The 72,089-nt window shown below is 38.1% G+C and overlaps 4 protein-coding genes across 5 annotated transcripts; 1 reads left to right on the top strand and 3 right to left on the bottom strand.

Moving 5' to 3' along the window:
- The first annotated feature begins 27,596 nt into the window (after positions 1 to 27,596).
- On the top strand, positions 27,597 to 39,939 carry LOC107760293 (uncharacterized). Its single transcript, XM_016578320.2, has 13 exons — positions 27,597 to 27,949; positions 28,065 to 28,131; positions 28,250 to 28,360; positions 29,612 to 29,807; positions 34,234 to 34,319; positions 34,532 to 34,727; positions 34,921 to 35,032; positions 36,275 to 36,402; positions 36,539 to 36,745; positions 36,879 to 36,988; positions 37,769 to 37,898; positions 38,158 to 38,307; positions 39,379 to 39,939. Exons 1-13 carry the CDS (start codon positions 27,853 to 27,855, stop codon positions 39,598 to 39,600), a joined length of 1,812 nt encoding a protein of 603 aa, XP_016433806.1. The 5' UTR covers positions 27,597 to 27,852; the 3' UTR covers positions 39,601 to 39,939.
- Positions 39,940 to 41,898: 1,959 nt separating this feature from the next.
- Positions 41,899 to 43,572, bottom strand: LOC107760296 (uncharacterized). Its single transcript, XM_016578325.2, has 3 exons — positions 43,394 to 43,572; positions 43,161 to 43,304; positions 41,899 to 42,488 (listed from the first exon to the last, which is right to left on the bottom strand). Exons 1-3 carry the CDS (start codon positions 43,484 to 43,486, stop codon positions 42,039 to 42,041), a joined length of 687 nt encoding a protein of 228 aa, XP_016433811.1. The 5' UTR covers positions 43,487 to 43,572; the 3' UTR covers positions 41,899 to 42,038.
- Positions 43,573 to 44,866: 1,294 nt separating this feature from the next.
- On the bottom strand, positions 44,867 to 53,481 carry LOC107760294 (topless-related protein 1). Of its 2 annotated transcripts, none has more exons than XM_016578321.2 (26): positions 53,363 to 53,481; positions 52,370 to 52,477; positions 52,090 to 52,269; positions 51,892 to 52,005; positions 51,638 to 51,796; positions 51,281 to 51,407; positions 51,102 to 51,189; positions 50,925 to 50,995; positions 50,646 to 50,796; positions 50,439 to 50,548; positions 50,288 to 50,357; positions 50,118 to 50,194; positions 49,911 to 50,006; positions 49,711 to 49,806; positions 49,494 to 49,621; positions 49,160 to 49,394; positions 48,739 to 48,891; positions 48,600 to 48,662; positions 48,357 to 48,485; positions 47,849 to 47,959; positions 47,499 to 47,678; positions 46,980 to 47,108; positions 46,797 to 46,892; positions 46,206 to 46,394; positions 45,924 to 46,090; positions 44,867 to 45,240 (listed from the first exon to the last, which is right to left on the bottom strand). In XM_016578321.2, the coding sequence occupies exons 2-26, from the start codon at positions 52,444 to 52,446 to the stop codon at positions 45,108 to 45,110; spliced, it is 3,129 nt and encodes a 1,042-aa protein (XP_016433807.1). In that variant the 5' UTR covers positions 52,447 to 52,477; positions 53,363 to 53,481; the 3' UTR covers positions 44,867 to 45,107. The 2 variants fall into 2 exon arrangements, with proteins under 2 accessions (XP_016433807.1, XP_016433808.1); XM_016578322.2 differs by lacking the exon at positions 53,363 to 53,481 and adding an exon at positions 53,204 to 53,352.
- Positions 53,482 to 55,108: 1,627 nt separating this feature from the next.
- On the bottom strand, positions 55,109 to 57,354 carry LOC107760297 (TPD1 protein homolog 1B-like). The gene is made up of 2 exons (XM_016578327.2): positions 57,224 to 57,354; positions 55,109 to 55,486 (listed from the first exon to the last, which is right to left on the bottom strand). Exons 1-2 carry the CDS (start codon positions 57,279 to 57,281, stop codon positions 55,176 to 55,178), a joined length of 369 nt encoding a protein of 122 aa, XP_016433813.1. The 5' UTR covers positions 57,282 to 57,354; the 3' UTR covers positions 55,109 to 55,175.
- Between the last annotated feature and the right edge of the window lie 14,735 nt (positions 57,355 to 72,089).

Genomic DNA, 72,089 nt, shown 5'->3' with positions numbered 1-72,089 from the left:
GAGAACCAATTCAAAAAGTTAATTGACATGATGAAGAGCTTATCTATTAATGTGCCATTGGTTGAGGCTTTGGAGCAAATGCCCGGATATGCAAAGTTCATGAAGGATTTGGTGACAAAGAAGAGGTCGATGAATTGTGAGAGTATAAAGATGACACATCAAGTGAGCGCAATTGTGAACTCAATGGCTCCTAAATTGGAAGATCCCGGTGTTTTCACAATCCCTTGCACCATTGGAAGCGCCGACTTTGACAAAGCTCTTTGTGATCTAGGGGCGAGTATCAACTTGATGCCCTACTCGGTTTTCAAAACATTGGGGATTGGGCAACCAAGACCCATTTCTATGAGGCTACAAATGGTGGATCATACTATGAAGAGACCATTGGATATTATTGATGATGTGTTGGTTCGAGTTGATAAGTTCATCCTCCCAGCGGACTTTGTGATTCTTGATTGTGAAGTGGACTATGAGGTGCCTATTATTTTGGGTAAACCTTTCCTTGCTATGGGGAAGGCACTTGTTGATGTAGAAGCCGGCAAGCTCACCTTCCGGGTGGTTGATGAAAAGGTGGTTTTCCATGTGTGCAAATCTATGAGGCAATCGAATAGCAATGAGATTTGTTCATTTGTGGATGATGCTAGTGCCATGATGAATGTTGATGGTACTTTGGAGGATGTATTGCTTAATCATGATGATGATGAGAAGGATGGCTATGTGGAATGTGTGAATGCATTACAAGAATGGTTCGTACACTTATGAACCCCGCAAAATGTCCTTAGATCTTGAAAATCGAAAGACTCCTCCAACAAAGCCCTCAATCGAGGAGCCTCCCACTTTGGAGTTAAAGCCACTGCCTCCACATCTCAGGTATGAATTCCTTGGCCCGTGTTCTACTTTACCGGTTATTCTTTCCTCTTGTTTGACTAACGTTCAGGTAGACTCTACTTTGGCGGTGCTACAAAATAGGAAGAAAGCTATCGGATGGACATTGGCGAATATTCGGGGTATAAGCCCCGCCTTTTGCATGCACAAGATTATTTTGGAGGAGGATGCCAAACCCCCTGTTGAACATCAAAGAAGACTAAATGAAGCAATGCAAGAGGTGGTGAAGAAGGAGATCATAAAGTGGTTGGATGTCGGGGTTGTTTACCCCATTTTTGATAGCTCGTGGACTCCTCTGGTGCAATGTGTCCCAAAGAAAGGGGGCATGACTGTGGTCACCAATGACAAGAACGAGTTGATTCCTACAAGAATGGTGACCGGGTGGAGAGTGTGTATGGACTATCGCAAGCTCAACAAAGTCACAAGGAAATATCATTTCCCACTTCCAGTCCTTGATCAAATGCTTGATAGGTTGGCCGGTCGTGCTTTCTATTGTTTCCTTGATGGATATTCCGGCTACAATCAAATTTTTATTGCTCCGGAGGGCCAAGAGAAAACTACTTTCACATGTCCCTATGGTACTTTCACATTCTCATGGATGCCATTTGGGTTATGCAATGCACCGACGACTTTTCAACGGTGTGTGATGGCTATCTTCACCGACGTGGTGGAGGATTTTCTTGAGGTCTTCATGGATGATTTTTTTGTGGTTGGGAATTCCTTTGATGATTGCTTAAAAAACTTGGATAAGGTCTTGGCAATATGTAAGGAGACAAACTTGGTGCTCAATTGGGAGAAGTGTCACTTCATGGTCGAGGAAGGCATTGTCCTTGGCCATAAAATTTCAAAGAATGGTATTGAGGTCGACAAGGCCAAAATAGAGGTAATTTCTAAACTCCCACCCTCTATATCCGTGAAGGGAGTGAGGAGCTTCTTGGGTCATACGGGGTTCTATCGCCATCTCATCAAGGATTTTTCCAAAGTGGTGAACCCTTTGTGTAAGATTTTGGAGAAGGATGCCAAATTCCATTTCAACAAGGATTGCATGAAGGCATTCGAATTGCTCAAGTTCAAATTGACTACTACTCCTATTATCACCGCACCGGATTGGAGCTTGCCTTTTGAGCTCATGTGTGACGTAAGTGATGTGGCGGTCGGAGCAATTTTGGGGCAACGTATCAATAAAATCTTCCATCCGGTCTACTATGCTAGTAAGACCATGAACGATGCCCAAGTCAATTACACGGTAACAGAAAAAGAGCTCCTTGCTATTGTCTTTGCTATGGAGAAGTTCCGCCCGTACTTGATGGGTACAAAGGTGATTGTCCACACCGATCATGCGGCGCTTCGGTATTTAATGAGCAAAAACGATTCAAAGGCGAGGTTAATGCGGTGGGTGTTTTTATTGCAAGAGTTTAATCTAGAAATCCAAGACCGCAAAGGCAGTGAAAACTAAGTGGCGGACCACTTTCTCATTTGGAGGAGGAGGAGGTGAGGCCACATGACGGCCTTGAGATTAATGACTCCTTCTCCGACGAGCAACTTCTAGACTTTTCAATGACCGAGATGCCATGGTTCACCGACTTAGCAAATTATCTTGTGAGTGATATTGTACCGAATGAGTTCTCTTCAAACCAAAGGAAGAAGCTCAAACGGGATTGCCTTGACTATTATTGGGACGAACCGTATCTCTTCCGAATTTGTACTGATGGTGTGATTCGACGATGTGTGTCGGAGGAAGAACAAGTGAAAATTCTTGAGGCTTTCCACTCTTCACCATATGGTGGTCACCATGGTAGAGCGAGAACGACGACAACAGTGTTGAGTTGTAGATTCTATTGGCCTACCCTCTACAAGGATGCTAGTGATCTAGACAAGCATTGTGATGAATGTCAAAGGGCCGGTGGGATTTCTAAGAAAAATAAGATGCCACTCACCACCATCTTGAAAATTGACATTTTTGATATGTGGGGCATTGATTTCATGGGACCGTTCGTAAGCTCTTATGGGAACACATACATTTTAGTAGCTGTGGACTATGTGTCAAAGTGGGTTGATGTTGTTGCTCTACCCAACAGTGAAGCTCGAAGTGTGGTGAAATTTTTGAAAAAGAATATCTTTACAAGATTTGGCACTCCAAGGGCCATTATAAGTGATGGGGGATCACACTTTTGCAATAAAGCTTTTGATACCTTACTCACCAAGTGTGGTGTCACTCACAAAGTCTCGACCTTCTATCATCCTTAAGAAAGCGGACAAGTGAAAGTCTCCAACCGGGAGATCAAGAGTATTTTGTCAAAGACCGTGAATGCCAACCGGACGGATTGGTCGAAAAAACTTGATGATGCTCTATGGGCTTACAGGACGGCTTACAAAACACCGATTGGGATGTCTCCATATCGGTTGGTGTTCGAAAAAGCTTGTCACCTTCCGGCGGAACTTGAGCACAAGGCTATGTGGGCATTGAAGAAGCTTAATCTTGAGTGGGATGTCGCCGCTAACCTGAGGGTGGCACAATTGAATGAGCTTGATGAATTCTGGTACCATGCATATACAAGTTCTTCCTTATACAAGGAGAATATGAAGTACCTCCATGACAAGTACATCCAGAACAAGGAGTTCAAAGAAAGTGATCTTGTGTTATTGTTCAATTCTCGGTTACAGATGTTTTCGGGAAAGTTGAAGTCTAAGTGGAGTAGTCAGTTTGAGGTTGTGAAGGTGACACCCTTTAGTGCATTAGACTTGAAGAATAAAAAAGATGAAGTGTTTAGAGTCAATGGTCACTGGGTGAAGCATTATCTTGGAAAAGTTGATGATGGCCACGTCGTGACATTAATTCATTCCAAGTGATTGATGGTAATCTGCTTCATGCCGCGACGTTAAATCATGCGCTTCTTAGGAGGCAACCCATGTTTCTTTTTCTTCTTCTTTTTCTTCTTTTTAGATAGATTTTGTTTTGTGCTAACAAGTTTTGAAGTATATTGCAGGAATGAGTGTGATTTGCAGGAACTGTGCTCGAAAAAATAGCTAAGTGTTAAAACAGTGCGGACCGCACATTTATTGTGCGGACCGCACAATCTTGCATGCCATAGCAAAAAGGAGTCTGCGGCCGCACAATTCTTTGTGCGGCCGCACAACTGGAGACCCAAAAATGCAAACTCTCTAAAGTTTGCAATTGCAGAGAAATTGCCAATCTGTGGTCGCACTTGGAATTGTGCGGCCCACACAAATATCTGCGGCCGCACCCAATTTTGTGCGGACCGTAGATCTTCAGAGGGACCAGGTACATAGTGCGGACCGCACACAAAATTGTGCGGTCACACTCGGCTGCACATTTTGACCTAAATTGGTCAACCTATAAATAGGCCCTCCTCTCACAGTTCCAAACTTTAGCACTTTGAACTCTTGGCACCTAAGCAAGCACAATGCACAAAAATTGTTTCAAACATTACACTTATTTCATCCAAGATTCTCCCATGTATCCCTCATCACTGGTATGTTCGATTCGTGTTTAGATTTTTCAAAATTTTCTTAGTTTTTGTCCTTAATTAGTATAGTTATTTTTAGGCCTAAATGTCAGATGATTCATCAAGCGTGCTTAAAATTATATGGGTAATTTTATATGTACTCACTGGGGGTTGGGTAAATCATGTATCATGTCTAATTTGCCAATACCATGTCTAAATTGTGCAAAACAATTGAAAAACCTAAGTTCAGTGCCGTCTAATTTTGAATTGTGCGACTGCACATGAATTTGTGCGATCCGCAAATCCTTAGTTTTAGGGCAAGTCTCTGCATTCAATGTGCGGGTCGCACTCAAAATTGTGCGGTCCGCAGAAAATGATTTGCGGCCGCAGAAATATTTGTGTGACCGCAGATCCAAACTTCAGAGAACTGGTATTACTGGGCCTGGAATTGTGCGGCCGCACTCACTATTGTGCAGTCCGCACTTCAATTGTGCGGCCGTACTTCAAAATTGTGCAGTCCGCATAAGGCAATTTGTGGCCGCACTTCAAAATTGTGCGGTCCGCACAAGGCAGTCTGTGGCCGCACTCAGAATTGTGCGGACTGCACTTTTACATTTGCATACTGTTTTGTCTGCAACTTTTTACAGTTTGTTTCTGCACTTTAACTGACTCATGTTGCTTTGAATTACAGACAATGGTTCGATCAAGAGGTCGAAGTGATACTTCCAAAGGGAGGGGTAAACCCTCCCGAGGCCGAGGCAAGGGTATTCAACCTCTTGTAGTGCAGAAGAAAGCAATATCAATGAATCCAACCACTGGAGAGGTAGGGCCACAGAGCCCTCAGAATCAAATTCTTATATCCCGTCTAGGGAAGCTTCCGAGGGTCACTCAGTGGAGGAACAACCTGAGGCCCAATCTCAACCACCACAGTTCCCTGGGAGATACCAGCTCTAAAATATACCATCCACTTCAGCAAGCTCTTCTGAGGGTTCGGATGAAGGCAACCAGGGTTCAGAACCCTCCTCTACACACACTCCCGCTGCACCAGTCGCAGTGGATGATGATGATGACATTCCAGACAATGGTAGAGGGGGTGATACGAGAGTGGCCGACCTAGAGAGGTCGAAAAAGAAGGGAGTCTGGGAAGATAGATTTGTGAGCTTGGCGGCATTTAATAAATTCAGAGAGCGGTGGCCCCATAGATCTCTCACACTTGAGCGACAGTTTCTATTGAAGGATTTGGATAGATTCAATCCAAATGTGGCTAGACAATTTCGGGAAAGAAAATGGTGGAAATGGTTCACGAAAAGCGAATTGGATGCCAAGGAGCACTTAGTCCGGGAGTTCTATGCCAATGTGGCACACATCAAGAAGGGGACTAAGGTGCGAAACTTGAAAGTACGATTTGATCAAAGCACCCTGAACACTTATTTGGGGTTCGAGGATATGGAGTCGGTGCAGTATTTATAGAAGTTTGCACTAGGTGATGCAGCTCGCCCTTGGCTAGCTGAGATACTGGCAGCTCCAGGACCACCACTACCATGGATCACAACAGGGTTCCTATTCTGCGGAACACCCTCAACTTTGAAGCAAAAAGGTGGAAAATATTTGTATGCAGTCGCATAGACCCAAGCCAGAATGAAAACAAACCTTCCAATCCCTCGGGCAATCTTAGTTGCATCTATCATGGTTGAGTACCCAATTAATGTGGGTGCCATCATGTCGGCCAACATGTCAGTAGTTTCCAGATAGGGTGAGAGCTCCTACCCGTATCCTAACACCCTCACGGAGTATCTCACAGATGCGGGGGTGGAGCCGAGGAGCTTTGATACGAAGGTTCTGGCTAAGAAGCCCTTTTCCTGGTATTCTTTGAAGGACCCGAGGAACCCGAAGCTCAAGGGTAAGTCAATTGCTACCATAGGCCAGTCTGATGAGCCATCGGTGGTGGTTGTAGATTCAGCTGCTATGCCTTCTACAGCTTCCATGCCTTCCACAGCAGCCGGTCCTTCTACCGAGATAGCTGACATGCCACCACTTCCATTTTCTAGACCATCAGCTTCAGTATCAGTGCCTTTCTCCTCCACATATCCACTCACTGTGCTGCAAGTCTCCCAAACATTGGCGAGTCTCAATAGCTGGATGCAGATAACTACTGCAAAGTTGTCTGACATATCCAATACTATTGCAGCTCAGTCTTCTTGTCACGACCCAAAACTAACCCTATCGTGATGGCGCCTATCGTGGAACTAGGCAAACCGACTCATTTCCAAAACAAACCAATATATCCATTTCAAAGATAATTTTAAGGTAAAAACCTCCATTTAAAGAGTTCAAATCAAAGAAAAATAGAAGTGCGGAAAAGAAAAGCGCGACATCGGGGTGTCACTAGTCATGAGCACATACTACAATTTGTCTAACAATATCAAGGCTAACTTAGCCCGAAAAATAGCTAAATACAACTAGAGGAAGATAAGATGGAGAAGAGCAGTGGCTGCGATTCGCCAAATAGCTACCTTGCTATATCCAAGAAAAATCTGCAACCAGAACACTAAATAACAGCTACTATGTCCAGCTACACCTGGATCTGCACACAAGGTGCAGGGAGTAACGTGAGTACGCCAACTCAGTAAGTAACAACAATAAATAAAGACTGAGCAGTAGTGACGAGCAATAAAGCATGTAACGTTCATATCAGGAAATCTCAGCAAAATACCACATGCTCTTAAAAATCAGGATTTGAATCAAACATCTCGTTTAAACCCAGTTCCAGTAAAAATCATTTTAAAGACATTTTTCCAACAGTTTTTCAAACAAAGGCTCAATGCAAAAGTGAGCAAAAATTGATGAAATCATAAACAGCCACTCGGGCAGACCTCACAGTCACTCGTGCCACTCGGGCATACCTCACAATCACTCTTGCCACTCGGGCATACCTCACAATCACTCTTGCCTCCCAGTCACTCAGCACTCGGCACTCGTCATTCGCACTCAGTAGGTACCTGCGCTCACTGGGGGTGTGTACAGACTCCGGAGGGGATCCTTCATCCCAAGCGCTATAATCTGCACGGACAACTCACGTGCGATAATAATAAAGTATGCTACAGGCGGACAGCCCCGATCCACACTCATCCTCACAAATCAGGCCCTCGGCCTCACTCAGTCACAAGTATTCTGCAGGCGGGCAGCCCCGATCCACACTCATCCTCACAAATCAGGCCCTCGGCCTCACTCAGTCACAAGTATGCTGCAGGCGGGCAGCCCCGATCCACACTCATCCTCACAAATCAGGCCCTCGGCCTCACTCAGTCATAAATATCTCAAGCCATTCGGGCATTTCAGTAAATCAGGGCATTCAGCCCAAAATATTTATATGCATCAAAATAGAGTCATAAAACCGAGTTATGCAGTAAACAAGTATAAACATGACTGAGTATAGATTTTTCAATCGAAAACAATGAGAGGATGGTAAGAAACAGCCCCTAAGGGTCCATACAACATTGGCGCAAGGCCCAAACATGGCATTCAGCCCAATTTACAGAAATTCTTTCTAAAACATATAAGTATCAAATGGTTTCAACAAAGTATGCAACTTTACAGTTGCCACGGGACGGACCAAGTCACAAATCCCCAACAGTGCACGCCCACACGCCCGTCACCTAGCATGTGCGTCACTTCAAAATAATAGAATGATACAAAATCCGGGGTTTCATACCCTCAGAACTAGATTTACAATCGTTACTTACCTTAACAACGCTAAAATCCTACTCCGGGATGCCCTCGTCCATGGACTCGGTCTCCAAAAGCTCCGAATCTATCCATAATCAGAATAATACTATCAACATAGGCTAAAGAATCGAATTCCAACGGAAAAACTACATAAATAGGCCAAAAATCCGAAATCGGCCAAAATCCAGCCCCCGGGCCCATGTCTCGAAGCCAGTCAAAAATGGCAGAATAATAATCCTCGTTCTCTCCCAAGTATAACCATATAAAATTCATCAAATTCCGACATCAACTCGACCCTCAAATCTTCAATTAAAGTCTTGAAGATTTCTACCATTTTCAACCCAATCTATACCTATTTGAACTCAACAATCTTTCCATAAACCTTATTGATATGTATAAATGATACTATTACACCCAAGAATCATACTCTTAATCACCCATTTTTACCCAAACTCGAAATTGAAGACTAGGGGTTAGAACCTTACCTCTTGGGTGAAGATCTTGTGATATTTCCTTGTTGGACTTCAAAGCTTGAACAAGATCTTGATGAACAAAGTACTTGAGCTTCTTCCTCTCTCTAGAACACTCTCCCTTCTCACTAAAAATATCAGATTTTTGCTCCAAAATGAGCTTCAAGGCTTATTTATCGAAGTTGGGTCGGGTTATAACAATAAAAGAATGGATACTCCAAAAATTCCGGACCAAGCGACAGGCCTGGCCTCGCTAGGCTAAAGCCTGGTTATACCTGGCTTTTGGCTGGCCTCGCCAGCTCTGTAGCGAGCTACAGGACAGCCTTTGTATATTTGATCATAACTTCTTGTAGGAATATCCGAATGACGAACGGTTTGAAGCGTTAGAACCTAGACTCAAGGGGCTTTCATTTGATAGGTAGATAACCTCATAAGTCATTATAGTTTGGTAGCAGCATACGTTTTAAGTAGGATCTTGTGCTAACTCACTTGAAACTTTAGTCTTATGAAATTTCCAACTTCCAAACTTCTCGATACCCATCCGAAATCGTCTCGAGCCCCTCGGGACCTCAACCAATAATTCAAACAAGTCATATATCAACATACAAACTTAGTTGAACCTTCGAATCACTTAAAACAACATCCAAACACCAAATCATCCTCAGATTCAAGCCTAAGAACTTCTAAATTTCCAATTTCGCCAATTCAAGCCTAATTCTACCACGGACCTCCAAATCATATTCCGGACACACTCCTAATTCCAAAATCATCATACGGAGCTATTGGAATTATTAAAACTCCACTCCTAGGTCGTTTACACATAAGTCGACATCCGGTCAACTATTTCAACTTAAGCTTCCAACATGAAATTCATTCTTCCAAGCTAACTCCGAAGTACCTTAAAACCAAACCGATAATTTACACAAGTCATAATACCTCGTAGGAAGTTATTCAATACTTCAAAAAGTTTAAAGGAACGTAAAAGCTTAAAATGACCGGTCGGGTCGTTACAATCTCCCCCACTTAAACATGCGTTCGTCCTCGAACGGGTCTAGAAACATACCTGGAGTCTCGAATAGGCGTGGATATCTGCTCCGCATCTCCCGCTCGGTCTCCCAAGTGGCCTCCTCCACAGGCTGACCTCTCCATTGCACCTTTACTGAAGCTATATCCTTTGACCTCAACCTTCGAAGCTGCCGATCCAAAATAGCCACTGGCTCCACATCATAAGTCATATCACCCTCCAACTGGACTTTGCTGAAATCCAAAACATGGGACGGATCTCTAATATACTTCCGGAGCATGGAAACATGACACACTGGATGCACACTCGACAAGCTGGGTGGCAAGGCAAGCTTATAAGCCACCTCTCCTATCCTCTGAAGCACCTCAAAAGGCCCAATGAACTGGGGGCTCAACTTGCCGCTCTTCCCAAACCTCATAACACCCTTCATGGGTGATACCTTCAGCAAAACCTTCTCCCCAACCATAAAAGACACATCACGGATCTTCCTATCCGCGTAACTCTTCTGCCTAGACAACTCCGTGCGAAGCTGCTCCTGAATCAATTTTACCTTATCTAATGCGTCCTGGACCAAGTCTGTACCTAAGAGCCTAGCCTCACCCGGTTCAAACCATCCGACCAGAGATCTACACCTCCTCCCAATTATACCACAATCAAATCTGATAGCATCCATTCTAGGCCCAATGACCTCGTCTCATCCAACACGACCACTCTAATGACATGACACATCAATACAATCTAAAGCCACAACTCGTGCAATCCGTGCACCAGATAGCAACATTCTAAATGTACCCAATCGTAACAATGACCCAAACAGGAGAACCGTTCCGCAAGCTCGATGAGTACCACCCCGACGCAATGCTAAGAACCCATTACACACCGCAGAACCATAACACATGAATCTTACACGAGGGATCATATTTCCACATAACTCTGCTGCAATACGCGACCCTATCCAAATACTGGTCCATATGAAACACCTCAAGTCATCCTGCTAAAAATCAATAACCATGCGCAATTCGACATCAAGTACCCAAAGTGCATTACCATAACCACAGAGAAGCAAACGACACCATGCCACATAAAACCCGAAAGAACACGACTAATACGTCATCAACTAAGCAATATCCAATGCTATTCTCGCTCAAATTCCGCTATAAGGCCACAATAGAACCGCACCATATGTGCATATAACCACGAATCCCAACTCCTCGTAGCCTAGAAGAGTAACTCACCGATCATTTCAGAGCACGAATAAGCCTCACATCAACCGAATGACACATCCTTCAATAATAGCAGTATGGAGCCAATCAATCCGGTTCGGTGTAGAATACACATCCTAATTGGGCCTACCAATGGGCCCCGAATCAACTATGGTTAGCCACCAATAGATAAACAACCTCCGAAAGTCCACAATGACGGAATCATAACACCTTCTATCATCTGGCTAGCTCCGGCCACAACTTCACAGTCCACCACCATGAAATAAACTACTCATGAGAACTCCCAATCTTCAATTCCATAGAACACATGAATCACCGTATTTGATTCAACCTCCACCGCCTGAATGCCTAAAACCTCTCTCATACACAATCCTCCCACGAGAAATACTTTGAAACTTCTTCCGTGCCACCTGGCAAAAATTTGAATATCAACAGTCGATCAACCAGGAGAGTGTCGCAATACCAGCGAAGTACCCATAAATCAAAACACATTGCCCCTTCTGAAATGTACACTCTTATCAAGCTATACCAGATAGTAATATCATTTACCTAGTCATCGAAAATCGTTCATGCTGCCTAAGAATTTATGTCCTTCCCTTCAGAACTGAACTGTGACCTGGTACATGTAAATCCTATTCCCGCACAACACACCACATCTATTATGCCATCATGTGACAAACATAAGAATTCTATTATTAACTCTGAGTCACTAGCAATTACATACCTTATTAGTTAGAAACCTCTTTCTTGATTCTTTCTAGGAGAAAATCATAACACACAACCCACTCCGTACATCGGTAGAAATTATCCGGCTTAAACTATGGTAGAACCCATCATGAACACTTTGAAATCCATTTGCACATAATTAAGCTATCTGAACCAAATTTCTCTAACTTCACCAAGCCACACGGGTTGCCAAATCCGGAAGCATTGCCACGAAGCACCTGTAGATACTAGCCACGTCATAAGTACACAAATAACCGATCATACCCATTACTGTGCTAACCCATCCTACTACCAAGTTGTCCTATTTCTCCAAGTTCTTGCTAAATTGCCTTCAAATTGCTACTTTTTCCTTGTTAGAACACTACTATCCTTAACTAAAACTTACCCCATGAACTTTAGCATAGAATCACGCCGCCCTAAAGCTTATAAGCCGCCGAATTCCCTTTTTATGTATTCCAAAGGCTCCACAACCAAAAATGCTTACTCCGAAGAGATTTTATGTGAACCTAAAACTGTTTCCTTCACCTTCTTAATACTGAAATGCATAATTCACAATGATATAAGATGCCACGAGTCTCAACACCGTTCAATGCAACTCCCAGTTTTCTAGCCATATTTATAAATCTTGAATCCATTGTACCCATTCTTGAGAGTCATCCACTCTACTCAAATCTCGAATTAACCGACCAAACGGACCAAAATGACCCGTGCCCCGTTAGCACACCAAAATCCAAGGGAAATAAAGAGTAACCCACATTCCTACGCAACCGAGCAAATTCCCGCTCCATGTACACTACATTCTTCGTGAATAACCACTCAATTACTTTATGGTCCTCCTATAGCCATAGAGTGTAATACAACTTGTGTCCAGAAATTCTTTTACCCGAGTCATTCTCGATCTCGACCTCTGCAAGTCATAACTGATTCACCGGTATACCCCGAACCGAAACTAATACGACCCATAACCGTGCAATCAACTCGTCGATAGCAGACTCCCCCACTTAGCCTTAAGCTGCAATTATATAAAATTAGAACCCGCAAGGATTTCTCCTTCTCAATTACCAAGATCTTGCACCGTTAACCCACCAGACTTTTCGAAGTCTTTTATTAAGCCTTTCATGAACATTCTGAATCTCCAGCCAAAATCACACACGCGACCTCCTACCGAGTAGCAAGTAATATTCCTCGCAAAGCTTCATCAACGTCACGCTACCGCTAGCTGCACACAGGATATAACTCACATGTGGAATTCCTTACCGACATCTACCAATGACACTGCACTGAGTGCAACGACCACTAAATCCGTAAATTCTCCTGAGTTTATGCTTGCCCACCATTTGTATAAGTCTGCACTTTCCCTATTGACATCAACTATACGTCAACAACACCTTTCGAACTCAAGTCATATTGCACCTAACACGATAATCAGATCTCCACGCCTCTATTCATTTCAAACACACTCCTTTCTGCCATATGAAAATTTTCCTTTGTACACTAACCATCACTCCAAATAGAGTCTGTAGGCCGATTCACATACTAACACGATTCCAAACCATTCTACACTTTCTCAAGGCACACGACTACCCTACTAGTGAATTCATATGCTAATCTGTCACTCTTACTTCGGTTAAATCATCTCCTTTAAGAAACTTCTCAACCTCTACTTCTCCTACTTGACCTGCTAGTACTTCAACCACCGCGAAACACTTCCCGTCATGTCTTCCCTCATACTTTTCTACCCAACCGCTGCATCAAATCGAAATGTATCTCTGTCGCACCTGAACCAATAAAATGTTACCGTCTCTAAGTTTCTTTAAATATTATCTTTCCCGAGCCATCAATATTAAAATACCCATTCGCAACCACCATTACTACACAACCATTTACTCTTCTTGAGTTCAAACTCATTGACAGACATGAGAATTTAATTTGCCCCAAAATTTAACAACGTGAAAGATCCTTCAAAACATTCACACTCGAGACGGTAAGTCGCATCAAAATGAAAATCCAAGCACCCAATGGCCTTCCTTTACATTTAAAGAAAACACTTCTCGTCACATTCACATAGTCTTAACACTTCCAGCAGTTACGTCATACTCACCACTCACCACAAAGCCATTCCACTGCTTATCGAGCCACAATTCAACTCATAGGGACATTATCAGACATATGAGTCCAAATGTATAGGTTACAACTGAAGCTACCGAGCCTAAGCTGCGGTTTAACCATGGCCTCAAGTCCTCCAGACTGGCTCACCACCATAACACAGAATACACAACTCAACCTTGTTCATAGAATCACAATTCAGTGATGCACAACAGATACCGAGCGCTCATGTGCGCATACGAGATGCATGGAAGGAATTAAAAGAGTTATGTCTCAAACTGAATAAATTTCGCACGATAGAATACAAGAAAGTGAAATTTTCCTAAGAGTTCTGCAGCCTCTCGAAGATAAGTACAGACGTCTCCATACCGATCCACAAGACTCTACTAAACCCGCTCATGACTCATGAGACCTATGTAACCTAGGCTATAATACCAATCTGTCACGACCCAAAACTAACCCTGTCGTGATGGCGCCTATCGTGGAACTAGGCAAGCCGACTCATTTCCAAAACAAACCGATATATCCATTTCAAAGATAATTTCAAGGTAAAAACCTCCATTTAAAGAGTTCAAATCAAAGAAAAATAGAAGTGCGGAAAAGAAAAGCCCGACATCGGGGTGTCACTAGTCATGAGCACATACTACAATTTGTCTAATAATATCAAGGCTAACTTAGCCCGAAAAATAGCTAAATACAACTAGAGGAAGATAAGAGGGAGAAGAACAGGGGCTGCGATTCGCCAAACAGCTACCTTGCTATCTCCAAGAAAAATCCGCAACCAGAACACTAAATAACAGCTACTATGTCCAGCTACACCTGGATCTGCACACAAGATGCAGGGAGTAACGTGAGTACGCCAACTCAGTAAGTAACAACAATAAACAAAGACTGAGCAGTAGTGACGAGCAATAAAGCATGTAACGTTCATATCAGGAAATCTCAGCAAAATACCACATGCTCTTAAAAATCAGGATTTGAATCAAATATCTCGTTCAAACCCAGTTCCAGTAAAAATTATTTTAAAGACATTTTTCCAACAGTTTTTCAAAAAAAGGCTCAATGCAAAGGTGAGCAAAAATTGATGAAATCATTAACAGCCACTCGGGCAGACCTCACAGTCACTCGTGCCACTCGGGCATACCTCACAATCACTCTTGACACTCGGGCATACCTCACAATCACTCTTGCCACTCGTGCATACCTCACAATCACTCTTGCCTCCCAGTCACTCAGCACTCGACACTCGTCATTCGCACTCAGTAGGTACCTGCGCTCACTGGGGGTGTGTACAGACTCCGGAGGGGATCCTTCATCCCAAGCGCTATAATCTGCACGGACAACTCACATGCGATAATAATAAAGTATGATGCAGGCGGGCAGCCCCGCTCCATACTCATCCTCACAAATCAGGCCCTCGGCCTCACTCAGTCACAAGTATGCTGCAGGCGGGCAGCCCCGATCCACACTCATCCACACAAATCAGGCCCTCGGCCTCACTCAGTCATAAGCATGTTGCAGGCGGGCAGCCCCGATCCACACTCATCCTCACAAATCAGGCCCTCGGCCTCACTCAGTCATAAATATCTCAAGCCACTCGGGCATTTCAGTAAAAAAGGGCATTCGGCCCAAAACATTTATATGCATCAAAATAAAGTCATAAAACTGAGTTATGCGGTAAACAAGTATAAACATGACTGAGTATAGATTTTTCAATTGAAAACAATGAGAGGATGGTAAGAAACAGCCCCTAAGGGTCCAAACAACATGCCCCTAAGGGTCCAAACAACATTGGCGCAAGGCCCAAATATGGCATTCAGCCCAATTTACAGAAATTCTTTCTAAAACATATAAGTATCAAATGGTTTCAACAAAGTATGCAACTTTACAGTTGCCACGGGACGGACCAAGTCACAAATCTCCAACAGTTCATGCCCACACGCCCGTCACCTAGCATGTGCGTCACTTTAAAATAATAGAATGATACAAAATCCGAGGTTTCATACCCTCAGGACTAGATTTACAATCGTTACTTACCTTAACAACGCTAAAATCCTACTCCGGAATGCCCTCGTCTATGGACTCGGTCTCCAAAAGCTCCGAATCTATCCATAATCAGAATAATACTATCAACATAGGCTAAAGAATCGAATTCCAACGGAAAAACTACATAAATAGGCCAAAAATCCGAAATCGGCCAAAATCCAGCCCCCGGGCCCATGTCTCGAAGCCAGTCAAAAATGGCAGAATAATAATCCTCGTTCTCTCCCAAGTATAACCATATAAAATTCATCAAATTCCGACATCAACTCGACCCTCAAATCTTCAATTAAAGTCTTGAAGATTTCTACCATTTTCAACCCAATCTATACCTATTTGAACTCAACAATCTTTCCATAAACCTTATTGATATGTATAAATGATACTATTACACCCAAGAATCATACTCTTAATCACCCATCATTACCCAAACTCGAAATTGAAGACTAAGGGTTAGAACCTTACCTCTTGGGTGAAGATCTTATGATATTTCCTTGTTGGACTTCAAAGCTTGAACAAGATCTTGATGAACAAAGTACTTGAGCTTCTTCCTCTCTCTAGAACACTCTCCCTTCTCACTAAAAATATCAGATTTTTGCTCCAAAATGAGCTTCAAGGCTTATTTATCGAAGTTGGGTCGGGTTATAAAAATAAAAGAATGGATACTCCAAAAATTCTGGACCAAGCGATAGGCCTGGCCTCGCCAGGCTAAAGCCTGGTATTACACCAGGCCTCGCCAACTCTGTAGCGAGCTACATGACAGCCTTTGTGTATTTGATCATAACTTCTTGTAGGATTATCCGAATGACGAACGGTTTGAAGCGTTAGAAACTAGACTCAAGGGGCTTTAATTTGATAGGTATATCACCTCATAAGTCGTTATATTTTGGTAGCAGTATATGTTTTAAGTAGGATCTTGTGCTAACTCACTTGAAACTTTAGTCTTATGAAATTTCCAACTTCCAAACTTCTCGATACCCATCCGAAATCGTCCCGAGCCTCTCGGGACCTCAACCAATAATTCAAAAAAGTCATATATCAACATACAAACTTAGTTGAACCTTTGAATCACTTAAAACAACATCCAAACACCTAATCATCCTCAGATTCAAGCCTAAGAACTTCTAAATTTTCAATTTCGCCAATTCAAGCCTAATTCTACCACGGACCTCCAAATCATATTCCGGACACGCTCCTAATTCCAAAATCACCATACGGAGCTATTGAAATTATCAAAACTCCGCTCCTAGGTCGTTTACACATAAGTCGACATCCGGTCAACTATTTCAACTTAAGCTTCCAACATGAAATTCATTCTTCCAAGCTAAATCCGAAGTACCTTAAAACCAAACCGATAATTTACACAAGTCATAATACCTCGTAGGAAGTTATTCAATACTTCAAATAGTTGAAAAGAGCGTAAATGCTTAAAATGACTGGTCGGGTCGTTACACTTCTACCCCAGCAGCACCACAGGTTCCTCCGTCAGTGGAGGAAACATTGAAGAAGATCTTGGACAATCAGAAGACCATCATGGATACATTGGTGGCACATGGGGGAGCTATTGAGGAGTTGGGTAAACATGTGAAGAAGATGAGGAAATCACAGGCCTCAAGAAAATCAGTGGACAAGTTGAGAAAAGAGGTGACCAAGATAGCAGCAGCTGGTGATCTTCCATTTGACTTACTGATGGAGACAGATCCATCAGTACCGGCAGACCCAGCAGCACCATCAGCACCAGTGGCACCAGTTGGCCAGTATGACGAGCCAGACCTTGCTGCTCATACTGCTGAGGAGGTGCTTCAGATGTTCACCAACCTCGTTGCTCCCCGAGCAGAGGATGATGAGATCCAGTTGGAGGAGCTTGAGGGTGGTGATGCTGCCATGCACATTGAGACCACAATGGAGTTCTCTTTACTCTCTTCCCTCCCTTATTTTGATTTTTGTTAAGAATTGAGGACAATGCTTATTCTTATTCATGGGGTGGTCTATTTTGATTTGTTAAGACATTGGCCTGTAATAACTATAATACTCTTTTTTTATCTTTATTTTATTTTTCATTATATATATATTCCCCCCCCTCTATTGATGTATATATTCCCTTTCTCATTCTCAGTTTATATATTCATTTTTGCTTTCAGTAGTTACTTCATAGCTTCTTTATTTTGTTTCTTAGTAGTTTAGGTTCTTATTTACTTTAATAGCTTCTTATTGATTTGGTAGCTTCTTTTTATGTTTAAGTGATAAATAAGCTTTTGGTTTTCTTAATGCCACGGTTCTTTCCAAAGGTGATTTTTGTGTGAACCGGATGGCTCTTCCTAACGATGGATGGCGTGACAACCTTCTTAAGGTATTGAGTCCGTTTTTTATGTTTAGGTAAAAATAGTAGTAATAATGAATAAAAGGGTCAAGCATGCTTCACTTGGTACCAACACACTTAACTACACACTTATGGTTAAAAACAAGTTCTTGGAAAGAAATGGCTCTTGTTAGTGACCTTCTAACTCTTGTGTTGACTTAGGCAATCATCGAGTGGTTTAGTTAAACCATTAGCAATTTTCAAACTTGAATACGGTTGTTGTGGGACCTCGCCTCTATCTTCTTTAACAATCCAGCTGTGTGAGAGGTGAGATGTTTTGTTAGAAGTCCAAGTACCCGTGCAAATGGTCTAGAACTTGCCCCGAATGTGTTTCTAGGCTAAGTTTTGCTTGTCTTGAGAAGTGATTGTAGCCTCTCCTTGACCCATTTTGAAATTTTTCATGATCCACCAATGATGTTATCCCTAGTCAACCCTTTTGAGCCTAAAGCCTTTCTCATTTGATAACCATGTTACAAGCTTTTACCCGTTTTGTGATGACCCTCTCTTGGCACCCTAGCTTTTCTTAACACTCGTGAGAAGCAAATTGGCGAAAACATAAGTTTGGGGGAGAGACAAGGAGTTTGAAAGTGGTATCAAGGTACAAAAAAAAAAGAGAAAAGAAATGAAGAAAAAGAAAGAACAAAAGAAAAACATAAAAAGAAAGTGAATAAATTGAAGAGTTGAAGGGATTCAAAGAAAAGCAAAAGTGTAAAGCATGGAGAAAACAAAGAAGGAGAAAATGAATATCATGACCAAGAAAAAGTGATGTCAAGTCTCTCTAATTCTCCTAAGGAAAAAGAAAATGACTCAAAGAGTCGGCAAAGCATGAGCCAAAAAGAGAAAATGGAGTGTTTAAGGAAAGATGAACCCGTTCTATTCCAACATTTCCTACCTTAGTCCAAAAGCCTTCATTACATGCCGAAAAAGCCGTACATGATTTCAAGCCGAGTGAGTTTACATTAGTGGTGATTTACATGAGGGTCAAGCATATGGTACTTAGAGCCGTACTTATGACATTCTTTTGAGAGTGATGAGCGAACTTTTCACAAATCATTGAATTGAGTGCTACGTTCTTAAGTGAGATGAGCTAACAAAGAGTATAGGAGGAGGAGTTTGGGATCCACAGTGACCTACATGAAAGTGCAAACTTCCTTGATGAGTAAAGTCAACTCTTGATGCTCAAGTGTCACATTAGAACTATTTGTGCTTTAACCTTCAAAACATTACCTTGTTGATGATTCATAAGTATGGGTAATTGTTGGTCCCAATTGATGTATGTTTGAATTCACCTTAGCTTAGCTGAAATAGCTATTTTCTTGAGGAGGTGGGAATTACCTTATTTGCTTGAGGACAAGCAAAAGCTTAAGTTTGGGGGAGTTGATAAGTGGGAATTTTGACTACTTATTTGCACCTTTTGACTTTCGTTTTAGTTAAAAAATACTTAAAGGTATTCCCGAAAACTGATGAAATATACTTACTTGCAGGAGTATTGGAAAATAAGCCAAAGTGATGAAATTCAACTCAAGAAAGAGTGATTTTGAACAAGGAAAAAAATCAAGCAAAAAGGGCTAAAGTGCGGACCGCAGAATTCTGTCTGCGGCCGCAGAACAAGAAGAAAATTTGACAGTGCTGCAATGCAAAGTGAGGACCGTACAATAATTGTACAGCCGCAGAAGTCAAGGTTCATAGAGTTGGGAATTCAAGACAATCAAGATCTGCGGACCGCACTATAATTGTGCGGCCACAGAAATTAAATATGCGGCCGCACCCAAAATTGTGCGGACCGCAGAACTCAAGATGTGCGGCCAGACCCAGAATTGTGCGGTCCGCATAACTCAAGAATTGTGGCCGCAGTTTAGAATTGTGCGATCGCAGAAACCACTCCTGTCAAGAGTTGCAGCAAAGTGCGGACCGCACACAAAATTGTGCGGCCGCAGAACCTCCTAAAGGGCAATTTTGTCCGAAAATTTCAGCTTTGTATAAATAGACTACTTTCACGAAATTAGGTCAAGTTTTGAATATCTGAAAGTTGGTAGCCATTTTTCTTTACTGGTTTAGGAAACTTTATCATAGCTTGTCAATTTTAAGGAATTTCATATATTTATTATTAAATATGAGTTTAATCATCTTTCTTCTTTATTTTCTTCTTCACCCACTATGAGTAGCTACATTTTTAGTTAGGGTTGTGACCCAACCCTAGTGTGGGTACCTAATGGGCGTTTGATTTAGGGATTATTTATGATTGGGTGTGTAATATTTAGCCTAGTTCTTGCTATAATTGTAGAATTAATGGTTGCAAATATTGATTCAAGCCTATTTGACTTAGTCTCTACTTGAAAAAGAGAGACTTAGTCTAGAAAAACTTGGCTAACAAGAAATTGGGATGGACTCAAGAAATTGATAGTCCCAATTAAAGGGTTGAATCTAGAGATAGTAAAACCCGACTTGAGCATCTATCAACTGTTTTGTGCATTACCCATTTGGACTTGAGAAAGCCAAATTGGGCAAAACCACTCTATTACCGAGAGGTATTGAGTGGGTAATTGTGTGTTGATTGCTATAATACACCCCGAACAACAAAACCCGCTCTAAAGCCCACAACCCGTTAGGCAAATACCTAGGTGGAAGTCACAGCCCTAAATCTTTTACATACTTGAAAAACAACACCAAAAATATTATTCTCTAGCTTTACATTTGCAAACCGTAGCATAATTTAGAAGTAGAATCAAAACACAGTTTGTGAAAGTGCATCTTAGACACTTTACGTGCTTAATTCAAATATATACCTAATCACATCTACGCTCCCTGTGGATTGATCCTGACTCCTAGTTGGGTATTATTATTGCAATCGACCGCTTCATAACCCCAAACTGAGGTGTGATTTGGGCGAGATCAAGTCTCATCTTTGTGCGTTGTGGTGGAGCCACTAGAAAGGTACTGGTATGGGCCACACTCACCAAACATACTAGAACATCCTTAAGTACTGGCATATACTGGAGCGCAACCCGATCCCACCATATCAATAAAAATTATCCCTAATTTCACATGTTGTGGCGTGCAACCCGATCCATAAATAAACCAATACATACAATCAATTTAACAACTCGAATTATAAGAATCTCTACGATTAACGAATATGAAAGGTACAAATCAAGAAGGAATCTCGTACCAAATCATGAAATGCTACAATTAATACTGAGAAACAAGATAAGTCAAATATATAACAGGTTAAAGGGCACAAGTAAGCAATTAAGGCAAGTATCAACTAAGCATAGGAGCATGAAAAAAAAATTAACATTTATAATGCGAGAATAATAAATGACAGGTAGCAAGTTAAGTCATAGGAAGCAATTAAGGCATGTAACAATCAAGACATGGAATGCTATAATTAATGAAATACGGGTAGACATGGAAACAAATAATTGACGGCGTATAGACACTCGTCACCTCGTATATATGTCACTATTCATGAAATTCACATAACATATAGCTCAAGGGTTCAAAATTCCCTCAAATCAAGGTTAGACCCAATATTTACCTCACTCTGCAATCAACTCAAGATTCAACCACGGCCTTACCTTTCGAACAAGCCTCCAAACCAAACAAATCTAGCAAATTATTAACGAGATAATTCAAAATAAGCCTTAAAAACTACCCACAAATAAAAGAGGTTCAATTTAGATCATTATTGAAAAAGTCAACAAAAACCGACCCCGGGCCCGCTTGGTCAAAATTCGAGGTTCGGACCAAAACTCAATCACCCATTTACCCTCGAGTCCGATTATGTAATTAGTTTCGAAATCCAACCTCAATTCGAGGTCTAAATCCCAAATTTACAAAATCTCTAATTCTACCCAAATCTCTAATTTTTACCATAAAAATCCTAGATTTGATGTTAAAATCTTATGAAATGTAATGGGTAATTGAAAGAAAGTAGATTAGAGTCACTTACCAATGAATTTAGGAAGAAAAGCTCTTGGGAAAATCACATATAAGATGTTTAGGGTTGAGAATTTGAAAGTAATGAACTAATTTCCTTTTCCCTTCTTTTGTATGTTGCAATTGCAACCTGGCGAACCCCGCAAATGCGAGAATTACTTTGCAAATGCGAAGATCCTCCATCTCTGTTGCCATCGCAAATGCGATGGTTTTGTTCGCAAATGCGAACTTGGACTTCCGCAATTGCGACCATTTTGATCGCAAATGCGAACCACTCCCCCCCTCCCCCAGTATTACTTTGCAAATGCAAACTAGTTGTTCGCAAATGCGAACCTGAAAGAAGATATGATCATTCGCAAATGCAAACACCGACCTCGCAAGAGACCTGCACTAGAACCAGCAATTTCTTTAAGTTCAAAAACATCTGCAACCTATTTGAAACTCACTCGAGCCCTCGGGGCTCCAAACCAAACATGCACACAAGTCTGAAAATATCATACGAACTCGCTTGCGCAATCAAAATACCAAAATAATACCTAGAACTACGAATCAAATACCAAAACGAATGAAAATTTCAATGAAACTTAAGAACATGCAACTTTTCAACCGGACGTCCGAATCACATCAAATCAATTCCGTTTTGCACCAAATTTTGCAGACAAGTCATAAATACTATAATGAACTTATACCAAGTTTTAAAATAAAAATCGGGACTCGGTAGCAACAAAGTCAAACCACGGCCAAACTCGAAATTTCTTTAAACCTTTAAACTTCTAGTTTTTAATAAATTATGATATATCAAGTTAGGGACTTTCGAATTCGATTTCGGGCATACACCCAAGTCCCAAATCACGATACGGATCCACCGAGACCGTCAAAATACTGATCAGGGTCCGTTTGCTCAAAAACGTTGACCGAAGTCAACTCAAATGAGTTTTAAGGCACGATTTCATATTTTTGTCAATTATTTTCACATAAAAACCTTCTCGAAAAAGACACAGTTTGTGCACGCAAATCGAGAGAAGTCTAAACGGTGCTAATTAAGGTTTCGAAGCACATAATTGAGGGTTAAAATTATAAATGACCTATCGGGTCATTACATTCATGATATACATGACTGGCAGACATGATTATGTTCTTATAACTAATTTTATTTTTGCTTATGACGATAAGAGTGATAATTGATATTTTCATAAAGGCTCGGGAGTAAGTCCCACAACACTCTTAGAATAAGGCATCGAGTTCAAGTACTGGTGTACCGTAATAATAAGATGTTGGGTTCGAGTCCCGTTGATTAAGGCCTAATACGTCTTTATGAAGGTAAGATATTGGGTTCAAGTCTCAATGCATCATATTGATGATTATAATGATGCTGAGTTTGAAAGAAGACAATATCATTACCGTGGCGATATGAATTGGCGTGGTCGTGGCAAAGAACGAAATAATAATCGTCATCATGGTAGTAATTATAAAAAGAAGAACAATAAGGGTTCTCAATATATCCTTCAAAAGGTGAAGGCAATGTTTACCATCAAATCGATATGGAAAAATAATAAAGCACATTGCAATAATTATACTTCATTCCTTGAAGAGAATGTGACTTTTGATAAACATTTAGAATGCAAACATATTCCTGAAGGTGAATGTGGCAATATGTGATAAAGGTAATAAATAAAGACGTGGAATGCATGATTGGATAAATATCACACAACTCACCTGTAAGGAAGGTTTGAGTGAAATAAAAAGAATAAATTTTATTGTGTGACTAGATGAAATGTACTTCACAATTTTTTTTGCAATGCCTTATAAAAATTATTAAAGACAAAAGTAAAGCAAGAGTAGGGTTTTGCCTATAATAATTTTAACCATGATAATAATAATATAATTTTATCCATGGAGGAGATATTCACCATATGGATGGTGTGAAGAAAGATTTTATAGTACAAAATTATTTGAGAGCTCCGGGAGAGCAAATCTAATACTATTTTGGAGGAATAAAATTGATCATGAATAAAAAAATTATATTATAGCAAGTCTCAAAGAAACTTATTAAGTTTCAGAGATATTAGGCAAAGTGATTCTCATATTGAGACTATAAACAATAGGAAGATTAAATATCTTTATATTGCCATAGGGTAAATATGAAAGGTTACCCGGCTTTTCTCTTATTTTATACTATACAATATAAGCATGACGGAATCACATGTCATAGTAAACTAGAGGTTTACTGAAATAAATATCAATTGGCATGACCGGTTTGGCCATCCCGATTCAAATAAGATGCACAAATGCTTGAGAATTCACATTAGCATATATTGAAGAAATAGACGATTCTTCAAGAATTTTCTTGTGGTGCTTGTTCTCGTGATAAATTGATTATTATACCAGCTTAGTTTGGAATTGTATCCCCTGATTTTTGGAATGTATAAGAGTTGATATATATATATATATATATATATATACACACACACACACACACACATTTCTGCGGCCCACTAAGTGACCGGATATAGACCGTTTACTATTATATGATTTCATAAATGCATCTTTGGCCAAATGTGCATTTGTTATCAACTTGCAATTTGACCTTTACAAGGTTGTTTGCTCACATATTAGAGAACAATTCCAAATTAGTGAATGATGATGGTTTTGATAATGCCGGTTAGTTTAGCAAAAATTATACGCCTCTAATTATAGCAAAACTATTGGTTATGAGAACAAAACTCTAAAAAAAAAAGGAATTTGGTATGAGATGTATTATTTAATATACAACAGCACTTGTACGCATCTAGCCAACAAGTTATTGATAAATTCTCCATGTCACAATTGTTTCAGGGTCATGAATCAAATAATTTTTATCTAAAAATATGAATGTGCTATATGATTTAATTAACCATAACGCACAAAGATGGTTCCCTAAAGAATGACGGGGATATGTGTTGGTGATCCAACATTATGGGGAGAAAATTAGCAGCTGAAAAAGTAATAGTACATGAAATGAATTATTATGAGTATTTTTAGATCCTCGTACAAGAAAATATGAACTTGAAGTTCAAGTGATAATTCATTTGCAAAATATCGCCAGACAAATTTATTGACCCAAAAGCTAAATATCATATTTCAGCCGCTAATGCTCCAAATAAAATAAAGTTAATGAAGGACAAAGTCTATGGCACGCATGAAGTATAATAGACTAATCGATTTCAAAAATAAAACTCCTTGAAGAAGGAGATGAGAAATTGATCAAGATGGTCATAATACGCATAATAAGGAGACAAGTGTTGTATAAGAGCACTGCAACATAACACTTTATGAGACCTCATGGGAAAGGCTCAAGTACCTGAAAATAATGAGATCTCGATAAGTTAGGTCTTTATTGAGTGATGATGAAATCGATGTAAAATGATCGTCGACGATATTGTTGATATAATGTAGCGCTCAATATTATTAATATTGATGAGGATCTTGAGCTCAAATCTATCATGTAATGTGGACAGATAAATGATTGAAAAAAATAAAAAATATACAATCAAGATTGACTTCACCTGAAAAATGTGAAGTTGGACGGATAGTCCCAACACCTGAAAGTATAAAGCCCCATGAGGTACAAATATATTTTTGTGCAAAAAGTGAAATGAAAGACAAGTCTATAGATATAAAGATGACTTGTAGTACAAGATTTTCGTAATTATCCTGGCATTAGTTATATGAAGACATATTCTCCTTTGGTGGATGCAATCACATTTAGGTATCTTATTAGTCTAGCAATTCATGAAAAACTTGATATGTGTCTTATGAATATTATCACGGCCTATTTATATGGCTCACCGGACAACGAATTTTTTATGAAAATCTTTGAAAGATTCAAAGTGCCTGAAACATACAAAGATTCCGGGAAAACTTGTTGGATAAAGCTTCAGAAATCCTTATACGGATTGAAGCAATCAAGGCGCATGTGGTATAATCGCCTTAGCGAATACCTATTGAAAGAAGGGTACAATAATGACCCAATTTGTCCTTGTGTCTTTACAAAAAAATCTGGATCTGAATTTTTCATAATAATTGTGTATGTTGATGACTTAAATATCATTGGAACTCCTGAAGAGCTTCCAAAGGCAGTAGAATGTTTAAAGAAAAGAATTTGAAATGAAAGATCTTGGAAAGACAAATTTTTATCTTGGCTTACAAATTAAGCATTTGAAAAATGGAATATTTGTCAATCACAGTAGAATGTTTGAAGAAAAGAATTTGAAATGAAAGATCTTGGAAAGATAAAATTTTGTCTTGGCTTACAAATTAAGCATTTGAAAAATGGAATATTTGTCAATCAATGTACATTGAAAATATTTTGATGCACTTTTATATGGATATAACATATTCATTGAGTACCCCCGATGGTTGTGAGATCGCTTGATATAAATAAATATCCATTTCGTCCTCGTGAAAATAATGAAGAACTTCTAAGTGCTGAAATACCATATCTTAGTGCGATTGGAGCGTTAATGTATATTGCTAATCATTCTAGACTAGATATAGCTTTTTCTGTAAGTTTGTTAGCAATATTTAGTTCTTTCCCAACACAAAGACACTGGAATGGTATTAAGAATCTATTCAGATATCTGCGAGGGACCATTGATATGAGATTATTTTATTCAAATGAATCTAGGTCAGAACAGATTGGTTATGCAGATGCAGGATATTTGTATGGCCCACATAATTGTCAATCTCAAATAGGCTATTTATTCATATGTGGAGGTACTGCTATATCATGGTGCTCAACAAAACAAACTCTGATTGCTACTTCTTAAAATCACGCAGAGATAATAGCAAATCATGAAGCGAGTCGAGAATGCTTTTTGTTGAGATCAATAACTCAACATATTCAGGAGATATGTAGTGAAAAGGATATTCCAATAATATTGTATGAAGACAATGTTGCATGTATAACTCAACTAAAAGTGAGATGTATTAAAGGAGATAGAACAAAACATATTTCACCAAAATTCTTTTTCACGCATGATCTTCAAAAGAATGGTGAATTAAATGCGCAACACATTCGTTCAAGTAATAATTTGATAGATTTGTTCACTAAGGCATTATCGACATCAACATTTGAGAAGTTGAGATACAAGATTGGAATGCGCCGTCTCCGAGATATTAAATAAAGTTTTTATCATGGGGAGAAATACGCGTTGTACTCTTTTTTCCTTAACCGAATTTTGTCCCATTTGGGTTTTCCTGGTAAGGTTTTTAATGAGGCAACTCTTAAGTGCGTATTAGATGATATGTGTACTCTTTTTTATTCACTAGGATTTTTTTACTTGATTTTTCTTAGTAAGGTTTTAATGAGGCACATTATATGTTAATGAACATCCAAGGGGAGTGTTATAAATCCTGCAAGTATTGCAACGATGAATGTCCATATAACATGTTTTGGAATGGTTTTGTATTCATAACAGATTTTGGACTAGTTTTATATTCATTAACATATTTGGATTAGTTCTATATTCATAACATATTTGGATTGATTTTCTAATAATAAAATATTTTTATTAATAGGTTCAGCGATGAACCTAATCCATAAAGTTGAAAATGTCTCTTCTAATATTATTGTTTCCTTGTTCTAATTAATTGCATACTAGTGCTTGTTGTATTTGCTTTTATTTCGTAACAACGACCACTTTTTTTTGCCCCACTTTTTTTTGCCCTTTTCATTAATCTATAGTAAGTAATCTATCCATTCTTAACATCATGTCCAAAAAGTTAACCAAAAAATAACTAATTCTAAAAAAAACCCAAATAAAAAAACCCAGGACATTTCTGCGATAGGGTCTCGTCAAACGTAAATCAGAAAACGTAGGTCGCTCCGCCGTAAGCTAATTTCTGGACAATGGCAAAGCAGAAAGAAACTTCCGCCATGGAAATCGACGATCAGGCTTCTATTCCTTCTGATCAGATCACAACTAACCCTAAGTTCTCCGTCAATGGTAAGAGCTTATGCGTTGAAACTTCTTCGTTCGTTTCTCCAATTGCCATGAAAATTTTGGAATGTTCTTATCTTTTAGATCACTGAATTTTAACTACTTTTATATGGTTTTGTAGTGTTACAGCTTTTAAAATCTGCTCAAATGCAGCATGGATTGCGATTCGGTGATTACGCTCGTTACAGGTACGATTCCGTCACACACCCACACACATGTTCAGCAGAAAAATGAATCAAATTCCTTAGGTATAATTTGTTTTGAGTGATTTTGGTGTAAAAGGATTTAGAAAATTGGAATTTGCAGGAGGTATTGTACGGCTCGATTAAGGAGATTGTATAAATCGCTCAAGTTCACTCACGGGCGTGTGAAATACACTAAGCGTGCGATTTCAGTAGCTACGGTCACTGAAGTGAGGTGTGTGTGCTTTTATGTTGTTTGTGATGTGTTGTTATTGCTAGTGTTAAATTTGGTGTGTTATTTGAGTGATGGATTGGTTGTAATTTCCCAGTTTTTTGGGTTTCATTGGTTGAATTAATGGACACCTAGAGTGGCAGAACATATAGAAATGCCTTATGAAAATGATATTTACTTTTTTGAAACTGAATGAAAATGATATTTACTTGTGACAACAATGCCAAGTATTCTTCAATTTCAAACTAATTAGGGTCGAAAATATGAATCCTTTATATGCATCCCGTTTTGGTTGATCTGTTTGTCTTAAAGACAAATGCGGGATTTCCTAAAACTAACCATTCTTAAAATCTCACACCTTTTTAAAATACTGGTGGTGTATGGGAGAGCTTGTGCACTCCTCGATTATTCCACCGCGTACTTGCTACCTCCCACTAGTAAAGGTGCTGAATAACTTTAGCTACCAATTTTTTATCTCTGCTCGGACTCGAATATGATCTCTCATGATTTTCATTTCACATTAGATCACACTTATTATTGCATCGATATCAGTGTTGTCAAAGGTGTGCTTAAAGCGTGCTTAAGCCCTGGAGCGAGGCGCAAAACATGATGAGCTCTTCACCTCGCTTAATGGGTGCTTTAGTGTCGTCATCAAGGCTAAGACATACTTTTCCTTCCCAATGAGCGTACCTAATGAGCGTAATCCCGAAGAGGCGACACTAAACAATTGTTATTCACTTTATCGTAATCCTTTTTTTTTTAATTTCTTTGTCCATATAATTTTATTCATGCTTATAAGTATTAGTCTTGGACTACACATAGATATTTGTATTTTTTCTCCCTTAGTCCATTTGCGTCTTTCTTCGTTAAAGCCCATGCTTTATTTGCGCTTTGCGCCTAAAGCCCCAATGGACCTTTGGGTTCTTTTATTCAACAATGTATGTTTGGAAGTCTAAGTTCTAATTTCTCACATTATTTGATTGTTGATTAGGCTATCATGATGCCTTGTTTAGGGCTGCTATCATGACTCCTTCTTTAGAGCTTTTGGATGCATTTTCTTGAGTTATTTCTAAAAGTTGAAATGTTAAAGATCTAGTCCCTCGAAGAAGTATATAGAGGGAAGTATTGTACGTTTTTGGTGAGACAGGAGCCTATTGAGTCATGAACAATCTTATCTGCCCAATATGAGTCATAGTTGTATTGAACTTGTCAGACTCAAAACATAACAATGTAAATGATTTGGGCTCATTGTAGGTTTCTTCACTTGGTTCTCTATACAGCTGAGAGAGCTTGGAGTCATGCTATGGAAAAGAAAACATTGCCTGATGGACCAAATGCACGCCAAAGAAGCTATCTCATTGGTCGGTTGAGAAAGGCGGTTAAATGGGCTAGTCTTTTTCAGGAATTGTGTTCCTTCAAGGGAGACTCGAGAACATCTTTAGAAGCGGAGGTATGCTTCTTGTAGCATGATTCTCATATACCTGACATTATGCTTGCTCATGAGAGCATTTGATTTAGTCATTAGCCCAAACTTTTAGTCTTCTGATCCAATGCTGAGGTGCTGAGTTGTTGATATTCTCAAAATGCTTTTTCCTTCATGCTATCCTTGAAGTTCTCCTCATTCATTTTTCTTTTGCTGGGGATGATTATCTTTCAAACTCTTGCTTTTGTCAACGTGAAAGTTGGTTTCAGATTTACTGGCTAATAGCTGACACTACCACTACCGCTTTAGCCGGCAAAAATCATTATGGTCCATGATGAATTTTTACTTCCGGTTAAGAACCTTTCTTTAAACAATGCCTGAAGTTTTAGCCTTTAGGAGGGCCATTTGTTGTATGAAAGTTTCAAGAATTACCATTTGAAGTGCTGAGATGGGAGGGAAGTTTCAGATCATCTAAAGTTATCATATGTTTCTCGTGTACTTGTTAATCAACTATCAACTATACCTCAATCCCGAATTAGTTGGGTTTGATGATATGAATCATCTATATATTTCATTCTATTTGGGTCCATTTCATTATAATACTGGTAAGCAATTTGTCTTTTGAGGCAAATTAGATTCTCTAAATCTTGTATTTATCTCAAACTGGACCTAGTGTAAGTGTAAAAACAACAATTGATTATTAACCTCGTCTAGTTGATATCTTTATATGGATTTTTTTCTTCCATTCTATTTTATTCTTAGTTAAGTCTACAGTGATTCCTAAAGAATGTAGATCTTTTGAGAAAACTTCTCTCAATGTAATTTTAGATTTACCTCGTTCCTTTTAGCCCTTTCAATCACCATAGTGGTGCACCTATGAACCTAAATGACGTTGAGGATTCATCATACTGTAATTTGTTAATGGAGCAATCATCTTTAATTTACAACAATCATCTTTAATTTGTTAATGGAACCGACGGTGAAGCTTACACAGTGGAGTTATCTTATACTTTCTATGATTTCATAAGTGCTAGCATCTTTGTGTAGGTAGTAGCTTATTCTCTTAAAGGATAAAACAAATCAATCCAATGACTTACTTGGATAAAAAATATAGAAAAACAATAAAAAGAAGGATAAAAAGTAAAGAAAACTAGAAAAGAGCCTCACGGGGATGACAACAAGGGGTCCAATCTTGCTGTTGAAATTTTAAGGAAAAGAAATATACATATGTTAGCTGGTTTTATCAACAACGTGGTCCACTTGTAGCTACACAGAGAGGTTGTTAGTCAGTTACGGTGGACACTGCACAGTAGTGAAACTGTTCTGTGCACAGCGGTTAATGTTGGCTATGGTCAAGGATGTGAGACGTTCAAAAGAAGAAAAAACCTAGCTCCTTTGGCTATCATTCCGATTCTAAATAACTGTTTTAGTGCTGCCCATTTCCACTATTCTATCTGCACTTCCATGAGACTACTCATTTACCTGACCAAGTTTCTTTGCTCTATACCAATTTTCTTTTAAGGAGGTGGTACAATTTAAAATCTGCTTTTAAGTTTGTATAATTGGTGGTGCAATTCACCTTGCCTTTTGAGAACCTTTCTTTTATATGTTGGTGGTAGAACATAGAATCAAATGTAGAAAATTATATTAGGTTGCAAATTCTCTACTTTTTGGTATACTGCAAAATATAGGAGATTTTCCCATTATTAATAAAATTATTTACCTTATAAAAAATAGAGAATCAAACTCTGCAGATTGTAGAAAATAGGAAGTTCTTGGAGATTTTGCATAGTCAATAGTTACAACAACAACAACCCAGTATAATCCCACATGTGAGGTTTGGGGAGGGTAGTGTGTACGCAAACTCAGTATTGTAAATAGCGCTCGCTACGTCGCTAATACCGAGTAGCGACGCGAAGCGAGGCTCAGACACTTTTTTTGGTATGTTGCGATGCGTTTTTAAAAAGCGCCGACGAGGCGAAGTAGCGCCGGCGAGGCGAGGTAGCGACAGAGGCGTCGCTTTTAAAAAAAAAAGAAGAGACTTAAATAAAAGTTAGGGTTTTCTTGACTCCCAGGTACCTGTTTCTTCTTTCTTCTTTCTTCTTTCTTTCTTTTTTTCTTCTTCTTTCTTTTCTCTTTCTTTTTCCGGCAGTAAGCTTCTCTTCTTTCTTTTTCCGGCAGTAAGCCTCTGTTTTTCCGGCGTCTTTTCCGGCAGTAAGCCTCTCTTCTTTCTTCCTTTTCTTTTTTTCTTTTTCAGGTATTAAGTCTTCTTTGTTCTTCTTCTTTCCGGCAACAACTGATTTCCAACAGAAATATTCTTTCTTTCTTTTCTTTCACCTCTGTTTTTGCTTCTCTTCTTTCTTCTTCTGTTTCTCTCTTTTGATTTTTTTTTCCAGTTTAGTAAACAATTACTTGCATATTAACTTCTCTCTATAATTACAATTTCAATTAACTGTTATTTTCTCTCTTTAATTACAATTAATTTCTCTCTATAAACAGTATATTAAAATATTTGATTTCTATCTATTGAGTTTTTGAATTTATATATTTATTAATATGCTGTTGTTATTGAGTTTTTAGTTATTTATATATGCAAATTTAATATTTTTTTTGTATTAATTGGCACTTCACATAAAAAAGGCGAGCGCTACGCTTCTCGCTTCTTGCCTCAGTAAAGCGGGCCCTCATCGCTTTTTGTCGTCTCACGCTATTTAAAACACTGCGCAGACCTTACCCCTACCTCGGGGTAGAGAGACCCTCGGCATAAGTAGATGAAAAAGAGGCAATGGAACAGTAACAACAACAATACGTTAGGAAGACAGTCCCAACAACCTAAGAATAAAAAAAAGAAAAGGAAAATGCAGTATCGTCAATCAGAGCACTGGAAAGGTACTAGGCAACCGGAGCAGAAAATCAATACGAACACAATAAGTACCACTATCAAACTAAAGCAGGACACTAACAAACTAGCCTAACACCCTCAATGGGGAAGAAAAACGCTCAACTACCTACTAACCTACGACCTTAATACTCGCCCTCCAAACCTTCCTATCTAAGGTCATGTTCTCGGTTAGCGGGAGTTGCGCCATGTCCTGCATGATAACCTCTCCCCAATATTTTATAGGCCGTCCTCTACCTCTTCTCAGACATGACAAGGCCAACCGCTCGCACCTCCTAACCGGGGCGTCAAGGCTTCTCCTCCGCACGTGCCCGAACCAACTAAGCCTCGCTTCCCGCATTTTATCATCCATGGGTGCCACCCCCCACCTTTGCCCGAATATCTTCATTCCTAATCTTATCCAACATAGTATGTTCGCACATCCACCTCAACATCCTCATTTCTGCTACTTTCATCTTCTGGATATGAGAATTCTTGACTGACGAACACTCTGCCCCATACAACATGGCCGGTCTAACCACCGCTCTATAAAACTTGTTTTAAGTTCTGGTGGCACCTTTTTGTTACACAAGACGCCAGATGCTAACCTCCATTTCATCCATCTTGCCCCTATACGGTGTGTGACATCCTCGTCGATCTCCCTGTTCCCCTGGATAATTGACCCAAGATACTTAAAACTCCCTTTCTTGGGGATGACTTTGAATCAAGCCTCACGTCACAGTCCGTTTCCCCCGTTATGTCACTTAACTTGCATTCTAAGTATTCTGTCTTGGTCTTGCTCAACTTGAAACCTTTAGACTCCAGGGTCTGTCTCCAAACCTCCAGCCTCTCGTCGATACCGCCTCGCGTCTCATCAATCAGGACTATATCATCAGCAAATAACATACACCATGGCACCTCTCCTTGAATATGATGTGTCAGAGCGTCTATCGCCAAGACAAATAGGAAAGGGTTGAGCGCAGATCCTTGGTGTAACCCCCATTACCACCGGAAAATGCTCCGAATCACCTCCCACTGTCCTAACCCGAGTCTTAGCTCCATCATACATGTCCTTAATCACCCAAATGTATGCTACCGGAACACCTTTAGCCTCCAAACACTTCCAAAAAACCTCTCTCGGGACCTTGTCGTACGCTTTCTCTAGGTCAATAAACACCATGTGCAAATCCTTCTTCCTATCCCTGTTCCACCAACCTCCTGATAGGATGGATAGCTTCCGTAGTTGAACGACCAGGCATGAACCCGAATTGATTCTCTGATAAAGACACCGACCTCTTCACCCTCGCTTCCACTACCCTCTCCCACACTTTCATAGTATGACTATGCATAGTCAATAGTTAATTAATCTAAATTACTGAATATCCAAGTTATTCCATTTCCTTCTCTAGTCACTCCCTTTTAGCATTGTTATTATTTTTTTCATTGCTCACGGTGTTCTGTTTTGTGTTTTTTTTTATGCTTGAAGCGATTCAACGTGGTTTTTAATTGTTGACTCAAATCTTCGAAAGTTTGATCTTTTAAAGTTATTGTGCAATCTTGTTTGCTAATCTGCAGGCTTATGCTGCATACATGAAAGGGAGTTTATTATTTGAACAAGATCAGAATTGGGACGTTGCTCTAAAATGCTTCAAAAGCGCCAGGTACCTTAGTCTTATGGAGATGTATGCTTCTCTATTGCTGAGAAAAAAATGCCCAGTGTGTCTAGTTTGTTTCTAATTGAAGTCTGTAGAGGAAGTTATGCAAAATCTCTCCATTTTCCTGCTCCCTATATCCACTTCTCTTATTAGATATTAGAATTATACTATTGTTTCATCAAGGTCCTGAGTGCCCGCTATCTGACTAATTTGAATAGAGCTGTGTATGAGGAACTTGGAAAATATGGAGATCTAGAGAACCAAGTATTGTGCCGTGAGCGGGTTGAGGAACTAGAACCTAGTATCAGATATTGCTTACACAAGATTGGTGAGTCTAACCTACAAACTTCTGAACTCGTTTCCATCGGTGAAATGGAAGGGCCTGCTCTGGACCTTTTCAAAGCAAAGTTGGAGGTGAGCTGTCATTTCTAAGTGTATCTACGATTTCTAGGCACTCATCTTTGTTGTAAAATATTATTGCGTCCAATGTACCCTGGATGCTGTCTTTCTCTGGAATTTTTGGAAAAACGAGTTTTGAGGATTATTTGCTCCTAATTGATCTATTAGGAGCAAAGGCAAGATCTCAGAGTCTTTTCTTCGTTTACAGGCTGCTATGGCAGAGGCAAGATCTCAGCAGGCTGCATCTATGACCGAATTCCATTGTCTTGGAAATAGATTTCCAATTTCAAATGCAAAGACACGGGTATCCATTTTGAAAGGTATGTAATTACTTCGATGCAAAAGGTAGCACTTTGATTGAAAAATGCATCAATAGCCAACTTTCTGGAAGTTCTCACATTTGCAAGTTTGTTTTATCTATGAGTTTGGAATTCCTAGTCTACCACTTTATACCAAATTCCACTATTTCAACCTAGTTCCGAATTTTGGTATGTATACTTTGTTCTTTAACGAAGCATTTCTAGGCATTCTTCGATGTTCCACTTAGCTTTTGAGTGCCTATACTTGAAGTCTTCGTAGGTTTTGGAGCACTCTCTACGACCCTTGTGAGCTGCCTTCTAGTTTTAAACTTGTTAGCCATTGCAAATTTGCATGTCTAGTCCCTGCGACAGTGAACATATAGCGGAGTATAATATTTGTAGTCCCACATCGGTGGGATGTAGATTTTCGGGGCTCCTTATATGGTCTTGGGCAATACTCATGAGTTGGCTTTTGAGGTCGAGTTAGGCCCAAGGTCCATTTATCATGGTATCAGATCCAGACCCATCCCAATTCATTGTTACCTATGTTGGGCCCCCATTTATATTGTCCACGCTCCAGTTTGCAAGCCTGGGAGTGAGGGGGTGTTGAGTCCCACATCCATGGGATGTAGATTTCCTGGGCTCCTTATATGATCTTGGTAAAACTCACCTCATGAGCTAATTTCTGGGGTTGAATTAGGCCCAAGGTCCATATATCAAATATGCATCAAGATGAGGGAACCAAATATTGTAAGGAAATGCCCAGTAGGAATGCTATGTTACACATAATGCAACGAGTCTTTGATCTTACGAAGAATTATACAAACACATATAGTATACCTAAAAAGGTACATCAATGTTGTTGCTTTTGCAAATCTGAGTGGGAACTAGGCTTTAACTTGAGAGGCTCGTAATTAAGCTTTTCAATTTCTCCTCCTAGTTTTTGCATATCTAGTGATTTGTTCCTTATTAGTCTAAGAAAGAATGACACATTTTCATATTTGGAAATATTTTAATTTTAAACTTCCGATTTTACCCTTAATGATATGCTTCTATATTATCTCACGAATATTTATGGCCACAAGTTTCAAAAGTCTTTTTTTATTAAACTTCCAAAAACCCACCATATAAATTAAAACGGAATGAGAAAATTTTAACCACGTCTTTGGATTTTGGTCAACTAATTGCATATCTGCGTTTAAAACATCATGTTGGGTTTTAACTTTATTTCAAGCTTATATTATGCACTGGAATATGCATCAGCCCAGGAACTGGAGAAAGATATCCATGGTTCAGCCGCTGATTCTCTTCCAGCAGAGAAGAAACTTGTGTTATATGACAAAATATTTGCAGCATATCACGAAGCCAGGAGCTGCATCCGGAATGACCTGGTGAGTAACTACTCATATCATGTGGAAGTTACTGATTTCTTAAAAAAATTCAATTTGATTCTGTTAATTCGTACATCAAAGTAACATCTCCTATGTTAGTCTTCTGTGCATCTTACACACATGTTTTTTCTTCTAGGTTACAGCAGCTAATTCGGAAAATGTGAAAGATGAGTTAAGTGGCTTGGATAAAGCCATTGGTGCAATTTTAGGGCAGAGAACCATTGAGCGGAATCAGTTGTTAGTGAAAATAGCTAAAAGCAAGCTCAACAAGGTCCGTGATGATAAAAATGAAAAGGTCACAAAGCCCGAGGAGCTTGTCCGGCTGTATGATCTATTGTTACAGGTAACAGTTGTTTTGAGTGTTAATTTTTTAGTACGCTTTTAATCAGAGCATTTTAGACCAGAGTTGGCAATATGACAAAGCTCACTTATATGGCTATTTTGGACGACTCTACTAACTGCTCTCTCTGGTGCAGAATACTGCTGATCTTTTTGATCTAGTTAGTTCTGGTAGAGATAGAAAAACGGAAGAAGTTGCTTTAGCTGAAGAGTGTGAGCTGAGAAGCATGGTTTTCCGAGCAGAAAGGTCCGACTTTTCTTACTTTATTAGTATCTTTTAATCTTTCACTGTTTCTTTCATTATGTGATAGTTGAAATGAAGTTTTGTGGAAGGAGAGAGTGAAAGGCTATCTTAATATGGTTTTTAGCATTCATGACTTGGAAAACTAGCATTATTGGCGAATTTACAAAAGGGAGATTTGAAACTTTTGGTGTCCCATATGAGGAAGTTGTACAACTCCGATGTACACTTAAGTGATAATCAATGAAATGGGTCGGTGATACTATGTATGATTATACTTTGCCTATTTGGAGTTATTTAAAATTATGGTTCCAATGTCAGTATCTATTTGGACTTTAATAAAATGTTCATCATCTCAGATGGACATTGTCGGATTGGTATATTTACCTCCTGTCAGTAACTCCACGACTTGACTAGTTTCATTCCACATTTTTATCTTGTGCAAAATTTTGTTCATTTAGATGTGATAGACCTGTATTTGATGCTGCTCATATCAACTTCTTACTAGACATATAGGAACGTTACTGATCCTTCTATGTTAAGACTTAAGCCTGTTCTAAAAAATAATTTTGCTTTTGCACTATGATGAAGTCCTGTTATTTAGTCCTCTTCCCCTTGCTCCCTCTCCATCTTCACCCAGGAAGCGCTAGTCATCTTAGCTTTGCAGGATCTTAGTGTTAGTGAAGTTTTCCACGGTAGCAGATTTGTGTATCTTTAACATAACCTTAGAATGGTTATCTTTTTGTCTGAAATCAATTAAAATCTTTTATTTCAATTTCCTACCAGGTGCTTCTACTTGGCAAAGTCCTACAGTTCAGCAGGAAAGAGGACAGAAGCTTATGCCTTGTACTGTCAAGCTCGTTCTTTAGCTGATGCAGCTCTTAAGAAACTGCAGTCTGCAAATGCTGCTGATCAGGTAAGCACTTTATCAGTCAAATTACCTTCTTTTATTATATAAATTTGATTGTGCATCTGCTGTTAATGTTCGATGATAGATCTCTTAATGTTCGATGATAGAGCTCCCAAGCTGCTTCTTATAGGACGAAATTATGACGCATAATTATAGGATTTCTTATATTTCTTACTTACGCTGCTTCAATCAGCAATGAGTATGAGTGCGAAGGATTCCTCTTTCCCGTTTCTCCTTGTCATTATTTTCTCTCCATCTGTATCAGGCCATGATCAAGGAACTGAAAACACTGTATAACGAGAGTAGATCTAACAGCTGTATAGAGCATGCCAAAGGAATTATGGAGGAGGAGAAGGCTCCAGAAAATCTCTCGAAGAAGATATCAAATATCTCACTAAGTGGAACTGATAAGAAGGTATGATTTGGCCTCCCATATGTCTGTTAAATACTTCTGCAATCATTCCCAGTAGTTAATTTGTTGTATTCGCCTTTTTTGCGATGTTCATGGTGCATATGGAACCACATATCTCTTAGATTACTATATTTAAAACCAAGGAAGGAAATTCATGAGATGTCCTTTGTCGTTGAACCATTTCCAACCTACGTCTTCTATCACCCTTTCTGATTGGGTTTGATTACATTGAAGAAAAAAACTTTGGGTTCTTACGAAGAATAATTATTGACTGTTGAAGTATGTGAACGTGAGACTTGGAACAATAATAGTTTGAACTAATCTTTAATTTTAGAGAGGTTCAAATTCTTGGTAATCCAAAATCTAGTTAACGTTGGATGAGCCTCTCGCTTATCTAGGCAGACGCATTAATGGTTTTCTCCATCTCGTGTCCTTCAGAGGATACTGCATTTTGTGTGCATGATTTTTCAAATCAATAGGCATATTGTCATGAAGTTGTAAATTCTGTTGTTCTTCAAGTATTTGTGCTGGAAAAGGTTTCAACTCATGAGAATGATAATGCAGTGATGGCATTTCTTCCTGTCTTTAAATTCTGCTCGTGAGCCAAAAAAATATCATGTAATATTAATGAGTAAGAATGATTTTTCCTCATTGATAATTCTCGCGTAGCATTTCAGCATTGTGTGTTTGACTTTGACACAAATCATCCCCCCCCCCCCCCAAAACCCAAATAAAAGTTTCAGTTTTACAGTTCTATTCAGGTTTTATCCATTTAGTACCAGATGCTTCCAACTGTTATGACAAGTAATTCTGCGCTGATAAATTTAGGTATTCGACATCTGGTATCACTTAAAATGTTAACGCTGCTTCTCTTTCATTAATTCCATGGCAGTTGATTGCAGATATGTTTTGTATTCCAAGAACTGGGTCCTTTATCATATCTTATTTGTTTAGGGTTGCTTTTAGGCATTATATTTTGCATTTTTCTTTCTTTCCTACTTCGTATAGTTTCTGCTTCCATTTCTTTTTTGTGCTCTTCTGATTCTGTGTAATCCATGTTTTGTACTTCTTCAGGTGGAGAAACTTCTCATGGAAAAAATGGATACATACGAATCAGCTGTTGGTGAAGCCAACATGAAGGTTGCTCCTCGAATTGAAACTTTTCCACCTGCCTTCCAACCAGTTCCTCGCAATCCCATCGTGTTGGATCTGGCTTATAACCTTATTGAGTTCCCATCATTGGATGCTCGGATGAAGAAAGATAAGAAGGGCTTCATTAGTAGATTTTGGGGTTGAGCTTCTCTTTTGTTTGGTCATTGATTTGTCAGTTGCACCATAGAGTCGAGGCAATTTTGTCAAAATTTTAGCTGCAAAATTCTGGACATGCCTTTAGAAATTTTTTTAGTTACCTGAGAAGTTTGAGTTACTTTCATTCTATATGCAGTGTTTTTTTCTGGAGTTTTAATTTTGTAACAGATTTCAAAACAATATTTAAGAGGTCCATTATTTAGTTGCATCAAATGGTTTGCTTGAGCAGACAGGGAACTTATTTAGAATACTCTCAAGTTGCATTATCTCTGTATTTCAACCAAAAAAGATATATAATAAAAGATACCCGAGTTTGTTTTGAGCAAAGCAGGAACATCAATGAGCTCTAGTTCAATTGGAATCAAAGTTCATTTTGTAGACTGCTATGGGTTGGATTCTTAACGATGTGGTTGTCTCTCTGTAGTTGTTTTCAAGTTTTTAATATCTTATTTGACGTGTTTCCAAACTAGTATGTGGAAGTTGAATCATATGGCACATGTATCAGGTTTACAATCGTATTCTCTTTTTGTTGGAGCTGGCAATGGCTCAACTGCTCTTTATGTACACGTAATTGCAACTGGTTAAACATACCTTCTCTGTAGGTATGAGGGCAACTCTTTGGACAGATTTCTTCTAATTGCTGGCCCATTTTCTGTACGCAGTTTAAATTTGCCCAGTTAGGGGTTAGACCTTTTGTTTTGGTTAAGGACTTTAGGTATTCGTCATTCAACAGAACTATAGATCTGTAGATTGATTCGGTTGCATCAGCTCTATTTGACCTACAGACGGTTAGCACATTTCATACTAGTGCTGAAAGTTTTCAACCCTGGCCATTATCTAAACTTCCAACGCTGCATCTAGTCTTCAGAATATTCAGTTACTTGCGCGAATCTTACGCTTTTTAAACTCGAATTTTAGATATAAAAATTGATCAAAATATTGTAAATCCATTAGTTATATGACGTAGGAAGGCAATAGAAATGATTTCAGCTTATATCGGAATCGCAAGTCATGAGAAGTTGATTATGAAATGTCTGGTGATGGACCTATAGTTGGAATAACAGTGCACAATGGCGCTTTGCTTTATTCTCAGCAACTTCTTGCTAAACTAAAGTGTCCTGCTTCCCAGAATCTGAGCCAGCAAAGCTATATACAGGGTTCAAAACAATAAAGAAAAGCACATGGTAGAATATCCTCAATGTCAAATTGATTAATCCGTAAGATGTTCTACTTCCAACAAATTTAACGATATTTATTGCTGCCACTTAAGGAATCAGCAAGTTGCTGCGTCTGTTTTGAAAAAAAAGGCAGTCCGGTGCACAAGGTTCCCGCATTCACACAACATCTAGGGAAGGGCTGCACTCCAAGGGGTGTGATGTAGACAGCCTACCCTAATGCAAGTATTAGTAGCTGCTTCCACGGCTCGAACCCGTGATCTATACGTCGCACAAAGACAACTATACCGCTGTGTATGTTTTGAAAGGAGAAAGAAATTGTAAGATCCGCGATTGGTCGACGAGCTGGACTGGATATGTGGTCTATACTCATTTCTCATTTTTTTACATCTTATGGCGATCAACATTGTTCAATACAATGTTCCTTACAAGTACTGAAAGGTGCATCACATGGAGCAAATTGCACTTTCACATACACCTTTTCTAAGGACTGGCACAAAGCTAAAATGATCAATGTGTCTGGCTTCGTTTACTGTGCACTAGTTTTATTGGATACTTGTGACATTCCCTAATTAATATCCAGCACTAGTTTCTACTCTCTAGTTTTTGTCCTGGTCTTCCTGTCTTAATTAGAGATTCAAGGAATGGAAAATGTTATAACGAATTTACTTTGCTAGTACATTTCATGCAGCAATGTTAGATGAGAAATGTAAATTATTGTACAAAAGGATCATCAATCAATCTGCTCATTGTAACTGAACAGCAAGAGTAATTATTCAACTGCAGAGTTGCAAGCGTGTTAATACTAGGGTAGAAGAACAAGCAAGAAACATAAACAGATAATAGGATTCTTGCATCTTATGTCAAATTCAATAGCACCACAAGCGCATTAATTCCCAGAAAATTGTAGCATAATACTGTTTTCTCTATAGATTGAAGCTATGCAGCTATGCAGCTGATATAGCAAAATGCTTCGGAGTGCTTTGAAGCTCATGCAAAATCAAAGCACATGATCTACTCATGGAGCTGAATCTGTTTGATTATGCACGTCCATACTTGACACAGTTATTGATTCACACAAGTTGTGCCAAATGCCAAATTTAAGATCCAAAACAAATTACAAACACTTGCTTCATAGTATATGTTTTAACACGAATACAACCTACGCGAAATGAAGAGTCAGCGTAACATAGGTGAAAAGAGAAATATACCTGCAATCACTTCCATATCAGCCACTGTGGTAGCACATATTTAGGAAGGTAGAGGTCCATAGAAAGACTGTTTTCCACCAGAACGAAAGAGCAATCCAATGAAAATAGCAATAATCCACAGCAAGAAAGCTAGTGTCACCACATGGAATTTTTTCGAGATGAGTGTATTATACCAGTCCTTGTCTTCTGGCAATCCATAAAACTCTTCAACTAAAGTGTTAACTACAGCATCTAGAAGCTTCTTGTAACGAACATCAACATCTGTTGCATTCACCAGTTGCATTTGAGCTTCTCTTAGGTACTTCACTGCCATTTCTGCCTCAACAAAACCAATCTTCACATCACTTGATTGTGAAACTCCACTACTGCTATTCGAGCCAGTGTATTCTTTGTACTTTTCAGAAGTTAGTGTTGAAGAAAGTGAAGTCAGCTCAGCAAGAGGATCCACTGCCTCTGATGAAGGAGAAGTTTCTGGAATCAACAAGAAGTCCTGGCAGGAATAGAGGATCCGAATGTTACAATCTCAGTACTAAGAGGAATGAGTAAATTTCGCAGATATGAAAATCAATTCAAAGATCTCAAAATTGAAAACATGTATTTGCATAATCGGGATACAAATAGCTCATGAACCTACACTCTCTCTCTCACACACACACGCGCGCGCGCACACACACACACACACATATATATATATATATATATATATATATATATATATATATATATATATATATATATATATATTAATGAGAATGGAGTTCACAACCAAAACATGTAGCTACGTAGTTTCCAATATATATAAATAGAGATAAAAGGCACTTCAAATCAACGAAAATTCAAAAACTTACCCGCTAAAATCAGATTTACTTAGTGGATTCTGCTCAATCAAGTAAAAAATTTCTATTAAAACTACAATTACTGATGATAATGCATTGCATATACATACACACGCTCATATACAGAGACATTCTAATTAGAGGCATATTCTGAATAAAAATCACTTGAAATCCCGAAAATTCAAAAAATTACAGACGAAATTGGAGTTAAGGAGTGGATTTTGCTCACTCGAACTACAAAAACTTCTATGAGAACTACAATTACTGATGAAAATGCAGATATATATAGCTAGAATTTGATAAAGTAAGACGCGTTTCGGAATTACCTCAGCAGCAGATTCAGTGAGTAGATTAATATCATCGGTAGTAGCAGAGGAAATCGGAGAGCTACCGATCGATTCCTTGGGCGATAATTCAGAAAGTGCGGCACCTTGCGATTCAAACGCAGAATTCAAGCTTTTCTTAACATTCTGCATACAGATAAGATGAACAATATTACAAGAGAAAACAACGAATTACATTTGATTGTTCACTGAAGCAAAAAGCTTAGATCATATACTTTGAGAGGCTTCTTAGTTTGATCGGAAATGGATTTGGAACGGCGATTTCCGTGCTCCTTCAATGGCGTTTGAAGATGATGATGCTCTCTCATCGCGTTCTCTGTTTTTTGGTGTGCTATTGTTGGCGCCAAATGCTTTAGCTTTGGAATTTCAAATGAAGGAAAATGAAGCTTTGGTTAATTTTATATTTAAAGGAACTTCTATGGAAGGGAAGAGAAAATGATGGGAAATTACATCATTTTTTTTCCCCGACGATTTTCTAACACATTCGCGATATTTTAATTATAGAAAAATTACTGACTTAGGGTGTATTTTTGAAAATTGTAAATTGTTTAAGGAAAATTACATGAATTAGTCTACTATGAGTCTACCACAATTTATTTTGTTAATAATTACGTACATAATTAAGAACGTTATAAAAATCAAACTTTGCATCTTACTTCGATGCAAGGTCATAGTTCTACTACTGAGTTACCACTTAATTTTCATTTAACTAAATTATCACTTCTGTTAAATGCTTCGACCATCTCTTAGTTCTTAAAATTCTACATTCTTCTCTTGTATTATTTCGTCATGCTTAACTACAATAAAAGGGCCTGTTGAAAAGTTGTACCTTCACATGTAATATTAAAAAATTCTGATGCTTAATATAATCAACCGATGCTGATCGCCAAATTTATATGGAATTAATTCCTATGATTCGTATTGAGTATTGACAAGGTGGGTTGCTCTGATGGTAAGCACCCTCCACTTCCAACCAAGAGGTTGTGAGTTCGAGTCACCCCAAGAGCAAGGTGGGGAGTTCTTGGAGGGAAGGATGCCGAGGGTCATTTGGAAACAGCCTCTCTACCCCAGGGTAGGGGTAAGGTCTGCGTACACACTACCCTCCCCAGACCCCACTAGTGGGATTATACTGGGTTGTTGTTGTTGTTGTTGTTGTTGTCATATCGAACTACTCCTCTGTACTTTTTGCAAATTATATCTGGTAAAAACTTACCCGTACACAGATTTACTCCAAATTATACTAATTTTCTATGGTTAAGTCATAACTTAAGGTGAAAACATGTATTAATTAACTAAGATTTAGTGATAGAAGTGTAAGTAAAAACATATGTCATGTATTTATTGGTTAGTATAAATGCCGGAAAGTTTTTACCGGTACAACTTTCACCACCCAAGATAAAGGAGGAGGCTAGTTACAGGTTGATATCTAGCATAAAAATAGTCAAACGGAGAAACGAAGAGGATTCATATAACTACCCAACTAGTTCGGAATTGGTTCATTATATTGTTGAACATTGATTGATATAGTCTCTGCCTTACACTTTTAAGTCTTAGTATCTCATTAAACTTAATTTTCCAGTGAAGCGTTTACTGCATTTCTTTTCCTGCAGAGATTTTGGCTCACCCCTTGAAAAGGGTAGGAGATTTGGTCCATTTCTACTTCTTCCTCTCCCATTTTACAGCTGTTCTTGTTCAAATTCTTCATTCATGTGACATAAACATTAACACTAGTATATATAATTAAATAAAAAAATTCCACTTTTTGCCAATATGAAAGAACTAGTAGATATTTCGCCAACAGGGAGAACCAGTTCCAAGTGATCACAATAGTTCTTCAAATGAATGAATGTTTCCCTATATTCACCAAAATCCTTTAAAATGAATCTGGAACTGCTATATTACTTAGTATAGTCATTATTGTCATCGCCTTTATGTGGGCACGAGCCATCTACCTTCAGATTCTGGAGGTTCAATAATGACTACTCCACCATCGGTTAAACCCAAAGCGAACTGGTTTGGATTTTGAGGATGAGCAGCAACCACCAGAGGGATCACATAACCACTGCATTCGAACAGTAAAAATTGACTAGTCAATACAAAAACCAGCAAAAGGGCAAGGGTAGAGGACAGGTTAAAACATGACTCTTAGGATTTGCATGTTAGTCTTTTCCTTTCTAATTTTTTTTTTTTGTGTCTGATTATACGTTCAGTGTTCGTAACACATGATTTTGTGCAAAAATAGAATACTGTTCAAAGTAAGTATAAACCAGTGAAAAAGGCAGAAGCAATGCAACTGAAATTTCTTTTTTATATTTTTTTATACTGCTTGAAACATGATTTGCTATGATTCCCGGTTGTCACATTTATCATCGAACAAAATGACCCAACCAATACAAACGACCCACCAATACAAATGTTGAGTCCAGTGGCGGAGGCTTTTCGCTAAGGGGGTTTAAAAAAGAAAAAAGTTAAAAGAGACCGTGAGACCGTGGCCAATGGGAATTGAACCAGCGACCTAACAAAGATTTTTAATCCCCTTGACCACTGGGCTATGCTTTTGGGTTATGTCTAGTGGATTCAAAATATAATATATAGAGGTACAAGCTAGATTTTGCCTACAGTATAATTTTCTGGCGAAGGGGGTCGGGTGAACCCCCTTCCGCCCCCTAAATCTGCCCCTGGTTGAGTCCTCCCAGATCCTAATGGGATATAGATTCAAATAAACTATAAAGCACATCAAATTACCTGAAATCAGAAGGGAGGAAAGTAGAAGGATCTATCTCAAATTTGGGAGAGAGATCTGAAGCAGAAAGTATCAAAACGATCCCGTCTTTCATAACGGCATATATCCACTGACAATCACAGGAGAATGTTGCATGTGAAATTCGCGCACAGAAGTTTTTGATGATCCACTGGCACATTTGACATCAAAAAGTAGTTTATTATTGTTGGTATCGACAAGAAACAGTATCTCTTTAGATCAGGGCCAGGGAGGGGCGGATGACAAGAAAGAGAGAGTGAGCAAACCTGCTTCACACATTCTAGTTTTGTTGTTTCATAGATTGCGATTTGAGTCTCATGAACGACAAGGAAATGTTCCTGATCTTGGTGAAATTGGACGAAGGTCTCTGATAGTTCTGTCGGAATCCAGTCAGCAGAGATCTGCAACATTGTACTTCGCTCTCTTTTCCAGTTTATAGAATCCCACACCACTATCTGGTAAAATAATGGGAAAACAAGTAAAGATAGTTGGTTCGTCCATATCGAGGAGTTGCTAGATGGTCCTTCGAAATGACTACCAATATATCCTACATTCTCATTTATCACAACAACAACAATTACACCTTGATCTCAAACTAGTTGTGGTTGGTTATATGAATCCTCTATATGTCCATGCTGCTTTTGGGTCCTTTTCATTCCAAAACTCATAATTTGTCTTTTAAGCCGAATTAGGGGTTCTCTGATACTAGAGGTTGACATTTACAAATCAGAATTAACTACCAAAAAGGAATGAAAATGTGCTATTAAACAGTAGAAAGTTAACTAGTGACATATAGCAAATCAATCGTCAATTGCTTATTTTCTAATGGATGACCAATAATAATGAAGGCAAAAAACCTGAGAGTCTGCTCCTGAAGAAACAAGCACAGGCTGTAGGCTAGAGAAGGCAAGTCCGCTAATCCTTTTAGAATGTCCCTCAAGCCTGATTATGACCTGCAAAATCAAATGAAAAGATCATCTTTGGCTGGTCATCACGTATTTTACACTCCCCTCAATGGAATGCGGGAGATAATATGATACCTCATCCAAACGGACATTGTAGACAACAATTGAAGAATCATCCATCCCTACAGCAATCACATTGTTATCAGACGGGTGGAAAGCAATACATGTTGCTGCAGGTTCAGGAGGCATGAAACTTTTCATTTTCTGCAGTTATCAAGCAGAAAACGGGACGGTCAATGTAGGATGAAATACATGCTTTTGAGCATTTCAAAATAAAATAAATTAGCTTCTTCCAGAGAAATCAAAGTAACTTCATGAATGCCAGCATCACGAAAGCGAAGCATAAAAGGAGAACATAGAGCAAAATTGTGGATTGAAGAAAAGCTAAATCACATGAAAGCAAAGTAGCAGCGTACACCATGTTGCCAGTTTTTATTCTTGAAAATTACCAATTCCATTCAGCAGATGGAATTACTCTAACAGTTACAGTAACTAACATGATCTGATAACTTCAGTTTTGGTGCTGAAGGCTATAAGTGACACCAAATTTAATTGGAGAGCAAGGGATATTGGGGGGGGGGGGGGTGTATTCACCTTAAACATGAGCAAATTGAACACAGAAACCATTCCTCCTGATGCTGAAATTGCATAAGAATCATTTTTGGATAAAGCTACACAAGGTGAAACTGCTTCTTTGTCACTACTAGGAAGACTGTTGGTCATCAGAGCACCGTTCCGTGGTTGCCATAGTTGAGGTTTGCATTTTGTTGTCGTCTATAGCAATAAACATGTAGGTCAGCTGACAAATGTAAAGTTATGAAAATGATGGAAACTCTACCGAAGATAATGTTAAGCTAGGAAAAGTTCTGAGAGTGGACTGGAGGAAACTAGCTAATAGTGCACAAAGGAGACATATATAAGTCATTTTGGTCAAACTCTTTTACCTGGCCACTCAAATTAGAACCACTTTTCGACCATCTCCAGAGCAGATGAATACCATCTGCAACTAAGGCCAAAAGTGCATTTCCTGCATGAGTATACATCAACCTCCATACCTGCAACCGTGGAAAGAGATTTCAATAAGAAGTTCCCTCATTTAAATGCTGATTTTTTTCACAGAACTCAAATGTTTGCAGAAGTACAAGATTTTTTTATTCTACTGGAACCTTATTATTCTAACAGAAGCAAAAAAGTAGGTTGACGTAAGATTACTGGTTTTAGGCCATAGGCAAAGTACATTCTTGGAAGAGCTTTTGGTAGAGCCATTCAGGAATTAAAACGACTTTTAGATCCTCAAACAGTTCCCGTAATTATCAGTATCTTTGGTAAGAGTGCCAAAAGATATTTTAAAAAGCCTACACACTTGTCAAGGATATTATGAGATTTTTCTTTGATCAGTCATATTATGAGATTTTAAATTTTCAAACAGTGACTTTGCACATGATTTCATACCCTATTTGTCTTCACTTCAGAGGGAAGCCTCAAAAATTGACATCGTGAAACTTGGACAACCTTAGAGATGCTCTGAGTCCCTAATATCTTGTGAGGCTCCATATTTGCCAGGTTATCTGCTACTTTTTCCTGCACAGCACTCTATCAGTTTGACAAGTCACTGCAATTGCTACCTCTATAATTTGGTTTAATAGGTTACAAAAAGGGAAAGCTGATACACAGAGATGGAGTTTCACTACTCACCGGAGGGACAGTGCGATCAGTTGAACTATTATTAGAAGGACCACCAAGGGAATAGCTTGCAAGCTGCAGAGAAGCAACAAAAACTAAGCACACTTTATTTATTTATCTTGAGGGACATTATCAAGTTTGACATGCAGACCTTTCTTATAGAATCTGATAGATATCTAGAGGCATCCGACGAAGTCTGAAGCAAAAAGCGGCCACAATCATTTGCCAAGATTTTGATCCTGTTATGATCCGCAAAGACAGCCAATAGAGTGCCTTTCTTGTTGAATCGAATATATGGACTTGCCTTGAGAAAGGATATGAGAATTTCAGACTATGACATACGTCAAATGCAAGTACAATTAAAACAAGCTAGTTGCATAAGCATGTACTTATTTCAAACTTGATACCGTCCTCCTCATTTCCTTCTTGTTTTTACTTTAAGAATTTGCACTTGAAACATTGAGTTATCTTAGTGTCAACTTCACCATAAACATAGAAAATAGAAACAAAAGGGAGAAAAGGTACATCTGCTAGGATTCTGATTAAATAATTATAGCTAGTAGGGTACATACAGGCAGGTCTCCACCAGCATCGACAACTGTCAACATTTGAGCATCATTTACATTCCAAACTTTGATTACATGGGCATCTCCAGCTACCAAATACTTATTGTTGGTGATGTCGAATGGTACAATACCCAAAGAAGATTTGCCAATTCCGGTGTAGTTCCTTTCTATGTAACCTTCAGTTTCATTCCATTCCACTATGTGCGAGTCTCTATCTTTATTCGTCCCGCACGAAAAAAGCCTACAAGCTTCAGACTAAGTTTAACTAATCCTTCCAAATAAACCAAAAACACAAAAGCAGAAAAAGAATGAGATAAGTGCAAGAGTTTGGTCAAATCACCTTTTACCATCAGCACTGTAAAGCATTCTCATGCAACAATTACCAGGAGCCTCATAAGAAACCCGTGGTCCCAAGTTGTCAAATAGCCATGCTTTTATTTCAGCATTAGTTGATGTTGAAAATATGAACTGAAGGCAGAAAATTAATCAGAATGATTTAAATACTTGATAAAAAGCAACAAATTGCAGCTTTTTGCAGTATGTAGAAATATGATTACATGAACATTTTCCTTCGCATGAGCACAAAGAGAGTAAACAGGGGCTCCATGACCTTCAAAGGTATATTGTTTAGCGCCAGTTATGGTATTCCAGACCTTCAAATAAAGCAGTTGAACATTAGCCAATTTCTCTGTCATGATTCAACTTTTTCACCATGAACACCAAATTTGAGAGTTAATTCATTCATCATGTAACAAACCTGGATCAACTTGTCCTCGCCACAGGTTACGATTAAAAGTTGGTTGTTTGGCTTAGAAAATGCAAGATCATTTACACTGCCATAATGAGCCTCAATCTGAGAAAGTAATAAAATTTCTATTAGAAACGAAGCAAACACACAGACACAAACACAAAGAAAAAGAAGCAAATGACAAACTTAAGAAGAGATGAATTCTCAGAAATCTACCTCGAGATGTTTTTCAGCATGATTGTTACTACTATCATAAAAATACAGTTGAACAATGCTTTTGGAGTATGCAACCCCTGTTCATTGGTTCCAAATTTAAAGCATTAGCAAACTGACCACCAAATTCATAATAGAAGTTCCTTTCCAGATCCAAATATATGAAGACATACCAAAGAGAGCGCCATCAGAACTCCATAGGACTCGATTGACTGAGATAAGCGGATCTTCATTTATATGTACCTGAATAATGACGGAAACCATCTTTAGTTACAGTACGAAACTGATCTTTCATTTTCAAATATCTGTTATAAACGGTCATACCAGAAACGCAGTTGAAACAGCTTCCACTTTCCAGATCGCAAATTTTCTTGAAAACAACTTTTCCTCAGAACTAACGTCCCACAGCTCTATGCCTCCGAAACTGTCTCCAACTGAAAAAAACATCGTCACTAGCAATGAGCTTCAGGATTCAGAAACTATCGCTAATATATCAGTTTGCGAACTATAAATTCCTGCTCAATGAGAAACCTATTAGAAGAGTCTGTTGAACAGGGTGAAAATCCATTGTGGTTGGAGAAGAGCCGATGTTTAAAACACGTCCGACTGCCTTGGGAAAGTCATCAGAGAGGCTAGACGATGCAGCCTGTTTCTGACAAGGAACAGCTGTGGGTAACACCTTCTGCGTGAATATAAGTAACATGGAATTCAAATGTAGTGATAGCCAACTAAACCATCAAATGAGGAAAGTGCACAATCACCTCCTTAAAATGGGGAGAATATAATAACTGTGTGTTCAAAGTACATCACCTCATTCATATTCCTTGTAGAGCTTACATCATATAAGTTACCAGAATCCTGAACAGCTTTCGATGTAGTAGCTAACAAGAACAACCAACATGAAAAAAGTCAGGTAAAACAAGCGACAGTACTGTTTAAGCAATATATAGTGCTTCAACTGCATAGTAGATTCATCGGGTTTCCTACCAGAAACCATGTCATCAGTTACAATGGAAGAATTAGAAGTTAACAGTTGTGGAAAAGCTGGTTCTGCATCCGATATGGTTTTGCTAGGCTGAGGAAGAAGAATTCAAACATTAGTGGGAAATGACTTGTGCTGATGTGGAATAATGCTTTAATATAATAAAAGCTTCCAAATAAGTTACCCTTGGCCTTTGCTCACAAGGTGTAATCGATTGATATTCAGGTCCCGGACACTTATGATCTGTGAATAGAGTTTCGATCTCTGGTTCAAGCTGAGGATTTGCACAATGCATATGCTGCCAGTTCAAGCTGTATATAATGAGATGATATAAGCTCTTTGCTAACATCCATAAAGGTATAAGTAGGAAATTAAGATATTACCGGATGCATCAGACGAATGAAAGCAAAAGCATAAAATACGCAAGTTAATTGGATTATATGCACATGGTGGAGTTTCAAATAGTAACCGCTCAGCTGAACAAGAATAAGCAGAATAACAGAAAAGAGAGAGAAGACAGAAAACAGTAAGACATTATTACCTTTGATTAATTAGACGGCGCAATCTTGACTTGCTTAATTCTGGAAAACGGAGTCTTCCCTGAAACTGGGGGTTTGATTCAATAATAAGCTTAAGTTCCTTCATCATGAGTTTCCTAGCAGATATTATGTCTCCATACTGAGCAAGCGGAGCATATTCTCTGCTCACAGAATTAATAATAATCAAGAGTTCTTGTTAGGCATCTTAATTCTACAATTCTACAGGTAATCACAAATCACAATCAGTTAATCCAACCTGAAGTCATCTAAAGTCAGAAGCTGAGCCATCTCTTTATAAAGCTCTTCATTTGACGGGGCAAACACTTTAAGATCTTTCAGAAGGATCTCTAGAGCAGTTTTACGATCTTGCCTATCACCGGAATCAATCATATACAAGATCTTTATTCTCGCAAAAATGAAAATTACATTTGATTTCTGATAATCACAAGATTACCTGTCCAGTGCCTCAAGGAACTTTTGTTTTCTAATCTCGAAATACATTTTTATAGAAAATTTGTTGTCACTGACACCAGTGAAACTTGAAAGATAATTCTCAGTCTCATCCCAATTGCCACTGAGCACGAGATCTTCAAAATGTTCCATGTCAAAGAAAAACCCTGTCTCCTGCTCTAACCTATTTCCACAATTTTACAATTCCAATAAAGAAAAAAAAACAATAAATAACTCTTATCCTGCTGCTGAATCCATTAAAAAGGCTGAAAAATAGAACTCACATGTGAGCAGTTTTCGTGAGGTTCTCCTCGTTGCAGAACTGTAATATCAAGAATATAAGGTCTTTACTGAGAGACATGGTCAACTGAGTTCTTTCTTCCCTTCAAAACCTTTCAAATATTCAGAGAGAGATCAGTAAGAAGCTCATAAATTGACATGAGTTCGTACTAGCACACTGATGAATTTTGAGTGATCAAATGACAGTTAAACTAACAACAACAAACCCATTATAGTACCACATCTGGGGTCTAGGTAGGGTAGTGTGTACGCAGACTCAAGGTAGAGAGGCGGTTTTCAATAGACGCTCGGTTCAAGACAAATGACAGTTAAACTAGATAGGTCAAAATCAAATGACCAAAAATGATACTGGATAATAAGCTGTTACTTGTTATACAAAATCAACAAGGACAACATCAACATCATGAATCAATTAATCGGTCTTTTCGCTCTTCACTCTATACTTCTGAAGTGAGTTTGGAATGTCAAGGAAAAATAAATACAAACAAAATTGGCAACTTTCCTTCTACATGAAAATTAGCACAAACAATTGGTATTCAAATTGTTTGTGGGAATATGCATGTATCTATATAGCCAGAAATATCAACTTAGAATTTAACCAAAACAAAAGATGTACTGAGAAAACAAGAGAAAAACATAGAAACGATAATTACAATAATCAAGCACTAAAAAATCGTTTATCCAATAATCCTCCCCTCTAATTCAACTCAATTCACCTCAAATCATCTCAATTGCACAAAATTCTGAAGAAAATTCAAGAAATCCGATTACTAAAATAGCAAAAGATGAAGATTGGATCAAATACAATTCAGAGTCACCTTTCACTTCTTTTCTCGATCAAATCAAATTGGAAAAATAAACACGAAACCAAACGAATTAAAAGACTCAGAAAATTTTTGGAATTGAAAAAGACTGAAGAGTGGACCACAAAGCTATTCTAGAATTGTGAAAAATATCAAAAAACTGCGCCTACCAACCTGCCTATCTATGAACCTATGCAAAAAGCCCAGCAGCACTGTGTAAAGAATGAGGAAAGTTGGCGATACGTTTTAGTTTTTTATAGTCAGAAAATGACTTGAGGTGAATAAATCACTTGACTTATTGATAAGTTGTTGCAATGAAACTTATAAGCAGAACTGCTTATCATAAGGGCAATATAACGACAAAATTTGTAGATTTTGTTTTTGTAAAGGCGTCTTTTGTTTGGGTTTGAAATAGAATTGTTTATGTTATATTGAATTATTTAAAAAGAATTGAAACTAATGTAGAAAAAGATCGAAAAATTCATGCCCCGTTTATTTAGACCAAATATGGCACGTAAATTAGGGCTTAAAATTTTGTTCATTGTTAGTGGTCTAAAAGATTAGAAGCATCGAATGTTTAGTTAAGGAAGAATTATTTTCTCTGTATTTAAAGACTTGATTCGTTGTTATTACAATCAGTATTAGAATTAGCATGGTGTATTGAAGGAAAAAAATCGGAGCAAATTGTTGATTTTAATTGTTTGAGCAGATATTAGATCTAATAATATTTGTGTCACAAAATCTCAACTGTCATTTTACTTCTCTCATCCAGGGGTGTACATGGATCAAATTGGTTCCGTTTTTATCAAAACAAAATCAAACCAACTATATCGGTTTGGATTGGTTCAGTTTTATCGTATTTTTCGGGTTCTTTTGTTTCATTAATATTGTTTCAGTCTTACTTTGTTAAAGTTATAGATAAAATTTTGATAAATGAATATAGATTTAGTAAAAATTAAAAAAACTAACAAATATTTGATCTATTAAAATATTCATTTGGGAAAATTTTCTTTGTAATACATGATAGTTTTCTTAGTCGTGATATACACTTTCAAAGTTAACTGAATTTAATAATTAAACATAAAAATCAATACGATTCCTAAATAATAATATGTTCTATTTACTTTTAAATTATCGAAATATCATTCCACATTCAAAAAAGATATAAGAATTTAATTGATCTTGACATATGAATATGGAAGAACAAAGAGATTTATGTAATTCCATAACACTTGATAAGAAATAATTCAGTAACACTTGATAAGAAAGTGATGATATAACCCATTAATTAAAGTAAATGAAAATGGATGAGCTTCATAGTTATATTAAATCCCAAATATTTCTAGACATTTTCTTAAAAATTTCTATATAAAGTCTTATATATATATGTCGGTTTGGTTTGGATTTTTTACCCAACACCAAACCAAATCAAACCAATCTTAATCGGGCTTTTAAATTAGTTTGATTTAACTTTTTGATTTGTTGCGGTTTTCCGATTCATACTATTTCAAATTAAGGAAGAATGTGTTAGTAGTTTTAGAATGCCGAATCTCATCTAAGTCATCGTCTATCATTGATTTTATACATTCTGGGATCTATACATAAGTGTAACAAAAAGAAATTGAAACTGAAATATATATTATCTATTATATCGGCCTTTTGTCTTCAGAAATCCTAATAGTTTAATTTCCTCGAAGAAAAATATAATATAAAAATACAGTTCTTACTAACCGTGTTGATTTCATATCACGCTGAGGTGAGTCCAATATATAGAATTAAATCTTAAAAAATTGTCCTTTTTATATATTCGAGCAGAAAGCACAAATCCAATTGAACTTATAAAACTCGTCCTAAATTTGCCTCTATGAGCCATACAACGATTATCAATTGAAGCATAAAAAAGAAATACTAAAGCGCCAAACGATTGAGAAGAACTAAAGAACCAAACCAAATCTTGAATTCAATTTCAATCGTTTTAATTCTACATTCAGCAAAAAGTTACAACAGAAGTTGGCCTTAGAAAAAATGGAGGATCCCAAGCATAAGAAAACTTGACAGTATCCTTTGGTTGTATAGAACTGCCATTGTTGACAATACATGTGTTGTCTCCTGTAGGCTTAAAAACAGATGGATCCACAGGTTCTGTTGTCTGAAAATCATTGCAAGACAAGAACAAGTTTTGCATAGGACAATCACAATTGTTCACTACAACAACGTTCCATTCTGGCTTTCCTTGTATTTCATTCCCACTCCTTATTGTTCCAATAGTTATATTGTTCAAGTCACAACCATAAACATCTACACAAATCAAAGAAAAAGACAAAAAATTAGATGAAATAAGGAGGAAAGAGTAAATTTTTATTTTTATTTTTGTAAAACGACTTGGATAGGTATAAGATTTTGCAACATATATAAATACTTCGAGCAGTGACAAAAGCAGGATTTTAACTAAGAGAATTTAAAAAATAAAAAAACTAAACACGCGAAGAAGCTAAGGGGATTCAACATCTAATGTATATACATGAAAAAAATTTAACCTTATATACACAACATAATTTTTGGCGAAAGGGGCTCGATTAACCCCTTTCGCATACCTAGCTCCCCCTAACTTAGAGGACAATGAGGAGGTGATCACCGAATTAATTAGCATGGGTACAAGTTTTAATGGGTATAACGTACCAAAAAAAGAAAGAAAGAGAAAGAGTTAAAAAGAAAAAAATATATTAATAATGAGCTCCATCACTTTAAAGAAATATGAATTGTATTTGTAAAGACTCAATAGTCCAATTTGTTTCATAGTACATCTTTACTATGCAGAGAAATAATGGTATTTTTGTTAGTTTTACTCAACTATTCACATTGTTTAATTTAAAACCAATAATATTTTTTTACTTTGACATATAAGACTGCTTTCGATTGAACCCTTATGTGATGCAACTCGAATTCTAGAGTTTAATTTTGACTGCAAGTTCGAACAGAAATTTATAATTCTTTTAAAATAAAATTTGCATATTTAACTACATAAAAAACACTAAGTCCTAATAATTAACAATAACTTATTTAACTCTCGAACTAATTATCACATGAATTGGGAATTTGGGAATAAAGAAGTAGTAAAAAGTAGGTCTAAACAAATTGAATCGTCCATTACAATGTTTGGCCAGTACAGCTAGGAACTAAGGCCTGCTAATACTGTTATTAAATTTATTTAATTTACTTTTCGATGCAAAAAGGGTTCAAGCTAGACCCCAGATTGCCTAAAAGGGGACAGCTGGCAATGGGAACTGAATATAAATATTTAAATGAAAGATTCTTTTTCCATAAAAGCTGATCTCATAAAGTAAAATACTTTGATATCCACTTTAAAAGAATATTCGATCTTGACCAACCCATTAATGACAATGCATAGTATTATACAAAAATATTCAAAGCAAAAGACCCACCTTGGATTATTGTTTGGGTCGATATATTCCATAACGTGAATGAAAAATTCAAGATGAAGCTAAAGAATTTACAAGAATAAAGCAAATTAATAAACCCAAATAACTGCTCACCTAATTTCTTAAACTAAAAATAACCGACATAAATAGTCTATGAATATATAATACATGTATAATATAAGTATAACTATATATAATCTGTATATACCGACTAAAAAAAAAAGTAAATTTTGCATCTGACCGGCTATTTATGTAACAATCCCTCTTTGACTGCTATTTTGACCAAACGTAAGATCCACATATTGACTACTTCTTATTCTTAATAAGAGAGGAAAGAGCAATTTTGGAATATTTCGACCGTATGAGTATTTGAGTTGTAACAATTTCAATGAAAAATCACTCTTTTTGAATCGATTCCAGAAGTTGTTTTAGAATGGAGAAGATGTTTATTAGAATTAGACAATAAAGTAGTGGTTCTACCAATCAAAAGTTATATAAAAAGAAAAAAAACTTTATGATTAAATATGCAAAACTAACTTTTAATAATAATAAGATTGAACTAGTTGTTTACATTAAAAAAGCTACAGGTTTTTACCTTTACTGAGAAGTGTAACTAGAAGGAGAGTGATAGAGAGCTTAACAATGGCTGCCATTAGTTAGGGAAAAGATCTCTTAATTTGTTGATGTTGAAACTGCCTGCTGTATTCTCTTCTGTATGCAAAATTGGAAAAGAATGAATTTTGAAAGAATCGTTCAATGTTGGCCATATTTATAATAATATGGTGCCTTTTAATTAATGTTATAATCTTATGTCATGAATAGCATGTGGTACTTGTCATGTGTGTGTACATCCGTCTATAGGTAGATTTTGGAATAATACAAATGGCAAGATTCTTTTTTGTTTTTGTGGTAGTATATAGAAATATAATGAAATTAAAGAGGTAAATATGGCAACATAATAAAGGAAAATGTCTTGTTCTGCTTTTCTAACTGAGGTTTGGACTTGTAACACATTCATGCTTTTATGGTTTCACATATATATTAAACAAATCTAAAGGAAAGTTTGTATAATTCTCCAAAAAAGTTAATATTGACAATTCAGAAAGCATTATATTCAATACGTTAAGTCGTTAACTAGTTATACTTTTATTGATGAGCGATAATTTTGCATCTTGTTTCTCTTTTAAAATTTGAAACCCATTATTTTTGTTTTTACCATTATGTCCCTTAACAAACTCTGTATTAGAGGAGAACATGTTAATATTGTCATGATATTCTCTAATTATAAATGGATCATTATCTTAAGACAAGGTCTCATCATGTATTTAAGTAATGCTTAGATGAAACTTCAGATAACGTCATGTAATTAACTCATGCCATAATTTTGGTTTTTAGCTATATTAAAAAGTTAATAAAAACAAGTTGAGATACTAATATGCTAATTAAATCTAATTAATGTCCTTTTTGCAACCATCAGATTTTGTAATTTGAACATTCGGATGAGATGCAGTTCATATTTTGATTCGGGCCCAATCGATTCCAAGGTAGTGTAATCATTTATGAAATTTCTTCTAAATAACAAATTAACAATCATCAAGCAGAAGAAAAAGGGGTTCTCTTCTTGAAATGTTGGATTTCTTCCTAATTTAATAATAACTAAAGAATTAGTTATTAATCAAAAAGACATGTCTATTATGTAAAGTAGGGGTGTATAAAGAAAATCGATAATCCGAGTTAAATCGGAAAAAAAAAATCCGATTATGGTTTGGTATTGAAAAACAAATCTGACCATAATTGGTTTGGTTTGGTTTAACTAAAAAAGTCAAACCGAAACTAAACCAACCCGATAGTACATTTATACAATTTTAAAAAATATTTTATACATATAAATATTTATTGTAATGTAATTTATAAATATTTCTTAAACTTTTTTCACAATTTTATCTTTTAACGTATTATTTCAAGTTTGGACTTAACATTCTTGAGTAGTAAATAAATTTTATAACTCATAAATGTAGTAACTCAAACAAAGTTCAAATCTATCTATCTATATCTATATCTATGTCTATATCTATCTATCTATCTATCTCTCTCTCTCTCTCTCTCTCTCTCTCTCTCTCTCTCTCTCTCTCTCTCTCTCTCTCTCTCTCTCTCTCTCTCTCTCTCTCTCTCTCTCTCATATATAAAAATTAAAAATAAAAATTTATCTTTTTATAGAGACTAGTTATTATAAAAGCACGAATAATTTATGCTAAATGTTGAACGACTAAAATATCCTCGAAATATTGGTCGACTTTTATGCCCTTAAATATTTGTATAATATAAGAATCTAATGGTAAATTACCTAATTGATTTGAGTTATTACTCTCCTTTCTACTATTTGAAGTCTTGAATAGCTTCATACGATGCACTACGACTTGTATGTAAAATTTGAGGTCAATCGGACTTTATTTGCTATATTTCGATATTGATTCTTCAAGAATACGTGGTATCACATAAAGCAAATGAGCTTCAAATTCAGTCTTGATTGAAGAATTAGACCCGTATAGAAATTTTGGAGCCATAGCAAAAAGAATCGTCGAATTCGGACATCGTATGAGAGAGAGATGCCCATTTCCGTGTCGGAAAAGATTTTCCGTCGCCGCGAGCGCCCAGGGTAGCGTGGGGTGCTAGCCCTGGCGCTGGGATGTTTAAGGGTACTGAAAATAGCGCCACAAGCAGCGCCCCACGCTACCTGTGACACCCGAAACAGCTGAGACCCTATAAACGGGGATTTTCTACCATTTTTGACAAAAATATAGTTGGGGAGCTCGGTTTGGGTGATTTTCACGGGTAAACATTGGGGTAAGTATTCCTTATCTTGTATTGATTATATTTCATGATTTCATACTCATTTACATCATGAATCCGTGAATTTATGGAAGAAAAATCAGATTTTTTGTAAAATTTTCAAAAAATATAAAATGAAGATTTGAAGGTCAATCCGATATTGGAATTTGATAAAATCGGTATGGGTGGTCTCGTAATTGAATGGGTTATCGGATTTTGTGAGTTTCGTCGGATTCCAAGATGTGGGCCCCACAGACATTTTTGAGTTAAATTTCGAATTTTGCTGGAAAATTAGTATTTTCATATGGAATTAATTCCTACGATTCGTGTTGAGTATATTGAATTGTTTGTGACTAGATTTGAAGCTTTCAGACACGAATTCGCGAGGCAAAGGTTTATTGAAATATTGCAATTGGTTGCGAAACGAGGTAAGTATCTTGCCTAACCTTGAGTGGGGGAATTACCCCTTAGGCATCGAGTCTTATGTGCCATTTGTGAAATGTAAAAAGCCGTGTACGCGAGGTGACGAGTACGTACTCGGGCTTATATGTACAAAATTGATTGGGTTAAAGTCTTAGGCATATTTTGTAGTAAATTAGATAATTGTTGGCATTTATTAAATCATCTATTTGCCATGACTCAATTCGCGTTTGTTGAATTTGTTTTTATATGACAATTTGATGTGGCTATTACTTGTATATTTATGTGAATTTCGTGAGTTGGGTGATTTGATATTTTCTGGAAATAATTATATTATGGATTTTTCATCTGCAAATAATTAATGAAATAAGTTTAAACCAAGGCGTTATATAATTATCAAGAATTTGGATTAATGAAGGCGTTGCCCTATACTGAGTATTTTCCATCTATGTCATTTTTTAGGTTTTATACACATTGTGTGGAGCCTTGGGCTATTTGTTGTGAAATTAATTGATTTTGTTATATCTTTGGAATTGGTTGTGGCCATTGGGCAAATTGTGATATGAATTGATTTTGTTATATTGCCGGGATAATATTCTGTGTAAATTGTTGTGTTATTTGAGTTATTATTTTGAGGATATAAGGGTGGCATTTCACTGTTGATATTATGTGGGTATAAGGGTGGCATTCAATTGTTGTTATGTGTGTTGGGATATTGTCTGCGCTAAGCGATAAGGGTGGCTATAGGAGAGATAAGGGTGGCTATAAGAGCGATAAGGGTGGCTATTGATGTTGTCAGGGCGGAGAGATAAGAGAGACTATTATAGGAGTGATAAGGGTGGTTATAGGAGCGATAAGGGTGACTATTGATATTCTCAGGGCGGAGGGATAAGGGAGGATATTATAGGAGTGATAAGGGTGGCTATATGAGCGATAAGGGTGACTATTGATATTGTTAGGGCGGAGGGATAAGATAGGATATTATAGGAGTGATAAGGGTGGCTATAAGAGAGATAAGGGTGGCTATTGATATTGTCAGGGCAGAGAGATAAATGAGGCTATTATAGGAGTAATAAGGGTGGCTATAGGAGAGATAATGGTGGCTATTGTCAGGGATGCTATGTGATGATGTGGAGTGGTTACATTGGTGATTTTTATGTGATGTTGTGATTTTCCTTGTGTTTATTTTTATGCATTGTGCAATTTGTCTTGTTATTGGTAAATTGATAATAGTCTGATTTATGTTGAAACTGGAAGCGTGTGGCTATTCCCAGGCGGATTATGAAAAGAAATGTGAGCACGAGGTGCCGTGAATAAATCTATACTATATTAAAAGCACGAAGGCCCTTAGTAAAATATCGTTCGCCTTTTTTGCCCTTTGAAACTAGATTTCACATTGGATAAAACTGTAATTTAATTATTTTTCAAATATCTATTTTAAATTAACTAAAGTAAATCTTTCCTTATTAAACTAGGTAATTAGGTGTGATGACCCAAAATGTCATCTTTAAATTTAATAAGTAATTCTGTGTTCTAAGACCTCGAAAACATCATCTATCATTCCTCGACTTGCGTGCGCAGTTTGTACAATTTTTCGGATAGTTTTTATGAGAAAAATGGATTAAAATGTGAAATAGAGCTTTAAAACTCAACCGAGTTGACTTTGTTCATCATTTTGAGTAAACAGACTCGGATCAGTGTTTTGACAATTCCGGTAGGTCCGTATCGTGATTTGGGATTTGGGCGTATGTCCGGAATCTAATTCCGAGATCCCTAGCCCGAGATATGGAATTTTGATGAAACATTAAAAGCTTGAAAGCTTAATGATTTTTAAAAAATTACTGATGTTGGATTTATTGACACCGGGTCCGTATTTTAGTTTCGGAGCTCGGTATAGGTCCACTATAATATTTATGACTTGTCTGCCTAATTTGGTGAGAATCGGAGTTGATTTGACGTGATTCAGACGTCCGGTTGTAAAAATATAAGTTTTAATGTTTTCTTGCAAATTTCTTTTGATTTGATGTCCGATTCGTAGTTCTTGGTGTTATTTTGGCGATTTGATCGTGCGAGCAAGTTCGTATGATATTTTAGGACTTGGGTGCATGTTTGGTTTGGAGTCCCGAGGGCTCGGGTTGGTTTCGGGTGATTAACGAACCATTTTTGGACTTGGGAAAAACTGCAGAAATCTGCTTCTGGTATCCTTCTTTGCGTTCGCGAGAGGGGGCTCGCGTTCGCGAAGAAGAAACTGGAGGCAGGTGAAAATTACTCTTCGCGTTCGCGAAGTGGGGGCTGCGTTCACAAAGGGAAGAGATCAGTGTTCATCGCGAACGCGTGGATGTGTCACGACCCCAAATTTCCTCCATAGGAGATCGTGATGACACCTAGTTTCTAAGACTACGTAAGGCTATCAATGCGGAATAATAATAAATATCTGAAATATATAAACTATAATTCAAATAATTACAACTCCCAAAACCCGGTAGAAATAAGTCACAAGCTTCTAAAAATTTATTCTCAATGTCTCTATATATCAAGGTCTAAAGAAAAATAAGGAAGCAACATAAAAATGATAGAAGGGGACTCCGGAGTCTGCGAACGTTGGCAGATATACCTCGAAGTCTCCGTGCGCAGGTAACTCACTGACGTCTAGGCTGGTAAGATGTATCTGGATATGCACAAAAAGATGTACATAAGCGTAGTATGAGTACACCACAACGGTACCCAGTAAGTGCCAAGCCTAACCTCGGTAGAGTAGTGACGAGGTCAGGTCAGGCCCTATTGGAGAATAAATAATGACATGGAAAAAAATATTTAAACAATATAATAAGATAAAATGACAATGGAAATGAATCAAGTAGCATGTCACATTTAATTACACCAAATAATGGCAAATAAATACCTTGTGGAAACAAAACATAATTTGTTTTCAATTTTAAGGAAAATCACAACAAAAATCAAAGGCAACTACGGCCATAAATCAATATCAATAAAGGCGCTATCGAGGTACCGCCTTGTAGTCCCAAATCATAAATAAATTCACAATATTTTATTTCCTCATCTCATCGCGGGAGCCTTCACAATTTATTTTAAAGAAAATATTTTTCTCCCGAAATAACATCCCGCATTTTAGACATCCTTATCACACCGCATGCGTTTCAATACCCAGACTTTATACTACCGCATGCGTATCAATATCACAATATATCACAATTTGCACCTCAAGTGCCCAAATATTTTAATTTGCCAAAGTAAATCAACAATGATAGTTTTCCACAATAAAGAGCTCACGGCTCATGCCAACATAAATCATCAATAATATTTTTTCACAATAAAGAGCTCACGGCTCATGCCAACATAAATCATCAATAATATTTTTCCACAATAAAGAGCTTACGGCTCCATCACAATGAGTACAAAAATCTTACAAATATCTTTAGGAATAAATAATTTAGCAAAATAATATTTCAAAATCTTTAATACGCTGCTTCAATACCAAATTTAAAAATATAAAATACTTCATATTAATAATATTAATTTACAGAAAATCAATTTCAAATAATGCACAGAATAAAAGAATCCAAGTTTCAACTAAACAGGTCAAACAATTAGCAGGAAAAAGTCAAGCAAATTTAAAGTATACAAATCAAATCAATGATGGAGAATATAACAAGATTTAATAATTTAATTAATATGCAACAGTGATCTTCACAATTTAAAAACATAATCCTTCACATTTAGTCTGTGTACATACTCGTCACCTTGTGTACACGACTTTCATCACATTACAATTAATATCAATCCTAGGGGAAATTTCCCCCACACAAGGTTAGACAAGTCACTTACCTCGACTTGCTCCAATTTAACCAAGTAGTATGTTTTTTCCTCGATTTTTCGATTCTGGTCAACTCGTATCTAGTCATAATTAATTCGATACACTCAACAAAAATTATAGAATTAATTCAATAAGAAAATACTACATTTTTCAATAAAAATCCGAAATTAACTCAAAAATGGCCCGTGGGGCCCACGACTCGGAATCCGGCGAAAGTTACGAAATATGAATGCCTATTCAACCACGAGTCTAACCATACCAAAATGACTAAATTCCAATAACAATTTGACCCTCAAATCTATCCAAGAGGGTTTTCAAAAATTTCCAACGTAAATCACCAATTAAATGTTAAAAACAGTGATCGATTCGGGTAATCTAACCAAGATTGAGTTAAAAACACTTACCCCGATATTTTCTCTGAAAATTTCCCAAAAATTGCCTCAATCCGAGCTTCAAATCGTTAAAAATGAAAAATGAAAAAAAGTCCCATTTTCTGAACTTAAACATTCTGTCTAGTGGTTTCTTCTTCGCGAACGCGACCCTGGCTTCGCATTCGCGAAGCACAAAAATGTGCTACCCAACTTTCCTCTTCGCAAACGTGACCTACGCTTCACGAACACGAAGCTTTGCAAACTCTGACCTTCACGAACGCGTCCCTTACCTCGCGAACGCGTAGAACAAAAGACTGGGGTTCCCAGCTGCCTCACTCTCCTTCGCGAACGAGACGCCACTCATGCGTTCGCGATGCACACACTGCCCTACCCTTCGCGTTCACGTTATCTCCTCTGCGAACGCGTAGAATAAAAATCTCACCAGCTCAGAACACTCTTCGCGAACGCGAGGCTCCTCTTGCGAACGCAAAAGAGGAAACCAGAAAAATTGCAGCAGCATATATCAGCTATCTCACCAAGGCCAAAAATGATCCGTTAACCATCCGGAACATGCCCGAGCCCCTCAGGACCTCAAATAAATATACCAACAAGTCCTAATACGTCATACGAACTTAGTCGAGTCTTCAAAACACATCCAACAATACTAAAAACACGAATCACACATAGATTCAAGTCTAATAAACTTTGAAACTTTCAATTTCTACAAACAACGCCGGAACATATCAAATCAAGTCCGATTGACCTCAAATTTTGCATGCAAGTCATAAATGACATAACATAGCTATGAAAACTTTCAGAACTGGATTCCGACCCCGATATCAAAAAGTCAACTCCCCGGTCAAACTTCCAAATTTAAATTTCTATTTTAGCCATTTCAAGCCTAATTTAATTACGGACTTCCAAATAAAATTCCGAATACACTCCTAAGTCCAAAATCACCATACAGAGCTTTTGGAATCATCAAAATTCTATTCCAGGGTCATTTTCTCAAAATGTTGACTGAAGTCAAAGTTAGCATTTTAAGGCCAGCTTAAGGAACCAAGTGTTCCGATTTCAACCCGAACACTTCCAAATCCCAAACCAACCATCCCCGCAGGTCATAAATTTATAAAGGTGCATATGAGGAGTTTTATTTAGGGGAACAGGGTTCTAAAAGTAAAAATAATCGGTTGGGTCATTACATTCTCCACCTCTTAAACAAACATTCATCCTCGAACGGGTTTAGAATTATACCTGGAGTGGTGAAAAGATGAGGATAACAGCTGCGCATATCATGCTCAGTCTCCCAAGTCGCCTCCTCGACCGGATGACCCCTCCACTGAACCTTCACAGAAGCAATGTTCTTTGACCTCAGCTTTCGAACCTGCCTATCTAAAAGAGCCACTGGTTCCTCAACATAAGACAGATCTTTGTCCAACTGAACTGAACTGAAGTCTAACACATGAGACGGTTCGCCGTGATATTTCCGAAGCATAGAAACATAGAATACTTGATGAACTGCAGAGAGACTAGGTGGCAGTGCAAGTTTGTAAGCCACCTCTCCAACATTCTCAAGAATCTCAAAAGGCCCAATATACCTAGGGCTCAACTTGCCCTTCTTCGCGAACCTCATCACACCCTTCATAGGCGAAACCCGGAGCAAAACCCGCTGACCAACCATAAATGCAACATCATGAACCTTCTGATCCGCATAACTCTTCTGTCTAGATTGGGCTATAAGAAGTTGATCCTGAATCAATTTAACCTTTTCCAAGGCATCCTGAACCAAGTCTGTACTCAATAGCCTAGCCTCGCCCGGTTCGAACCAACCCACTGGAGACCAGCACGGACTACCATACAAAGCCTCATACGGAGCCATCTGAATTCTTGACTGGTAACTGTTGTTGTAAGCAAACTCCGCAAGTGGTAAGAACTGATCCCAAGCACCCTTAAAATCTATCACACACACACAAAGCATATCCTCCAGTATCTGAATAGTGCGTTCGGACTGCCCGTCCGTATGAAGGTGAAATGTTGTACTCAACTCTACCCGAGTACCCAACTCACGTTGTACTGCCCTCCAGAACCGTGATGTAAACTGTGTACCCCGATTAGAGATGATAGATACTGGTATGCCTTGAAGTCTGACAATCTCGCGAATATAGATTCGAGCCAACTGCTGGGAAGAGTAAGTAGTCATCACAGGAATGAAATGAGTTGACTTGGTCAATCTATCCACAATCACCCAAGCTGCATCGAACTTCCTCTGAGTCTGTGGGAGCCCAACAACGAAATCCATAGTGATCCTCTCCTATTTCCATTCTGGAATCTCTAACTTCAGAAGCAATCCACCCGGTCGCTGATGCTCATATTTCACCTGTTGACAATTTAGACACCGAGCTACATACTCCACTATGTCTTTCTTCATCCGCCTCCACCAATAGTGCTGTCTCAAGTCCTGATACATCTTTGCAGCGCCCGGATGAATGGAGTACCACGAACTATGAGCCTCCTAGAGAATCAACTCACGCAAGCTATCTACATTGGGTACACATAGCCTGCCCTGCATCCGTAGTACACCATCATCTCCAATAGTGACTTCCTTGGCATCACCATGTTGAACTGTATCCTTAAGGACAAGCAAATGTGGGTCATCATACTGACGCTCCCTGATACGATCATAAAGAAAGGACCGAGAGACCACACAAGCCAAAACTCGACTCGGCTCGGAAATATCCAATCTGACAAACTGATTGGCCAAGGCCTGAACATCCAAGGATAAAGGCCTCTCTACTACCGGTAAATACGCTAAGTTGCCCAAACTCTCCGCCTTACGACTCAAGGCATCAGCCACTATATTGGCCTTCCCAGGATGATAGAGAATGGTCGTATCATAATCCTTAAGCAACTCCAACCATCTCCACTGCCACAAATTAAGATCCTTCTATTTAAACAAATGTTGTAGACTCCGGTGATCGGTGTAGACCTCACAATGGACACCGTACAAATAATGCCGCTAAATTTTTAAGGCATGAACAATAGCTGCTAACTCCAGGTCATGTACATGATAATTCTTTTCATGCACCTTTAACTGTCTGGACGTGTAGGCAATCACCCTACCATCTTACATCAACACTGCATCGAGACCAATACGCGACGCGTCACAATACACAGTATAAGACCCTGTACCTGTAGGTAATACCAATACTGGGGCTGTAGTCAAAGCTGTCTTGAGCTTTTGGAAGCTCTCCTCATATTCCTTGGTCCACCTGAACGGAGCATCCTTCTGTGTCAATTTGGTCATAGATGCAGCAATAAAAGAGAAACCCTTTACAAATCGGCGTTAATACCCAGCCAAACCAAGGAAACTCTGGATTTCCGTAACTGAGGACGGTCTGGACCAACTCTGCACTACTTCAATATTCTTCTAATCTACCTTGATCCCCTCGCACAAAACTATATGACCCAAAAATCCCACTGAATCAAGCCAGAATTCACACTTTGAAATTTTTGCATATAACTTCTTTTCTCTCAAAGTTTGGAGCACAACCCTCAGGTGTTGCTCATGATCTTCCCGACTTTGGGAATATACTAGAATGTCATCAATAAACACAATGATGAAAGAATCAAGATAGGGCTGAAATACACTATTCATTAAGTGCATAAATACTGCTGGGGCATTGGTCAACCCAAAAGACATCACAAGGAACTCGTAATGACCATACCGATTCCTAAAAGCAGTCTTCGGGATATCTGGCTCCCGAATCTTCAACTGATGATAGCCTGAATGCAAGTCAATTTTAGAGAATACCCTGGCATCCTGAAGCTGATCAAATAGGTCATCAATACATGGCAATGGATACATGTTCTTCACTGTAACCTTGTTCAGCTGGTGGTAACCAATACACATCCGCATAAAACTATCCTTCTTCTTTACAAATAAGACAGGAGCACCCCAAGGTGATACACCGGGCTGAATGAAACCCTTATCAAGCAACTCTTATAACTGTTCTTTTAATTCTTTCAACTCTGCTGGGGCCATATAATATGGTGGAATAGAAATGGGCTGAGTGCCCTGGGTGGCATACCCGAAAGATCCGCTAGAAATACATCAGGAAAATCCCTTACTATAGGAACTGACTCCACAATAAGAGTATCAATACTAACATCTCTCACATAGGCCAGATACACATCACACCCCTTCTCAACCATTCGTTGAGCTTTAAGAAATGAAACAACCCTGCTAGGAATATGATTCGAGGTACCTCTCCATTCTAGCCGCGGTAGACCTGGCATAGCCAACGCCACCGTCTTGGCGTAACAATCAAGAATAGCGTGATAGGGCGACAACCAGTCCATGCCCAAAATAATATCAAAATCCATCATACTGAGCAATAATAAATCAGCTTTGGTCTCAAAACCGCTGATAACAATTAAAGACGACCGATACACACGGTGCACAATAATAGATTCACCTACGGGTGTAGATACATAAACAGAAGAACTCAAGGAATCATGTGATGCGCCCAAATACGGGGCAAAATAAGATGACACATAAGAATAAGTGGAGCCTGGATCAAATAAGACTGATGCATCTCTATGACTCTGAGGAACATACTCCCTTAAGAACATATCTGAAAATTGAGTCCAAGTAAGTGAAGCTGCCTCAACCGGACTATCCAACTCATATGCCCGCCACCACTGGTAGGCTACTTCTCTAAACTGGAATGCCATGAAAGAAACCCCACTGGAATCAACAATACCCATATTATGAAGGATACAGTGTCATTCCTCTAGAAAACCTTGAGCATCCTCTAAAGCTAAACCGCTGAAAGTGGGAGGGTGGTACTTCTTATACCTCTCGAGCCTGAGCTACCCCCCTCTGAAACTATTGTCCTAATCTCAGGTCGAACTGGGACAACTGGCTGCACTGGTATAACCTCTGGGCCATGGTCAACTTGGGCCCGTGGCTCTGGAGTACGGGAGGCGGGAGTCTGTGCTCCTCCCCCGGCCTGAGATGTGGCAGGAGCAAGTGGAATTAACCCTGCCTGAGCTAGAGTGCCAAACATGCTCAAAAATAGGGCAAGAGTCTCCTGAAGTGCAGGAGTAGTAACAGGTGTCCTGGGTTCCTGCTCTCCAACTGGAGCTACTAGTGGCTCTGGTGTGGCGGCTCGTGCAGGTGCTCTGGTTGCACAACGTGGTCTTCCTCGGCCTCTGGCTCGGCCTCTGCCCCGACCCCGGCCTCTTACGGCTCCAACAGGGGGCACGAGTGTCTGATCATCAGATCCAGTTGTGCGTGTCCTCACCATCTATGAGAGAATAGAAAGACAATGGTTTAAAGTTTTGAAGTCAACAAATATACACGATAAGGAATCAAAGGAATATTTCCTAACAGTTCCATAACCTCTCGAAGATAAGTATAGACGTCTCCGTACCGATCCACAAGACTCTAATAAATCTGCTTGTGTCTCATAACACCTATGAACCTAGTGCTCTAATACTAACTTGTCACGACCCCAAATTCTCTCCATAGGAGATCGTGATGACACCTAGTTTCTAAGACTAGGTAAGCCTATCAATGCAGAATAATAATAAATATATGAAATATATAAACTACAATTCAAATAATTACAAATCCCAAAACCCGGAAGAAATAAGTCACAAGCTTCTAAAAATTTATTCTCAATGTCTCTATATATCAAGGTCTAAATAAAAATAAGGAAGCAACATAAAAATGATAAAAGGGGACTCTGGAGTCTACGGACGCTGGCAGATATACCTCGAAATCTCCGTGCACAGGTAACTCACTGACGTCTAGGCTGGTAAGATGTACCTGGATCTGCATAAAAAGATGTGCAGAAGCGTAGTATGAGTACACCACAGCGGTACCCAGTAAGTGCCAAGCCTAACATCGGTAGAGTAGTGATGAGGTCAGGTCAGGCCCTACTGGAGAATAAATAATGACATGGAAAAAAAATATTTAAACAATATAATAAGATAAAATGATAATGGAAATGAATCAAGTAGTATGTCACATTTAATTATACCAAATAATAGCAAATAAATACCTCGTGGAAACAAAACAAAATTTCTTTTCAATTTTAAGGAAAATCACAACAAAAATCAAAGGCAACTACGGCCATATATCAATATCAACAAGGGCACTACCGTGGTACCGCCTCGTAGTTCCAAATCATAAATAAATTCACAATATTTCATTTCCTTATCTCACAGCGGGATCCTTCACAATATATTTTAAAGAAAATATTTTTTTCCCGAAATAGCATCCCGCGTTTTAGCCATCCTTATCACACCGCATGACTTCTAGTAGTTCCCCCTACCAGCCATGCGTATCAAGCCACCCTTATCTCACAACATGCGTTTCAATACCCAAACCTTATACCACCGCATGCGTATCAATATCACAATATATCACAATTTACACCTCAAGTGCCCAAATATTTCAATTTGCCAAAGTAAATCAACAACGATATTTTTCCACAATAAAGAGCCCACGGCTCATGCCAACATAAATCATTAATAATATTTTTTCATAATAAAGAGCTCACGGCTCCATCACAATGAGTATAAAACTCTTACAAAAATATTCAGGAATGAATAATTTAGCAAAATAATATTTCAAAATCTTTAATACGTTGCTTCAATACCAAATTTAAAAATGTCAAATACTTCATATTAATAAAATTTAATTTAAAGAAAATCAATTTCAAATAATACGCAGAATAAAAGAAACCAAGTTTCAACTAAACAGGTAAAATAGTTAGCAGGAAAAGGTTAAGCAAATTTAAAGTATACAAATCAAATCAATGATAGAGAATTTAACAAGATTTAATAATTTAATTAATATGCAATAGTGATCTTCACAATTTAAAAATATAATCCTTCACATTTAGTCCGTGTACATACTCGTCACCTCGTGTACACGACTTTTATCACATTACAATTAATACCAATCCTAGGGAAAATTTCTCCCACACAAGGTTAGACAAGTCACTTACCTCGACTTGCTCCATTTTAACCAAGTAGTATGCTTTTTCCTCGATTTTTCGATTTCGGTCGACTCATATCTAGTCATAATTAATTCGATACAGTCAACAAAAATTATAGAATTAATTCAATAAGAAAATACTATATTTTTGAATAAAAATCCGAAATTAACTCAAAAATGGCCCGTGGGGCCTACGTCTCGGAATCCGGCGAAAGATACGAAATATGAACGCCAATCAACCACGAGTCTAACCATACCAAAATGACTAAATTCCAATAACAATTCGACCCTCAAATCCTCAAATCTATCCAAGAGGAGTTTTAATTGTTTCCAACTTAAATCACCAATTAAATGTTAAAAACAGTAATGGATTCGGGTAATCTAACCAAGATTGAGTTAAGAACACTTACCCCGATATTTTTTCTGAAAATCTCCCAAAAATCGTCTCAATCCGAGCTCCAAATCGTTAAAAATTCCCATTTTCTGAACTTAAACATTTTGTCCAGTGGTTTCTTCTTCGCGAACGCGACCCTGGCCTCGCGTTCGCGAAGCACAAAAATGTGCTATCCAACTTTCTTCTTCGCGAACACGACCTACGCTTCACGAACACGAAGCTTTGAAAACTCAGACCTTCGGGAACGCGTCCCTTACCTCGCGAACGCGTCCCTTACCTCGCGAACGCGTCCCTTACCTCGCGAACGCGTAGAACAAAAGACTGGGGTTCCTAGCTGCCTCACTCTCCTTCGCAAATGCAACGCCACTCACGCGTTCGCGATGCACACACTGCCCTACCCTTCGCATTCCCGTCCTCTCCTCCGCGAACGCCTAGAACAAAAATCTCACCAGCTCAGAACACTCTTCGTGAACGCGAGGCTCCTCTCGCGAACGCAAAAGAGGATTCTAGAAAGATTGCAGCAGCATATATCAGCTATCTCACCAAGGCCAAAGATGATCTATTAACCATCCTGAACACGCCCGAGTCCCTCGGGACCTCAAC

The sequence above is a fragment of the Nicotiana tabacum genome, chromosome 23 (genome assembly GCF_000715075.1).
Source record: "Nicotiana tabacum cultivar K326 chromosome 23, ASM71507v2, whole genome shotgun sequence".
Lineage (NCBI taxonomy): Eukaryota > Viridiplantae > Streptophyta > Magnoliopsida > Solanales > Solanaceae > Nicotiana > Nicotiana tabacum.
Note: the sequence above shows the minus strand (reverse complement) of the source record. Positions and strands in the feature narration are given on the sequence as shown.

What these genes read in the sequence shown, in the direction of transcription:
- LOC107760293 (XM_016578320.2), top strand. Translation starts at nt 27,853, where the DNA reads ATGGCAAAGCAGAAAGAAACTTCCGCCATGGAAATCGACGATCAGGCT. An exon ending in AAATGCTTCAAAAGCGCCAG is followed by an intron (nt 34,320 to 34,531) that starts GTACCTTAGTCT and finishes TAATTTGAATAG; the next exon opens with AGCTGTGTATGAGGAACTTG. An exon ending in TAAGTGGAACTGATAAGAAG is followed by an intron (nt 38,308 to 39,378) that starts GTATGATTTGGC and finishes GTACTTCTTCAG; the next exon opens with GTGGAGAAACTTCTCATGGA.
- LOC107760296 (XM_016578325.2), bottom strand. Translation starts at nt 43,486, where the DNA reads ATGAGAGAGCATCATCATCTTCAAACGCCATTGAAGGAGCACGGAAAT. An exon ending in AAACTAAGAAGCCTCTCAAA is followed by an intron (nt 43,305 to 43,393) that starts GTATATGATCTA and finishes ATCTGTATGCAG; the next exon opens with AATGTTAAGAAAAGCTTGAA. An exon ending in TCACTGAATCTGCTGCTGAG is followed by an intron (nt 42,489 to 43,160) that starts GTAATTCCGAAA and finishes TATTCCTGCCAG; the next exon opens with GACTTCTTGTTGATTCCAGA.
- LOC107760294 (XM_016578321.2), bottom strand. Translation starts at nt 52,446, where the DNA reads ATGTCTCTCAGTAAAGACCTTATATTCTTGATATTACAGTTCTGCAAC. An exon ending in TCAACAGACTCTTCTAATAG is followed by an intron (nt 50,549 to 50,645) that starts GTTTCTCATTGA and finishes TGTTTTTTTCAG; the next exon opens with TTGGAGACAGTTTCGGAGGC. An exon ending in AACTAGAATGTGTGAAGCAG is followed by an intron (nt 46,091 to 46,205) that starts GTTTGCTCACTC and finishes CAAATGTGCCAG; the next exon opens with TGGATCATCAAAAACTTCTG.
- LOC107760297 (XM_016578327.2), bottom strand. Translation starts at nt 57,281, where the DNA reads ATGGCAGCCATTGTTAAGCTCTCTATCACTCTCCTTCTAGTTACACTT. An exon ending in AGTTACACTTCTCAGTAAAG is followed by an intron (nt 55,487 to 57,223) that starts GTAAAAACCTGT and finishes TGATTTGTGTAG; the next exon opens with ATGTTTATGGTTGTGACTTG.